The 72089-nt window shown below is 36.3% G+C and overlaps 2 protein-coding genes and 1 long non-coding RNA gene across 4 annotated transcripts; 1 reads left to right on the top strand and 2 right to left on the bottom strand.

The window, feature by feature from the left end:
- Nucleotides 1–2820: 2820 nt before the first annotated feature.
- LOC138308816 (uncharacterized) lies at nucleotides 2821–17685 on the bottom strand. The gene is made up of 10 exons (XM_069249825.1): nucleotides 17495–17685; nucleotides 15583–16499; nucleotides 14599–14908; nucleotides 14049–14159; nucleotides 11984–12181; nucleotides 8777–9067; nucleotides 8006–8247; nucleotides 4455–4600; nucleotides 3923–3983; nucleotides 2821–3560 (listed from the first exon to the last, which is right to left on the bottom strand). The coding sequence occupies exons 2-10, from the start codon at nucleotides 16474–16476 to the stop codon at nucleotides 3459–3461; spliced, it is 2355 nt and encodes a 784-aa protein (XP_069105926.1). The 5' UTR covers nucleotides 16477–16499; nucleotides 17495–17685; the 3' UTR covers nucleotides 2821–3458.
- Nucleotides 17686–22072: 4387 nt separating this feature from the next.
- On the bottom strand, nucleotides 22073–29952 carry LOC138308817 (zinc finger protein 43-like). Of its 2 annotated transcripts, none has more exons than XM_069249826.1 (3): nucleotides 29844–29952; nucleotides 24163–24263; nucleotides 22073–23940 (listed from the first exon to the last, which is right to left on the bottom strand). In XM_069249826.1, the coding sequence occupies exons 1-3, from the start codon at nucleotides 29844–29846 to the stop codon at nucleotides 22761–22763; spliced, it is 1284 nt and encodes a 427-aa protein (XP_069105927.1). In that variant the 5' UTR covers nucleotides 29847–29952; the 3' UTR covers nucleotides 22073–22760. The 2 variants fall into 2 exon arrangements, with proteins under 2 accessions (XP_069105927.1, XP_069105928.1); XM_069249827.1 differs by having other exon boundaries at nucleotides 24200–24263; nucleotides 29844–29943.
- A 36648-nt stretch (nucleotides 29953–66600) lies between these two features.
- Nucleotides 66601–70829, top strand: LOC138309104 (uncharacterized). The gene is made up of 4 exons (XR_011206199.1): nucleotides 66601–66755; nucleotides 68461–68583; nucleotides 69190–69320; nucleotides 70668–70829. It is a non-coding gene; the product is annotated as an uncharacterized lncRNA (long non-coding RNA).
- Nucleotides 70830–72089: the final 1260 nt, after the last annotated feature.

Raw genomic sequence — 72089 nt, forward strand, 5'->3', positions numbered from 1 at the left:
ACGGTAGTAAATGATGATGAGATACGATTCGTTGGGGTTGGGAGACCGATGTATAAAAATGTTAACGGGGCCTTCATATAATCAGTCAATGTATGTAAAATCACTAATGCCACAAGACGGTAGTAAATGATGTACTGGATATTGGGTTGAGAGATGATGGTTTACAAATGTCAATAAGACTTTCATCTCAGTGACGTTTGATTGACATTGCGATTAATCATTACAATGGAGATCAATTAAAATGATATGAATAGTTCAACTTATAAATTAGGCTTATAACAGAAGAATTTCAAGACAGGTAACAGTATAAATACACAAAATAGAAAGGCAGCAAAGATATGGCGGAGTTTGATTTAGAGATCAACGAACATGATAAGAATAGATCAACTAAAAATCACAAATATGTGAATTCATAGAAAATAGGAAAACTGTATCACAGGTAGAAAACAAGCATGTAAACATTTGTTATCTTTAAAATTGGATAAATAATTTTATAAAACTAAATAAGTTAAGCACCTTTTAATGTTATATAGCAGAATGGTCTCTGATGAATGGTATATAAATATGATGATTGTTAAGAAATGAGAGATAAAATTTAGAAACTTTTGAATTGATGGAAATAGATGTAGAACTTGCATTTCCAGTTTGCAAACGATCATCGATGTTGAGGTTGCTATGGAAAAGGAATCGGTTAACAGTCTATCTGACTAATTACATATAAAAATCGGCAATTTGGACATTTACTAACTACGAACGAGTATTCAACGATAATCTGAAAATAAATACCCATTTCGGAATAATGAAATGCATGCATGTATTAGCTTTCCACAAGAAAAATAGACTTATTATCTATTCATCTATGCACAACTATGTACATGTAATTAGAATATACAAATACATGTAAAGTTCTATAATGTATATCAATATCAGTAAAGTGAGCATTATATCTATGTACAGTGTATAGATACCATAAACAAATATCTGTTGGACAAAGTCTGATACTTACAAAACGTTATTTGCATATTGGTTGGGGTACATTATATAGGTTCCAGGTGAAAGAACCAATATACGTAACTCTGTTTTTTGTTATCACAAATATTTATCAAGAAAATTACCGCGTTCTCTGCATAAAATGTTGGCTAAATCCTAGAACGAATATACGTACCCGGCCTACTATAACTTCTAAAGACGACACCATTATCTGTCTAAACGTCTTATCAGCTACAAGATTGCAGCTAGCTAAACCCAGGTAAGTTGTTACTGAGACAACTGTGAAGTTTCGCAAACAAATATAAACAACAAAATAAAAGTAAATAATGAAGCTCACAATAAAACAAACCGAAAAGATACGAAGAAACTTCACGGAAAGTCTCGATTTGCAGAAAAATATCACGTGACGTGATCGACTTCGCATGGGAAAAACAGAAACAAACATGTTATCGGCCGCAGAAAATGTGTAGGCCGATATACGAAACGCTGAGGCAATTGTCAGTTATGCAATGCCGGTATCAAGATGGCAGGTATGTTTACAAGTGGATATATGATAGTTCGATACCATAGAATTATCTGCATGAAATAATGTCATAAGACTTGTCTTCAATCGGTATTCTAAGTCATTGGTACAATTCGATCATTGTATGTGTTTGTGATTACAGGAAAATATGAAAAGTTACGTAGAGTGGGCTTTAAGGCTGAAAACGAACATTTGTTTCATAAAAGAATAAGAAAAGAGGAAATCTGAAATATATACAATACATATCAAAAGCTTAGTTTTCAGCCCCTCATGTAGATATTTAAAAATTAATTACAAATGGATATGCGTCGCTGTATTGTATCAAGTAGTAAGCTTATTAAAACATAGCTGCAATATTGTATCAAGACTTTTTGACAGAAAGGGTCGTTAAGAGCTACAAATGGGTGCCTATTACTGCTAATGGAGCAGAGTAATTCAAACCATTATAAATAGTTGTATTTTATACTTGTTTGATATCGCTTACCTACAGGTCAAAAACATGAACCACATAAAATATAAAAATACATTATTTTTTTTACATTATGTATTTCTAGGAATTATACGGCTGTCCACTGAATAATTAGCGGTACATTGCATTTGCTTCTTTGGACAAAAGAATATCTAAATGCAGCATACGCATAAAAATAAATGGATATATGAAAACTCAATGCCCATTTCGTAAGGCATTGCTCCACTAATAATGATCGTACCTGGCCAATGTAGGCCGGGTATATTCGTTCTATATAAATAGGTAACAAAAACTAATTAATAAATATAAGTACTCTTTCTAATCCTAGAAATTTTGATATTGAATTGTATAATAATTCCAATGTAAAAGTACGGAAAAAATCGTGATATACTATAATTTGCAAATAAGTGGAACTTGTGGAAAATGTACAATTGTACTACACTACAAATATCGATATTTGATTGAATCACGGTACTTCAGCGAACGGTGATATTTGTTCGCCAAATGCAAATGCATGCAGACACTACGAAACATAAATTAATTTCAATCGGGTAAAAATGTGCGGTTTTTTTGTGTGTCTTACGTGGCGATTCCACAACTATCCATTTTATCATAGCTTTTAATAGCATGAATATTACCATCTATCTAGACGTCCTGTAACATGTACGTAGTGTATGTACCGGAGAAAAACCACCGACCAGCGGTCAGAACTGCAACTATTCGAACCCGCATCCCAGAGGTGGAGGGCCCACGGGACATCTTAACCAAAGTTATAAAATATTGTGTAATATAAAAGGTATAAAGAAATGATTCATTCCATATCAAAATTCCACATTTTCATCATTGAATACAATTATTATCAATAATATATTACAATGCAATAGATAAATACCCTCATCTCAAATCTCATATTTCTACAGAACAATATCTCAATATCAACGTTATAATGCCATTATAAATAATGTCAAAATAAGATCAATTTAACATGAAATAAACCTTATTAACCCATCTCCTCAAATGTATTGAAATTAAATTATAAGACTTTTCATTTATAAACTCTTGTAAAACTAATTTACTCATTTAGAATTCCCCTAATGAAATGAAAACATATTGAAAAGTATATTTTGAAACAAAGAGGCTTATTTGCCTTCAAGACAAAACCATGTACGGCCTGCTGTAAGTTTCAGTTCTCAAAGACGTTATCAAAAACCATTTTAGCGTCATTGAGTCTTTGTATGGTGACATGCTTAGGTTTTGACCTTTGTGGTTATTTATTTTTCAAATTTCAGTTTGAAATCATATCTTACGTTTCTGGTGTCGTTTATTTGTTATTCATCTATTGATCTTTTTTAATTTCAATTTTACAACATATTTTCCCTTTCTGGCAAAGTTTATTTTCATCTTCTTTTGACTTTTTTTTCTTAATTTCAATTTTACACCATATTTTCCCTTTTTGGTATAGTTCATTTTCATCTGCTATAGACTTGTGTCGTCCAGAGCAAACCTGAACTGTGCAATCGTCAGGAGGTTAGTGATTCTCAAGGTGTCTGTAATGACCTTGTAGAAAAAGTCAGGTGACTGAAAATTGAAAAAAGTACATAGTATTATAATCATTCTTTCCCTTTAATCATTTTCCAAACAAATCATCTCCACGGTTAACATGGGGAAAAATGAATCATCCAATTATCGAAGTGACGTTTACGAGTGAAAAATCGTGAACACATTTTCGAGAACAAACAAAACACTTCTGGTATGAGTTGCAACTACTGGATCTTGTTCAAAAAGAAAATTAAAATGGTTGCTTCAGATCATAACCGAGATTATTAACATTTCTTATAATAATGTAACTCAAATGAAGTCCAGATATCAGATGTTCAATTCTTATAGACTTGTATAGAGGTTTCAAATACTCGGCCAAAGTGTTCTGTACCCACACTTACCTCTGTTTTCAGTAACATCAGGAATGCAATTTCTGTTCCTGTCATCTTCTTCACTAGTTGCCTATCAACACCAAAACACGAACAAAATATTATTACACAGTCAGAAGATTTATTCCGGTTAAAAACTTTAACATTATGCTTCCATACCTATAAGTACCGATATTCTGCACTGTTAAGTATGCATGTGATCAATACTTCAAAAATGATTTCATTATTTCGATGAATAGATACATTTCTAGTATGAAAAACTTTCAGGAAAATGAATAATAAAATGTTATTATTGTTTCGTGCCAATTAACGTCCTACAAAATTACAAATCCTAGATTTAGACTTAAAGTTACGTGAAGGCAGTTGTATGACCATTTTGTGTCTATTACTAAGTAAATGTGGCAGATTTGGAGTAACCTGTGTGGTTTAAATTCATTTTAGAAAGGGTGTTCAACACCAGTAATGAAGACAAGTCGTATGTCCTTAGTAACCGAAGACTTGTGCTTGGCAATAATTTAGAATCAATTACAGATCTAATACTTACGGAGACAAACTATGTTTTGTCATCCACTTATCAACATCTCGGTCTTTCCATTTCTTCACCATCTCTACGGTTGCCATGGAGACGTGACTGCCACCAGATGGCGGTGGTGCACTATATACAGGATTAACCACCTCGTCCCTGACGACCTGAAGGGGTCAAAGGTTAAATAATATAATGTCATAATTAATGACGAGTGTGGTTAAAGGTTTCTTATATGGGCTGGTTTTAATCTAAGATAAGACAGGTGCAATTATCACTTGAATAACATAACGCTGATTATGATTTATAACGATGACAGAAACTGAAACTGATCGGATTCTTTCACAATTCAGTATTTTGCCAAAAACATATTTTCATTTTCTGCAAAATCATATTAATATGAGAACAATCTGAACAAGCAACATTCTTACTACACCTGACTATGATTTATTTTGTTCAAATTCCAAACATACAGCAATTAATTTAACAGTAAAAAGTATTTGTCTTGAATATACAAATACATTCCAAAATCCCTCCAAACATTCATATCATCTAACATACTGACTTTTCATGCTTTCAAGAATAAAATTCATCATCAAAGTATTACAATTTCTGGATAGTGTGTTTACACAATTTTATTTAATATGTCTTTGCCATTATCGCATAAACAACAAAAGTGTGCTTATAATTCCACGCCCCTTACTGGCATTAACAACAGAAGAGGTAAAAAGGAATGTTTAGGTTTGGAAAGGATATTGGAGAATTACTGCCACCATAAATACTACTGATCATCATAATTATTATAATTATATATCGTGTACTGAAGTGACATACATGTAGATATGTGATCTACCAACACAGACTGGGATTGACATACAGTAGGACTTGTCTAAACCAGACGTCACAGTATCTAACAGCTATTTGACATACAGTAGGAATTGCCTAAACCAGACGTCACAGGAACTAACAGCGTATTTGGCCAACACAGAATGGGATTGACATACAGTAGGAATTGCCTAAACCAGACGTCACAGGAACTAACAACGTACAGGAACTAACAGCGTATTTGACATACAGTAGGACTTGTCTAAACCAGACGTCACAGTAACTAACAGCTATTTGACATACAGTAGGACTTGTCTAAATCAGACGTCACAGTAACTAACAGCGTACTTGGCCAACATAGACTGGGATTGACATACAGTAGGACTTGTATAAAAACCAGACATCACAAGAACCTAACAGAGTCACGTAACTTGGCCAACATAGACTGGGATTGACATACAGTAGGACTTGTCTAAATCAGACGTCACAGTAACTAACAGCGTACTTAATCAACACAGACCGGGATTGACATACAGTAGGACTTGTCTAAATCAGACGTCACAGTAACTAACAGCTATTTGACATACAGTAGGACTTGTCTAAATCAGACGTCACAGAAACTAACAGCGTACTTAATCAACACAGACCGGGATTGACATACAGTAGGACTTGTCTAAATCAGACATCACAAGAACTAACAGCGTACTTGGCCAACATAGACTGGGATTGACATACAGTAGGACTTGTATAAACCAGACATCACAGGAATTAACAGCGTATCTGGCCAACATAGACTGGGATTGACATACAGTAGGACTTGTATAAACCAGACATCACAAGAACTAACAGCGTACTTGGCCAACATAGACTGGGATTGACATACAGTAGGACTTGTATAAACCAGACATCACAGGAATTAACAGCGTACTTGGCCAACATAGACTGGGATTGACATACAGTAGGACTTGTATAAACCAGACATCACAGGAATTAACAGCGTATCTGGCCAACATAGACTGGGATTGACATACAGTAGTAGAGGACTTGTATAAACCAGACATCACAGGAATTAACAGCGTATCTGGCCAACACAGACTGGGATTGACATACAGTAGGACTTGTCTAAACCAGACATCATCACAGGAAATAACGGCGTACTTGGCCAGGTTTCCGGGTTAATACAATTTTTATTTCCTTTAAAATTAAGTAAAAATGTCAAAGAATTACATGCATATGGATCGCGATTAGACATGGGTCAGTTTTGACAAATTATGCAGTATTAATACAGGATAAAAATAACAATTAAATCAAGAAATCTGCATTCTCAAACACAATATGTTTTCAGAATAAATTATCCTGTCAAAAAGAAACTGAGTGAATTTGCATGTGACCCGAATTTTGATACAATTTTTGCTGAACATTTTGCTGAATATCTTTTCATTTTGCATAATGAGTAAAGAAGATATTCTGTACAATTCGTAGTAAGAATAGGACCAAAATGTGAGTCACAAATTCACTCAGCAATTTTACTGGGCAGGATAGTTTACTTCGAAAAAAAATAATGTTTACTTTGGAAAAAAAATAATGTATTTAAAATACAAACGTTAATTTTTTGAAGGGGAGTTCTAACGGGATGTGAAAAGGTGTATGGCTCCATGTGATCTGGTAACAGATACACTATTCTCACCCTGCCTCCAGTTGATACTGAGGCTCCGGGCCCACTGTTTTGATTGTACTAATAAAGCAGGTGGCATGTACAGTAATAGTCCGCTAAACCTGCCTATATTATTAGGCTTTTTAAATTTTTTGGGTTTTTTTTCCTAATATATATATTAGGCAAAAAAAAATCAAAAAGCCTAATAATACAGGCAGGTTTAGCGGACTAGTATAGTAACTGATATAAACTAACAGAAATGAACTAACATCCAATATCCTATTTTTGTGGCAACTTCATATAGTTTTTGTGTATATCCAAACTGATATAAAAATATCCAACTGTTACACGACATCAATAACATGAAATGTTAATATTTGTGTATAATGTTTCATCGTTTCTGTGGTTGCAGTGAATTCTGTGAATACGACAATAATTCCACGGAAATACAATGTAGATGTGTCGCCTGCACAGCAGTTTAAAACATAACAAAAATACTTATTTACAGTTGAAAATATTGTTAATAACTAAATGAAGTTATCAAGTCCCGTAACTTGACCAGTATCAAACCCGTCCTAGATCCCATTGATAGCAAGCAATACACAATATTTGGTTAAAATCAGACAATAAATACTTAAGTTATCAAGTGGAAATCATGGATTTATCTGTTTTGATGATTTCAAAGTCCCATAACTCTTGAAAATAAATGTATTGATGAATTTTGACCAGTATCGAACTCATCCGAGATCTCATTGATATAAAGCAATAAACCATGTTTGGTTAAAATCGGACAATAAATACTTCAGTTATATTGCACAGGAACTGTTTTCCGGACGCTACCGCCGACATCAACACCGACGAGGACATAGTGATACCTACATGTGTCACATTTCATCCCAGGCAACACCAAAACAACTAAGTCATAAATTCTGTTTATATGATATTTTGTCAATATTGCTTCATTGGCTAACCATGAAAATTCAAAACAACATCAAATCTCCTAACCGGGAGATAAAGGACACAAGAATAATTATTTATTAATTAATATTCCGAATATTTCATGTTATACTGTACTCTACTTCATCACACTTACCGGAGCAATGTCAACATTAGAGGCAGATTCTGGAATAATTACACTGTCCACCATGTCCCTGCTAATCTTAGAGGATATTTCCTTCACTAGACCCTCCATGCGGGACTCAAATGAATATTTTCCTCCAAAGTCGAAGAACAGCTTAGCACCACAGATAAACCCGAGCCAACCATCAGGGTGATAGTTCATCTCCATTTTCAGTGGAATTATCTTTTTCTTCTTTTGGAAGGCGTATTCTGCCTCTGGAAAGTATCATGAACAAATATTGTTAGAACATTGATAGAAACAGCAAATGGTGAGCTGTACATAGCCTGGTGACAATTAATTGTAACGCAGCACATATCTGTTTTAATCTCCCTAGCAAAAAAAAAGAAAAAAAATATACCCGTCAATTCTGATTTTGATAATTACCCGATTTAATTATTTGAAAATTGGGGTATTTTTTAAGATGAAGTCAGGTCAAAATTACTTTCAAAACAGCAACATCCCTATGTAAGACTAGAACATACATCATCATCATCCTTCTATAAACATAGGTTTTGACAGAAGAGACAAAATTAAGTAAAAGGTGCAAAAGATACCCGAAAAAGAATGTTCAAGTGGTTATCTAATTAGTGAGTAATTTTGTGTCGTTCTATTATTTATTTCCCTGCTAAAATCTTGAACATCACAAATATCAACTTCGAGAGTTATTTTAATATGGAGGGGAATTAGACGGGAGATGTGACATGATGGTTCAAATCAATCTATGTACACTGGGCATTGACTCACCAGCTCTACAGTTGTCGCTATCTTTGTATTTCTGTGAGAAGCAGACCAGAATGACCTCAGCGTTTTCCACAGCACGTGCCATGGCGTCTAATGTGGATCCCTCCATGTCATCGATGTCCATCCACACTTTGAACCCGTTAGCACGGAGACCGTCTCGGATCTTTTTTAACATCTCCTGGTGTCCCCACTGGTAGCTGATCATGATGTGACCCTTCGACTTCTCAGATTCATAGCTGACACCCTTTTTGGAGAAGTGTTCTGGGCTAGACTTGGGTGTCGAGAACTTTAAACCTGGTGACAAGAAATTCAACCTGATATACAATGTCAATTTTAGTAAATTTGGAAATAAGTTAACATTTATTATTAACTATTATAATACAAACAAGAGGCCCAAGGGCCTTAACGGTCATCTGATTACCTTGGCAATAATCATATAGGAAATTAATTAGATATCGTGTAATGGTAGCCGTCTTCGATTTGGGATCAACCAGAGATGTAACAACATTTTGTCAGGACCATGTCAGGATCATTTCATGCAAGTTTCAGCCAAATCGTACCGATAGATCTTGAAAAGAAGTTCAAAATGTGTTTTCAAGATGGCGGCTGTGGCGGCCATTTTGGATTTTAGATCAACCCGAAAAATAACAACACTTTGTCCGGACCATGTCAGGATCATTTCATGCAAGTTTCAGCCAAATCGCATGGGTAGAACTTGAGAAGAAGTTCAAAATGTGTTTTCAAGATGGCGGCTGTGGCGGCCATCTTGGATTTTGGATTGACCCGAAAAATAACAACACTTTGTCGGGACCATGTCAGGATCATTTCATGCAAGTTTCAGCTAAATCGCATCGGTAGAACTTGAGAAGAAGTTCAAAATGTGTTTTCAAGATGGCGGCTGTGGCGGCCATCTTGGATTTCGGATCGACCCGAAAAATAAGAACACTTGGTCAGGACCATCTCAGGATCATTTCAGGTAAGTTTCAGCTCAATCCCACTGGTCAAACCTGAGAAGAAGATTGAAATGTGAAAAGTTTACGGACGGCGCATGGCGCACGGCGCACGACGACGGACGAAGCATGATGGCTATAGGTCATCCTGACCCTTCAGGTCAGATGACCTAAAAATATCAATAATTGATTTTGTTTGTTTTTCATTCTGGCTTTTGGATTGGCCTCTATGTTTTTTTTTTTTTTTTTTTTTTTTTGCATACTACTATGAAAACAAATATGAGAACGGCGCGACGTCACAATAGAAACATTGACGTTGCATATTGATTTGGAAAAAGAATCCCTTGGAAAATCACTAGCACTCTACTTTTAAACTTACTTTATTTTACCAAATGGATTATAAAATTAATCATAAGCACTGATTTCACTGGTTTTTATTTATTTTCGGTTTATGATGAAATTAAAAAATAGTGATTTCAATGCTTAAGTGAAGAAAAGATGACTAATAGCAAACAATAGTCAGTTGACATTTTATGTTGCACAACTTATATATACATATATAGATAGCGTTTCAGGTTTCTTTGTTATGAATAAATTGTATATAAATTCCATTTATTTTTTTTAAATGATTGTAAATTGTATTTAATGCCTAACTTGATACCATAGTCTATCAGCGATAAGCCTCCACCCCAGATTTGATAGGTGGTGGATTTAATGGGGAGAGGTCTTATTACTGAATGTAGTCCTAAGATTATTTACACCCAGCAAACAGAAATAAAGTGATACTGCATATTGCCTGTAATCCATTGTTATTTTACAAGTTTAAAAAAGACAGATAAGAATGTTATAACACACATACTCTTGAATGATCACTTAAACATGACATATTTCAAATAGCAATATTACATGGTTTGAGAAGGAATTGTCCCAACTTCTGGTCTCAGCGACATTGAAAAGTCACCTCAATAATATAACTACAGTCACAGACGATGGGACTACTAATGCTAGGAGGAGTTGTACTCAAACCATGTTGTACACCATTTGACTGCAGTCAAATTTGTCTATAAAGACCTCCCAAGCAACAATGGTATCTATTTAAGCATTGAACGTCTTCCAGTTGCCATTCATAGCCAACTGGACAGAGGCATAAAACTCCATGTAGAATTTGACTCTGTACAGCTGGCATTCATATAGGAAATGAATGCCAACTGAAAGAAGTTCATTGTTTATATCTATATCTGATAGTAATTTTATGATAAAATCCTAAGAGATTTTGCATCTATACTGAATAAATAATCCATTATCGTCAAAGACGGAACAGCCATATCAATGTGTTTTAAATGAAAATATTTTTTTGCAAATATACCACCAACGTATTAATGATGTTTTTGTTCAAGAATTATATAGTGCGTTTGATGTATCTCCTAAATGTTATTTGTATAAACATATTGTTGATAAATTTTGTACACAGTTCTATTTAATTAAGCCTGTAAATCATAAATTCAAGAAGTTTTTAGCCAATTCCGTATGCAATGTCATAGTCTTAATATCGAATCCGGACGTTATAATAATATATCTAGAAATCAATCATTATGTGATAAAAATGACGTCGAAGATGAAGTACATTTTGTTCTTCTCTGTCCGGCATATTCTGAATTAAGAGAAAATTACATTAACAGATATTTTTATCATAGACCAAGCGTGCACAAGTTTATAGAATTAATCTCTAGTAAAGATGTTAAAATTTTGAATATGTTGGGTAACTTTTTGTTTCATGCAACAGAGAAAAGAAAAACTCTGCTCACAATTAATTAAATGATAAAATTGCTTTTTATTTGCCGTCAGCATCAATGTGGGTTCTGTTGTGATCACGTCTTTTATACATATGTAGCTTATTAGTATATTGAAATACTGAAATATTGTCCTCCGCCATCTTATGCTTGTATACATTGTATGTCATATTATGATGATAATAATTGTACTGTTCCCTATATGCTTGTTATGCATTTGGATGAAATAAAAAACTTGTAAAACTTGAACAGACATATTCATTGAATGCTGGCACGACAATTATGACATCACAATGATAATGATGTCTATGGCAGTTTATAAACTGATGAGTGCCAACTGGCAGGTCGCATTTGTATTAATGGTCATTTCAGGAAGTGAAATTTCAAGAGAGTGGTCTTTTACAGACGTGATTGCTGATCTGGCAACCTCCATATTGGAATGGCAATGTATAAATAGAAAATCAACTTACCTACGTCTTTGTAGCGCTCTGACTGTGCCAATTTTTCTCTCATCGTCCACAGTGCGCCATTGCAGATTTTTCTCACTTCCTTGTCCGGTGAATGCTGCAGTCGTATAAAGGTATCTATAGCTGTACAATCATTATCCAGAATCATATCTTCCTGGTTCTGCTTGTCAAAGGACAGCGTCCACAGCGCACCAACAGCCTCTAAGGGAAGAAATCATTGGTTAATGTTGTCAAAGGACAGCGTCCACAGCGCACCAACAGCCTCTAAGGAAAGAAATCATTGGTTAATGTTGTCAAAGGACAGCGTCCACAGGGCACCAACAGCCTCTAAAGAAAGAAATCATTGGTTAATGTTGTCAAAGGACAGCGTCCACAGGGCACCAACAGCCTCTAAAGAAAGAAATCATTGGTTAATGTTGTCAAAGGACAGCGTCCACAGGGCACCAACAGTCTCTAAAGAAAGAAATCATTGGTTAATGTTGTCAAAGGACAGCGTCCACAGGGCACCAACAGTCTCTAAAGAAAGAAAACATTGGTTAATGTTGTCAAATGAAAGTTCACAGGCACCAACAATGGACAAACATTTGAATCAGGATTAATTTCTGAAGGCAATGTTTTTTATCCTAAACGATGTGCCAGTATTGTTCATGAAATGTATGATTATAAAAACAACTCCCCTGTGTGGTATTTAATTGAACAGACCAGACATGTCACAAAAAAAGAGTAAAGTAGGATCCACTATAAAGTAAGGATGTCAGAAGTATGTATGACACCTACTCATTAACCTTCCCTATCACACACACTCACTCTCTCACACTCACACACCTTCTCACACTCACACATTTACCTTCTTACACTCACTCAACCTCTCACACTCACCTACTCTCTCACACTTACTCACCCTCTAACACTCACTCACCCTAACTCACTCTCTCATACTCACACACCTTCTCACACTCACACATATTTACCTTCTCACACTCACTCATCCCCTCACACTCACCCTTTCACACTCACTTACCCTCTCACACTCACACTCACCCTTTCACTTTCACTTACCCTTCACACTTACTCACCCCTCTCACACTCACTCACCCTAACTCACTCTCTCACACTCACACACCTTCTCACACTCACACATTTACCTTCTCACACTCACTCACACTCACTCAACCTCTCACACTCACCCACTCTCTCACACTTACTCACTCTCTCACACTCACTCACCCTAACTCACTCTCACACACCTTCTCACACTCACACATATTTACCTTCTCACACTCACTCATCCCCTCGCACTCACCCTTTCACACTCACTTACCCTTTCACACTCACTCACCCTTTCACTTTCACTTACCCTTCACACTCACTCACCCTCTCACGCTTACTCACCCTCTCACACTCACTCATCCTCTCACACTTACTCACCCTCTCACACTCACTCACCCTCTCACACACTCTCTCTCACTAACCCCCCTCACATCCACACTTAATTTCCCTCTCTAACTCACCCACCATCTAACACTCATTCTCCCACTTTCACTCACCTTCTGACATGCACTCACCCTCTCACACTCACTTACCCTCTAACAATCACTCACCCTCTCACACTCATTCAACATCTAACAATCACTCACCTTCTCACACTCACTCACCCTCTCACACTTACTCACCCTCTCACACTCACTTACCCTCTCACAATCACTCACCATCTCACATTCACTCACCTTCTCACACTTACTCACCCTCTCACAATCACTAACCCTGTCACATGCACTCACCCTCTCACACTCACTCACCCTCTCACACGCATTCACCTTCTCACATGCATTCATCCTCTCACACACACTCACCTTCTCACATGCACTCACCCTCTCACATGCACTCACCTTATCACCCTCACTCACCTTCTCCCAATCTCTCTCTCTCTCACTCACTAAAACTCTCACTCTCACATACTCCATTAAAGCGGACAAATGTATACAAGTCCTACTATTCGGTTACAGATTTTCCTAACCAGGATGTTAGCCAATTTCCGTCTGATATAATACATATGTATAATACATACCTCGCTGTTCTTCGACATCCTCACCATCGGCCAGCTGCACCAATGGAACAGTTACTCCTTGTTCAAATAGAACTCGTTTGTTGTTATCATTCCTCGCAATCCGTTTTACCGCTAGAAAAAATAAATAAAAGTTTTAGTTAGTAATTTAGTACATTATTCTGCATATATATGATAAAATACCTAATAAATAATCATAAATTATCCCCCTTTAATTTGTTTGTACATGAGGTGAGTGGGTGAATGGTTTGGGATACTGTGTTTTTTCTTGTGAGAACAGGATTTTCTATAGTGCAATTCCACTGAAACATACTTCCAGATAATAGCCTTTTCAGGCAAACAGACAAATTATAATGAAATGGACAAATATAAAGCAAATAAATAATATAAATGATTTGCATATGTCTGATACCAAATGACAATAAACAACACTTGATTCATCCCTTTTACCTTCACACCCTTCATGCCTTCGAAAGATATTTTCATGGAAAATTTAAAACATGTGAAAATACTGAAATCTAGTCATGGTTCATAAGTGTTAAATTAGACATACTTCTAGCTAGTTCTTGCGGACTCCAGCCAAATATTCTTCTATTTTTCTCCTCCATTACTTTTGTCAGACTGTTCTTTAGGAACTTCATCACCCCCACGTCCGCCCGCAGGATCTCGCTCTCCTCTTCATTGACAATGTCGGCCAACGTGGCAAGAGCGAAAAGTCGATATGTCTCTTTTGATGAATTAAGGTAGGGTTTCACAACCTCCACAAAGCCTTTCCTATGTAGCTTTTCAGTGTTTTGGTCTTGCATGGCGATGTTGTGCAGGATAGCCAATGGGCTTCCAATGACAATTTTACTATGATTCGCCTTAAAAACAAAGAATAAAAGGATTTAGTTTATCAAAGTAAGAAGATCAGTGAATATGATACACATTCCTGTCATGACATTGCTGCGACCTGAGGAATCGAACATGGGTCTCTGGCATGATAATCGCTAGCTTAGACTGGCCCAATGATGTATGTTACATTAGAAGAGTGACAGAGACCGTATTTAGCAATGTTGTGTATATATATGTACAAGGTACACAGATCCACCCAATTTACAAAAGTATATATATATGACGAATGTTTAACAGTAAATAAATCATTAGCCGTCACTCAAAATGTGGTTTGATCATTATAAATATCAAACAGATCGAGCCTTTTATTTATCAGCATTAATGTGTATTGCAGCAAGATAGGCCCTTAAGTCTATTATTCTGTCTTCGCATATTACAGAGTTAGCTCCCTTGCAGGTAGGTATCAATTGTTACGTCATTATTTTGTGAGCACAATTCACATTGATTTCTCTGAAACATATGACGTTACGCTCGTAAACACATGACGTCACAATCAATATCTACCCGAAAGGGCAGATAACTCTGCAATATACAAATACCGAAAATAAACTTACACCTATCATTTGTCTTTTTGCCACAATTACCTAGATACTCCAACTAGAATATTAAATCTAAATTAATTATCAATGTTTTAGATACTTACACTTAACTTTTCTCCACTGATGTGTGGCTTTGCCCATTTATTCAAGCCATCTGCTAGACAATCAAGAAAATCAGGATGATCCACAAGTATGTCGGCCCTTGCTATCTGATTGTCCGAAAAATTTGTCAATACCCCGAATGTATTCATCAGTGGAGTGCACATCTCCATATCCAAGGTGCCATCCTCATTTTCGTAACCCTGCTTCAGTATATGCACCACCATATCACAAAACTTGGACACAGCATTTTCTGCCACCATCAGGCTATAATAGTCACTTTTAAATTGTGCCTGTACTTTCACCGGACAGCCTCTTAACCGGAAGTGATACAGGAATGTGTTATTTGATATCCGTCGGTATGTTGGATTCACCTTGCCTGTTTCAGCGTGCACCAAAAGACTCTTGTCACAAAGCGGACCCCAGGTCCGTTTACCATCCTCAAACGTCTTTTGAATCAATGCATTCGTTTCTTCTTCTGTAAGTTTTTCTTTTTTCTTTTTTTCTTTTTCAGCTGAATCATCTTGATTTTTCTCATCATCTGCTCCAATTTTATCTGCCATTTTCTCTTTATCTTGATTTTCTTGTTGAATATCATTGTTTACTCCCTGATACATGGCTAGTTTTTTATCAATTTGGTCACTATCCTTATTTGTTAGATGTAAATTTTGACCAGAACTCACACCTTCGGCTTCCACTTTACTTGGCACAGAATTATCATTTCCCTCCTGCTTTAATTTTGTCTCAGGCTTTGTGTCACTTATGACTGCAGTATCGTTAATTGCCGGATCTACACTTTTTGTTGGATTAACTTTTTCTGTAATTTGACCATTCACTTTTAAGTTAGAACTTGATGCGGCTACCACAGCAGTGTTGGCGGACGATGACCCACACCCCATATGTTTTCATTTCAATGTATCAACTGTAAAATAACAAATAATTGAAAATGAATTATTTCATTACATTTTTCGTTATAGACGCATACCTAGACAAATATTAATATTTCTTAAACTGATGTTTTCTCTTAAAATTAATATTACATTTTTACCTGATGCAAACTCAATACAAATATGAATATACAAAAATGTAAAATAAATCATAATATAATTAGTAATATCTTAATGGATCACTACAAGCTGGCTTATTATTAACACAGAAAAAACATCGTCCAATGAGACTCACATGAACGGTACACATCTGCCTTTATATATAGCTACTGTATATATAGGTACAGCGTAGGTCAATGTATAGGTAATGGTAGTGAGGGGTTTTTTTGGGGACCAAATAAAGATCCCTTCTCCTGGAGAAATTTTGTTGAATTTTCCCAATTTTATGTAAATATTTTCCCAAGTGAAGAAAACTCTCTAAAATATACATGATTAAAGAAAGATGAAATGTCAACATATAGTGTTTTTTCCCCATATTCAAAAGGTAAATTTATTTGAAATTATTTAGTAAGAAAATCACTGAATGGGTAACTGTTACTCAAATGCTGGATTGTGACCAATACAGTATATGCAGCATACACAACCTGTCACAGGCTGATGAATCATATAATTATTTCATAGTATATATATAATTATTTATACAGGTATTTGCATAGTCTACATTGAACGAGTAATAATTGTTTCATATGAAACTAGACAATCATGTAAACACTTTGGCATGTATGTCCGAAGCCTTAATTGGATAAATATATGTAGGTGTGTGGTCTAGTATGTCAACGTGTCGATGTAAACATAAACATTAAATATTATTACACGTTACAAGTAGGTGAGATCAGCTGGTAACGTTAACGTCTCGGTCATATACTTAACACACACGCACAGGTATTTTACATGAAGTGCCTATAAAGTGTAACTTGGTTTTATAAACATAAATTTACGATAAGTATGAATTTAAAAGTGCATGCCTTACCTGGCTGAATGCCCGGTTAGAATATATTTATATAAATACCATGACTACCCTCTGTTGTAGCTCGTACATTACAAGCGTTCCATAGATTACGGTTTAAATGGCGCGTTCGATTAAAAACAGGTGAGAAAATATAAGTTATATCGTTCCTTGTAATTATGGTGTTAGCTGTTTTGTTTGTTTGTTTTGTTTTGTCAAGGCATGAAAACAAAACGAATTGAATAGAACAAAGAGATTTCAAATTAACCTAGAGTTTACTTTTTTAGTCTTTTTAACATTCGATCTGAAACCTACATTTTTTGGTATGTGTACTGTGTAAATCACACAAATAAAGATAAAAAAGTATTAGCTTCGCAAAAACCTAAGTGGGCTACGCGGAAGCTTAACCTTTTGATTGGGCAGAATATGGAAATTAAACAATGATATGATGATATTGTTTTGCAATTTGAATTTTTCTTTTGTGACATTTAAATAAGAGTTGAAAGGTTACTGCATGGATGTAATCCCTTGGACTGAAACCATGCGAAGTACGTCTACGTAAAAAAATGTTTGATTTTATCAAGAGATCATTCAAAGAATTTGTTTAAATTTTACATCTTTGATGACAGTATTATATCTGTATATGACTACGAGTATGACTACGAGTCCCCACTTACCTTTTATTTGTGTTATTATTCAATATTTAAAACACTTAACATAACGGGAAAAATTGAATAGGAAATGAGAGTTCTGCGTTACCCCAGTCCCTCCCTCTATATATATATATATAGTAAATCCTTACTTGACGGGATGAATTGGTGAGGGACCAGTGAGAGATGAGGGACTGACCCCTTGACCTTTCATAGGATCGAATTTCCAGAGAGGGGATTACCTTTATTGAGATGTCATTTACATATGCGGAGGGACCTGTGCTATTTATTGCATTGTGCATTGCGTCAGCCCTATTGTAATCCTCCTAACAAGTCGAGACCTGCCTGCTTTCATCATGGTTATTTTTAGTCGCTCTTGGTGTTTGCGTTGCCCTTATGTAAGTAATAAAAGGTATTGTATACCTATCAGTTGGATTTTAAAACTCAAAGCGTACAGGCGTATGCAAATACACAGCGAATTATACACAATAATGGGCGACCAATATAACGGCCTTTCTATGGACACAGATTAAGTCTCCGACGTCTCGCCCTCCTTGCTGGCAATATAACTTCCCCATCGATCGACACAAGGATATTTCACGGCGATTCACCAACATACATTTGTATACATGCCTGCCTGTCGGGATGGATTGATGAGTGATCAGTGCGGGATGAGGGACTGACCGCTTAGCCTTTCATAGAAATTTCCTGAGGGAGGATGACCTTTATTGAGATCATCTTATTTACATATGTGGAGGGACCGGTCTTATTTTTATGTGCATTGCGTCAACCTTATTGTAATCATTCTTGGCTGCGATTTCATCATGGTTATTTTTTTTATGGCACAAGAAGTACTATGTCATGTAATATAAAACCTTTCATTTACTCTATTTTCATTTCTCAATCACGAGTTGGAAGGATCACTTGAAAGGCATCTACTTTGACTTAAATAACCCAATTAGTTATGCAGGACCATGCAGAATAGATGTACAAGTATCTAAGAAAGAAGCGAAAATACAAGGTTGGTCTTCATGCCATATGTCGCTTCCTTCAGGACATCGACGCCTATAGCTTACAGCGTCCACTGCGATACAAGTTTAAAACTAGGAAAGTAATATCTCGGGGTATTGATGACTTATGGGACGTAGACCTTGCCGATGTGTCCAACCTTGCAAAAGAAAACGATGGAGTGCGATGTTTATTTGTTGCCATTGGCGTGTTTTCACGTCATTTATGAGTGGTTCCATTGAAAAATAAACATCACGAGTCCATCATAGACATCATTAAAAACAATATTCAGTCAATGAAGAAAACCAGAAGAGGCGAGATCAGACCCAGGTAGCGAATGGCAAAATAGATGGGTCAAACAGTTTCCAGACAAACAAGGAGTTCAACATTATGTCACCCATAACCCTACAAACGCAAACTATGCCGAAAGAGTAATCAGAACATTGAAAACGCTAATGTACCGCTATTTCACTCACAATCGGACTCACCACTACTTGGACGTTTTACAGCACATTGTCAGGAACTACAATGACCGACCTCACAGCGCTTTAGATGGGAAATCTCCTGATGATATCGTAAAGTCGAACGCAGCACTCCTATGGAAACACTTATATGCCACGAAGGGTGAGCAGAAAGACAATTACAAAGCCTTTCAAGTACAAAGTAGGTGATGTGGTGCTTATTTCGAGCACAAGACGAACTTTTCAAGGAGATTACAAGCAAAAATGAACAGAGGAAGTGTTAGCTATTAAAACACGATACTAACGTCAATGTATACCTATCTACAAAATCATAGACTATGATGGAGATCCAATAACAGGAACATTCTACAATAGCGAGCTATAAAAGGTTAGTAAAGGGAGAGATGATCTGTTTAAGGTGGAGAAAATTTTGAAACGACGTAAGAGAAATGGAATAAAAGAAGTTTACGTGAAATGGCTCGGCTATCCTAAGAAATTTATTAGTTGGATCAAAGATAGCGACTTGCAAAGCCTATAAAATACAGAGCATTACGACTCTGTCTTCAGTTTTTATTCATCGGCCACGCAGTCCATATCGTGCTCAGAGTGTAACAAAAGTTTCTCACGCAGAGATGCTCTCTCCAGACACATGACAACCATTCACGGAGGCAGTCGATCGCGACCATATCCACAAATCACACATGCGTATCCACCACCACCACCACCAAATATCATTCCACCAACACCACCAACATGGCCAACACTACCACCACATATCACTCCACCACACTCCACCAAAACAACAGTCTCAAAATGATCATCGTTGACATTAAATCATCAAGAATGATTATATTTCTCATGTTCGGATCGATGAACGAATATTGATCTAAATCAAGAGGTATACCCCGAACAAATCCATGAGGGATTGCCGATATCAGAGGAAAGGTTCCATAAGGAATTCCCGATATCAGAGGAAAGGTTCCACAAGGGATTCCTGATATAAGAGAGGGGTTCCCCAAGATCAATTTGAACTAAATTACGTTGATATAGGTTAAAATATTCTACCCAGATATCAATTATCTATAAACAGTTCAAAGATTTTTTTTAATTTTAAATGTAGGTCACAGTGACCTTTTTAATATTTTTTTCAAATTCCAATCTGATTAACACACATATTGTTATAACCACTCCATGCAATAGAGGATGATCTGACAACATCCTATCCACCTGTACTCAGATTAAATGCATTTTTATGCCTTGCTACACATTTAGCTTTGTTGTGCTCTTCTAGTCAGAAGACTACCAACATAAAAAAAATTATGACAGCATTTTTCAAACAGTTTTGTCCCCTTTCAGAATTCTGGCAGCAGCAATTTGATTTGCCATTTCCTAAGGTCATCTGGATGTGACCCCTAAAGGGATGTTGCCAAATCCTCTTATCTATTGTAGTGATAATTAATAAACGATCTGTATTTTAATCAGATTGGCAAAATTCACAATTTACATGAATATCCATTACTCTGCCCTGATATATATCCATTTCCACTGTCCTAAGACAACTTTATTCAAAAAGTAGGTAATCAGAGATATAGTATTCAAAATTCAAGTTCAGCGAGAATCGGCATGAATTGATGTACCCACTACCAGTCAGACAAATTGTTCTACCAGAATTTCTGAGAAGATGACAAGCCACACTGACACAGTGACCAAACTTTGCAATACAAGTATTAAAGTTTAGCTTATATTGTTATTGTTAAAGGGACAATTCAGTAGTCTAAGAGTACATTAAATTTTGCACATATTTTGGAAACAAACCAGTTCTTATAGAAATTCATTTAGTTGGTTTTACTGTAATATGCCAGAAAAGCCCACAGTAGTAAAATGCATGTGAAATGTTCAAACTCGCTCACTATCCGCCATTACAAATAGTGGTCAGATGTCTTGTATGCCGAACCCTGGCCCTTGCTAGTGAAGTAAAGAATTTTTTGTCTAGAACTACTCAAATCACTCTTACATTAGTGTGTTTACCTTATATATATATATTATTAGATGCTTTTTTTTGTCTAAAAATAATTTCATTAACTCCTAAGTGGTTATGTATTGCATTTGTTTAACGTGCTTGACTTTTGCTTGGATATGGGTACAGCGTACATGTTGTACCTGCTTAATCGTATTGATCAACGATTTGGAATTTCAATGATATCAATCAAAATACCTAACAATGTCAAGGAATTTAGAACAATACACTTATGTCATATTTTGTTTCATGGTTATGTAACAGAATTAGCTTCAGTGAATTGTCCCTTCTTTATTTAAATTCTGTAAATTTTTAATTCAATGCATCTGAACTTTTTTTAAGAAAAATATAGGTCACTGTGACAAAAGTTTGCAAGTTTCAAGTTCAGCATGAATTATGAGAAGACATGTGTACTGGGATAGATATTTAAGTAGCTCACACGAGATCAAAAATAAAATCGCCTAAAATCTTTATCAAACTTTAATCAATAGACTAAATAACATAACATTGTAAAATCACAGAAATTGCTTCAAGATTTCAACTTGCTGAAGTTCACTGGCCGTGCCACACTTTATATATGAATACTGTCCATCGATGTAAACATATTTATTTTGATAGAGTAAAATTTAAGCACAAAATTAATTTTGAACAGGTAATTATACATGTATTTATATATAATTATCGCAACGATTAATTTGTAAACAAATTCAAAATAGTTGCTACTGACAACATACAAAAAAAATAATTTCCAACATTTCTGGTGCAAACATAATGAAATTACCCCTAGATATGTACCTTTACAGTGTATGTACAGTGTATTGTCTACAATTTGGTACATTGTATACAAAGCTATTTCACTGCTTTGAGAACAGAACCACTATGGTTTTGAAAATTGAAAAATGTGTGAAAAATAAACAATAAAATGGAAATTACAAATGTACCACATACTGAATAGGGTTATTTCTAGTACATCATGTATGTATATTTTGCTATTGGGAATGGGAAATTGACCCCAAATTTAGTACACAAAAAGCCCTATATACATATCTGTAAACCATATTTTTCTATTATGTTTACAATTTAATTCACTATGAAAAAAGAAAACTGTAAAATATGAAGCAAAATTTTGACTCTGTGAGAAACACCAAATAATGTTAATCACTTTCTTTGCGTTTTTTAGTGGGTATCAATCCCTCTCGTTCAACGCGTTCATTTTCCTGGTGTATCTTAGATTTATGATGTCTCATGAAGCTTGATGGATCATTGAACGTTTTACTGCATGTGTCACATGTATATAACTTTATCCCTTTGTGTGTCGCAGCATGTATGGTAAGCTTAATCTGAGAATAATAAATCTTCTCACACTCCTCACATTGATATTGTGTTTGGTCGGGACCTTTCTCAGCGTTGTTGTGTATAACAAGGTGTCTTTTTAACTTTGAAATCCACTCGAACGCTTTGCCACAAATTTCACAGGCATGGATCTGTTTCCCTGATTCATTTTTGTGGCTCTGCATATGCATGCTGAGGAACCCTGCGAGACGAAAACCTTTGCCGCACACTTCACATTTGTATGGCTTTTCCCCAGTATGCATGCGGAGGTGTTCTCCAAGACTGCTGAAGGTTTTACACAACTTACCACACAGATTACACTTGTGTCTATCCTCCTCGGTGTGGATCTTCATGTGGCGGTCTAGGTTACCTTTAGTAGTGAACGGTTTCTCACAGGTAGGACAGAAGTTGTTTCTCTCGCCGTGTATCTTAAGATGTGCGTTTAAACTTGACTTGTCAATAAACCCTTTACTGCATATATCACAAACAAATGGTTTTTCTCCAGTGTGACTGCGGATGTGAATCTGAAGTTCAGACTCCCAAATGTACGACTTGCTACAAACATGACACTTATGTGGTTTTTCATCCGAGTGTGTCTGCAGATGTCTGTCCAATTGTCTTTTCCTTGCAAAACGTTTTCCACATATATCACAGGCATTATTTTTCACATCTGTGTGCAGTTCTAAATGACGCTTTAAGGCATATTCTGTCTTAAAGGATTTACCACAGAATTCGCATTCCTTCTGTTTTATTTCAGCGTGAATTTTCCGATGTTCTGTTAAGTCTGACGGATCGTCAAACGTTTTCTCGCAGACTTCACACTTAATCAACGAGCCGTAATGTGTTTGATAATGACGATCAAAGTCCTCACTCTGTAGGAAGCTCCGTCCACAGATGTCACATTGATATGGGTACTCTGTAGTTTCCATGTAACCGTTACTCACTAGACTGTCAGAATCTTCTGAACTAGAACGGGTGTCCGATGAATCCATCTCAGGTGTTCTACAATGTATCAGCTAGGTAATCTATTTTAGTTCATTGTAGACAGACTTTTCTTTATAATATCCATGAATTATTGGAATAGAATGTTGGGAGAGTTTCGTATCAAGTGTGAATTATATATATACTCAGATGGAAAGCAATGACATTTATAAAATCCATGGTATTAATTATAACAGTTTTTTTTTATATTTATATAATGTATTAAACATCACTCATTTTCACATTACAAATCTAGAGTCGCTCTGCTTTGGTATCTCACATCTGCATCCAGTCCACCAAATAAATCCATCCACTAGTCCAGGTTCTAGTCCAGAGTCCAAATTCTGTAAGCAGAAATAAAAATAATCTACTTTTTATAGGATTATGACATTATAGCGGGTCAATATAATTTATACATAGTGAGTCTGTATATATATACACCGATAGAGCTAAAGCAGCATGCTAAATCAGCTGAGTGACACAATCTAATTAAAATTAGACTTGTAATTCCGCTCCCACTACAATACTCTACCATGAAGAGTAACGTAGAGTATCGTAGTGGGAGCGGAATTACAAGTCTAATTTTAATTAGATTGCTGAGTGACAGAGACTGTATTTATGTGATTTAGCGTCACCAACCCACTCTTTGAGTAAATACCACTATGCACAAAAAAGACTACCACCGAGAAGTGCCAATTCTCTTAGTCTGTTCAACAAATGAGGAATTTATCTACTCATGGCCATCCATTTTTATAACACATGTACACATTCTTTTTGGTAAAAACACAGTACAGTAGTTTCTTTTCTACTACTTTAAATTTTCCTCCTCGTCGTTTCCACTTTCTCGTAATATCAAATTAAATCATCCCAAATCTCAATGGATTGCAATGTGTAGATAAATTATTCATTTGTTGAACAGACCAAGACAGTTGGTGCTTCACGGTGGTAATATTGTGTATGCAGTGTGAAGAGGTGAATACAGAAGATGACATGGGGAATTCCATCTTTTCATGCTGTAGTGCATTCTGGCCCTACACTAGACATCTAGCTGTAAAGGCCCGGTCCCACTGAAGAGCGGATTAATTACGGATGAATTTAGTTTATAAATTTTGGCCGTTCGTTGTCATCCGCAACAAAATTGGCTTAAAATAATAAATTTTTCAAGTATAAATTATGGATATATTAATAACATTCTGCGAATTTATACCGAACAAATGCGGATATTTCACGAATACAAGCGAATACGATAACGGACGCTCTCCTGTGAGGTGTACAATCAGTAAGATTATCCAACAATGCGGATACGTAACAAACAATTACGAATATATAACGCATATATTGAGGAAACAGATAGGAAGTATTGCGATTGTTACGAAAATATTACGAATCTATTAATAATGCATTGCGCAGACGTAGCGGAAAGAACGGCTGCATTGCGCATGTAGGGCATCTGAATTACGGAGGTGAAAGAAGCCCGCTCGGGCCTTTCAGTATCACTTTTCACAACAACACGACTGCAACAAAGATAAGCAAGCTGCAACTTTCATCCTACATCCTCCAGATAAAAAGAGGGTCCAGTCAGTTTCAAATTCAAATCAAAGCAGACAACTTTTTCTTTCCTGTCTTTGAAACAATTTCATGACTTGAACAAGTAGATTAATATGTTGTTGGATACCATTGTTACGCTGCATTGGTATTATTGCCGATGACCCAGTATTACACCAGTACTTCCTGACGGACAGGAAATAATACACAAATATGTTGAGATTTTGCCATATTTATACGGTAGTTTTGGTTTACGCAACACGTTTGTTATACATTCGAAAATTATTCTCAAATCAAATGCAAAACAGACACAATACAAACGCTGAACTCAATATGCATTCGCTACAAATTATTTTAATTCGTAATGTCAACGTGATAGGTACGCTATACATTCGTTTTACACACTGTCCCAGTTCGCTACAAAGCCACAAAACCCAGTCAGTTGCGGATATCAAAGAATAACAGCGGATATACAGCGCATATAGTAAGCATGCATTGAGGATGTATTGCGCACGAATAGCGTATGCAATGCGAATGATTTCCGCTATCAAAATTTTGTGCAGTTCAAAAATCCTGGGAAGGGCAAATCATGCCATTACGGATAATTGCGGATGCGTAAGGATGTTGGGCGACAGATACAGGTACGATTTACAAATATTGCGTATGTTCAGCGATTATCAACCAATTTTGTGCGCAATACATTCGCAAATCTTCCTAAACGCCAGTGGGACCGGGCCTTAATTACACTGTACATGTATGTGTAAGTCTGGTGTACATGTATAAGTATTGTCTGGGTCAGAGTATCTCGAGCTATCAAATGGGTGTAATCATTACCCACATGAAGGGTTGTGCCCAACCTGTTTACACAATAAACATAAAGCTATAAGCCTGTTGTAGATGTGGCATACAATTCTGTTAGAATCTTAATATAACATCGAATCTGTACTATCTCAGCCTGAGATAGTACCAGGTTGGGCACAACCCTGCGTATGGGTAACAGTTACCCATTTGAGTAACAGTTAGCTGTTTGAGTAATCAATAAGTTACCCAAATGAGGAATTCCATGCAAGAAAGATGCATGAAGTTGTTTTAAACTTTTTTTATCAAAAAAGGGCGTATTAATTTTGTCATGACACCATTACTAACATAACTTAGTACATTATTAATCAAAATTGGACAAACTTCATCGTCTCAATTTTGGTAAAAGTCACAAATAAAATCAGCTCTATTGCTTAATTTGGTGCTAAAAATAAAACACAAGTAAAACTCATTCAACCATGACATTTGCACTGAATTTCCCTGGTGGCTAATACACTGTAGTCAATGGAGAGCACCTAACAGAATTCGATATTTCTCCCACAGAAATATAGTCTTAGATCAGTTGTAAGGCGTTCTAAAAATTATGACGCCCTTTTTTGATAATAATTTTAAAACAACATTATGTGTTTTCTTTTCACAGAATTCCTCAGTTGGGTAACTTATTGATATTACAAACATGTAACTGTTACTCAAATTGGTAACTGTTACCCATATGCAGGTTTGTGCCTACTCCAACAATGTTAGCAGTATAGCACAATGAGACATTTTGATCATTGCGTTGTGTCTAACCTCTAACAATCGAGGCAGGATTCACAAAGCGCAGAAATGGGCTCGATATAAATTCAAAATTTCAAGTTGTACATTAACCTTTCGCATCCTTAAAGAATTATCCCAAATCATGTTAAATATCAAAAATACAAAAGGCCCATGGGCCTTAGCGGTCACCTGAATTCAGACACAGAATGAAACAAAGACATGCATATAAACACTATAAATATATATTGGCCCATCAGGCCCTTGAAGTCAGTCAGTGATTTTATAAATTTTTAATCTATGAAGATTATTTGGTTCCATCAAATCAGTGAATTCAGGAGAAAGATTTTTTGAAATGTTATCCATTTTGACCCCTTTTGGCCCCACCCCTCTCGCCCCTGGGGGTCGGCCAGGACCAATATGGATATGATGTTAAATGCTATCTCAGGTTCTACCAGTTCCAGAATTTCAGAAGAAGATTTTTTGAAGTTTTAGCCTATTTGACCGGTTTTGGGACCGCCCCTAAGGCCCCTGGGTATCAGTCATGGAAAATTTGGTAATAAGATTCAATGGCCATCACATAGAGATAATTCTGACTACAATTGACGAATTTCCTTATTATAATGACTAAATAATGCTCAAAAATGTGTTTTCCATCCATATAAAAACTTATATGTAGTAAACTTAACCCCCTCCCTAGGGGGAAACCTGAGACCCAAGGGTCATATAATTCACAATTTCATAAAACACCTTAAGACCTGTCCATCTATGAAGAGTATTTGATTCTACCATTTCCAGTATTTAAGAAAGAAGAAGATTTTTAAAGTTTTAGCCTATTTGCCCCTTTCGGCCCCCCCCCTCTGCCCCGAGGGGGTTGACCAGGATATTAAAATGTTATCTCATGCTTATAATTCTAAACAAGTTTGACTCATTTCGTATTAAAATTGAGCAAAAAATGCTCATAAATGTGTTTTCACTATATAAACTATAGTAAACTTGACCCCTTCCCCAGGGGGAAACGTGAGACCCCAGGGTCATATAATTCACAATTTTGGTAAAGGACCTCAAGACCTTTTAATCTATGAAGAGTATGTGATTCTACCATTTCCAGAATTTCAGAAGAAGATTTTTGAAGATATAGCCTATTTGACCCCTTTTGACCCCGCCCCTAAGGCCCCTGGGGTTCAGTCATGGAAAATTGGTTAATAGGATTCAATGGCAATCTCATACTGATAATTCTGACAATATTTGACTCATTTCCTATTACAAATGATCAAATAATACTCAAAAATGTGTTTTCCCTATATTAAACTATAGTAAACTTAACCCCCTCCCCAGGGGGAAACCCAAGACCCCAGGGTCATATAATTCACAATTTTTGTAAATGACCTTATGACCTTTCTATCTATGAAGAGTATTTAATTCCATCACATCTGTGAGTGGAGAAGAAGATTTTTGAAATTATAGTCAATTTAACCTCTTTTGGTCCCTCCCATAGCTCCCTGGGGGGTGGGGACCGTATAATTCACAATTTTGATTGGCCTTATGCCTTAGAAGGTTTGTGCAAAATTTCATTGAAATTGCTTCAACAGTTTTTGAGAAGAAGTCGAAAATGTAAATTGTTTACGGACATACGACGCACGACGGACGACGCACGACGGACGACGCACGACGCACGACGGACGACGGACGACGGACGACGACGGACAAAAGGCGATTAGAATAGGTCACTTGAGACTTCGTCTCAGGTGACCTAAAAATACAAAACGTCACTATTGCACTTTTATACTGAATTTAGATATTTCTTTACCCCTACCAATATTTGTAAGTCTACCCAGTTGCCATTTTTACCTGGTAGCTACAAATTACGGAATGGTGACGGAAAGTAAAAATATCATTATCGACAAAATTCTTGTAGTATTTCGACTCAAATGTATAATTGTGTTTAAATATTTCCAGAATTAATATAGAACTCATAAAAATACTTGTTTTCATGCATTTAAACAACCTTGGTTACCTATTGTAATATTATCTTTTCACTTTAAACACAGTGCTATATTTTTTTAAACCGGAAGTGATGAAAATTGGAATATGATTTTACCTAGATAGTACAGCGTTGGACATAATTGCTATGGGTCACCTACAAAATGTGTGATTATTCCATGGATTTATATTTTGTCATACCTATTCTTATAGCACTGATTAACGCTATACATGTTTATTGACATTCTGGTAAGTTTTCACTTCGTAATTAAGCGTCAAACGTATGCCCTAGTTTGAGGGCGTAACTTGCGAAGACTCATATAGGCGTCGGCATTAGATTTCGGTATTGCCCATCAGAAGTTTCTCAATACCGACGTCTAATATTATTGGATTAGGTTGTGCCCAACCTGAGTACAAATGCGACCAGTTATCGCCGAGAACCAATTGTGCCAATACTCGCAATTGGCACTGCATATGTACTTGTATGACCACAAACGAATTTTGAGACATTTTTGTGGAAATCAGCATGGTAGTATCTTCTATCAGAAGAAGGTCTTATTGAATAATTTTGCATGCAAATCGTACAGAAACTCAGGCACAAGTGTCTTCTAGACATTAATCCCTATTTGAGATTATCCTACTCTAGACTCTTTTTAAATTCGGACGTCTGATAGATTGTCTCTCCGTCGAAGAGTCTAGAGGAGAGGAATCTTCAATAGGATTATAGTGTTACATCTGTTACCGTGTAATGTCATGTTCAGGGTTTGTTCCGCCTTAGAACTCAGCGAAATTCCCTAAATGAACTGACTTATCAACCACATTACCATTTCCAATCGAGTCAAAGTCCAATATTGTGTCAACTTATGGGGAAGCCTCAGACAAGGCCTACAACTGGTCGGGGCCAACCTCCATCTCCGATCTTTCGTTTAGACCGGAAGCGGAAATAGTTCAACTACGGGTGTTTGCACACTAAATTCGGGAATTATGTTCCGGAAAATATTCACAAATGGATAAACTTTAAACATACCGTGTGACACAGAGACGAGTAACATTATTTATATGACTGAGACAATTGAAATAATCTTAAAATATTACATTGATGTACTGTACAGACAGAAGAATACCTCTTTGCAATGACGGCTCCTGATTATCTCCCCCTGGCCCCAAGTCTTCAGATGTTCAGGGACCTGATAAAAAAGCACCTGCCACTTCAGAAAAGTGAGCCTAGCACCTGTGATATATGCCCAGTGGGTGAAATGCCTCCCCGATAATTCACTGTCAGTACTAGTTATGACGTCAACAATGATAAGCGCGTCAATACCATGTGATATCAAAGGAGTTTGACGTTCTGTCAATAATATATATATATGTATATAAAAAAAATACACCTATATACTGTTTTTATATAGTATATAGGGGTATTTTATATATATGTATACTATACTATATATATTGACAGAACGTCAAACTCCTGTGATGATATATAGAGAGTTGGAAACAACAAAGTGAAAAGACAGTCATCAAAAAGTGAGTTAAGGTTAATTAATATGAATTAAGGCAAAGCGCTTGTAAGAGCGCAGCTCATAAGAACTTGCATACATTGTATATGATATTACCCGTAGTATTCCATACATGTATCTTCATAGTGTTTACTGTTGACCCGAATAAAAGTTTTACATGGATAAATTTAGTGTAGAACGATATACATGTACATTGATGTAAAAGTACAAAGTACATGTTATGCACACCACGATCGTTTTTTTATTTTTCAACATTTCATATAGAAGTTGGTCCGGGGATGGATATGTGCTTCTCGTTTATCGCTACTTGTAACTTGTTTGTGTTACCAATAATAAAGAATTGAAACAGGAGAGGAGGAAATGTAGCGCCCTGACCAGGATTCGAACCTCCGAACACTAGGCGAGAGCTACCTGGTCACCGATAATCGACAGTCCGATTCCGCTACAGAATAATTAGAAATACTTTCTTCTTCAAACATCATTAAATGTATGTTTTATCAAAATATTTATATTTCTCGTTTTTATGATTTTTAACATATACATGCCGGCATGTGAGTGATGGCATTTTTGATATCTTCAAATTGCAAAAAATTGTAGAAAAATACTTGCCCTTTGTTTATTTGGATCTGTTTTAAATATGTCTCCTTTATTTATAAAATATGTTTCTGATAATAGACTTGCAGTGTAACAAAAACTTCAACATGTTCCTACTTCATAATTTAACTGCCGCAATTTATAAAATAATATAGCATAAGTCACCTATTATAGATATATAATATACGAAACCTATAAAATTAATTATCACACTTTTGTCTTTGATAATGAACGTTTTGCCCATGCGATACTGGTGCTGTCCGCGCCGTCATATCAGCGCCCGGGCTGATATCACATTATGACGTCATAATTTGATATCAGCCCGGGCTGATATCAGTTATCGGCCCGGGCTGATATCACGTCATCCGGAGTTTTCAGTCCGGATTTTAGAGTTGCCGCTTCGATTCAGTTTCCTACAGACGATAAGTTGAATAACGGATACAATTTTCAATATCAAAATAGCTCTCGGGTAAACGTATTGAGAAAGATATCAGAAATCAGAAATAGTCTGTTTCGTGATGATTTTACTGGAGATAAATGTCTTAACTAAGATCAGGTTGAAATGAGTTTTGTCCACAGTGCCGGAAACAAAGCATCGCAATTCACATAATTATAACACAAAAAGAATGTATTCGGTATAAATAAATCAACGACATGCGTTCGTCAACAAGAAGAGACACAGGAATAAATTAGACAGTTTAATACATGTACGTGCAGTTTTCCCGTCGAATTCATAATTCCTATTTCTTGTCCGTCGTAAAACCGATCATTCTGAAATGAACCAGCTTTGCTGGAATTTGTTGAACATTATCATTTTAAAGTGATAGTTAACATTCACTAGGATCTTGTTAATTTTCCTTAAAATGTATGTTTCAGCTCGTCCATTGAACCGGGGATTATGTATTTGTAAAAAAACCTATACTGTGTACATGTACATGTAATGAAGTTTTTCCACTGTTTCAACATTAAATTGGCCTACAATATGACCAGTGGAATATCGGTCATTGATCAATACGTTTTTATACATGTTTTTAAATTGTTAAAATTTCTTTCTCCTTTTTTTCAAAATGTGTGATAAAAAGGTTATGATATGTCAATTTTGATATCGCACCCTTTATCAGCCCTTGACCTGATATCAGCCCTCGGGCCTGCGGCCCTTGGGCTGATATGGCGGTCACGAGCTGATAAAGGGTGCGATATCAAAATTGACATATAATAACCTCTAATTATTATCTTCGAAATCTATAAATATTTTTATGTTCACACCACATTTAAAAACTGTCTCTGAAAAACGAATACACAAATAAAAAAATGAAAATTAGTCAAAAATGCATGAAATATATAGGCCATATAGTAAAATTTGACGTTTCTTCCTTCTTCATACATGACCATGTAGATTTTTAACAAACGTAGGCCATATTTTCAGCTATAGGTGTTGGCTTTGCTGATATAGGCTAGTTACAATCAGAGATTTAAAATGTACTATTTAAATCTCTGTTACTATGTACTGTCACGTTTACTAACTGATCATTAGTGTAAAATGCTACACAGATAATTATCGTAATAAAGGCTAATTTATTTTTCGTGTAATACGCGGGAATCGGTGGCATATTATATGGCGTCGTTTCATGACGTACCGCGTGACGTCCCCATTTGCGGAAAATAACGACGATTCCCGATTCCATAGACTGGATCCTGCCTAAGTACCAATTCTCTCCGCTAGGCTGCGCTCATAAATACTAATTTTGTATTTTCGGAGCGAAGCCTAGCTAGCGGAGAGTAGGAAAACTACGACAGGGAATCAAGTCTACCTGATTACACAATCGGAACTCCTCGTCATTTTCTCCGAAACTATGTTTGAAAAAGGGACTGTCAGCTACATCCCTGACTGTACCCGTCCACGTACGTACCGGAAGGCTGTAATCGTACCGGATGTATATATAGCCTGTTATCTATAAATGATTCGGTCCGTTCGAACCTCAGAATAACAACGCACATAATGTATTTGATTTATTATCCGTCTCTAATACGCCTGCATCGTCCATCCTGTTTTAAAATAGAGCTTTTAGAAAGGGATTAGCTATTGTAGAATGTAATAAAATGCATAACACTTATTTTTTCATCTACTTTCACGCGAATCTGACATAAATGTACAAGTCTACATGTACGATGAAAAAAAATGATTAGATTCTTCTACTTGGTAGGTACAGATATTCATCATTGTCGGTATCAGTCGCAGGAAAACTACATGCATATAATAATGTTATGAAATATACAAAAAACAATGCTGGCTGTATCCGTCACTTAAAACATTATAATACAACTGATATCCCTGACTGTACCCGTTCTATACAACATCGATAACTTACATCCCTGACTGTACCCGTGTTTTACAACATATATAACTTACATCCCTGACTGTACCCGTTCTATACAACATATATAACTTACATCCCTGACTGTACCCGTGTTATACAACATATATAACTTACATTCCCTGACTGTACCCGTGCTATACAACATATATAACATCTATGAATGTACCACCGGAGTTCTATACAACTCTAATATAACTTTACATTCACACTACGCCGTTCTTTATTACAACATGTCGATAGCTATGGACATCACGTGTCCTGACTGTTACTTGTGCTGTACAACATATCAATAACTTACCACCATGACTGTACTTGGTATACTGGTGTAGTATAATATATAATACTTACTATCCCTGTAGCAGGACTGTACCCGTTACAAGAGTCCTCTTGACGTGTAGCCTCCGTGTTGCGTGAAAAACATATGATAATATCATCCTGACGTCGTTACCAGTGCGTAATACTAACAATATATACATGACATGCCCTGAACCTGTACCCGCGTTTTAACAATAGATATATAACTTATATCCCTGAAATTACGTTTTCCCGCTGGATACTGTGTTTAGTACCCGTGTTTTGACTACGTGTATATTATGACTCTACTTCCCTAACTGTAACCCGTTCTATAAACAAACATAGTTAATCTTAAATTCCCATGACTGTAACCACGTGTTTTACAACAGTATATAACTTACAATCCCCTGACCAGTTACCCGTTCTATACGACAACATATGTAACTAACTTGTTCCCGTGTCTGTACCGCGTTGTTATAGCAACAATACTGATATATAACTCCTTACATCCCTGACTAGTACCTCGTTGGTTAGTGACAAACAATAGATATACATTTACATCAGCCTGACATGCGATACCGTTCCTATACAACATATGTATAACTTTACATCCCTGACTGTATAATTGATTTACAACGTTATGACTGATAGTCCTGACCTGTACCCGGTCTTTACAACATATATAACTTGACATCCGACATGACTGTACCGTGGTTGTTTTTTTACAACGTATCATAACTTAACATCCATGACTGTACCCGTGGTTTTTTTACACACGTATAAACTTCCCATCCTAGACTGTACCCGTTCTAATAAGACATCGTAGTGATAGTACTTCCATCCTCTGATCTATACATACCCGTGCTTATCTCATCAAATCGTATAAAAACCATCACATCCCCCTGACTTATACCCCGTTGTTTTCTTTCACGAACGTTTTCATAGACTTACAATCCCTGGTCTGTGTGACGTGTTTTTTTTACTTTGTACTATAACTTGTGTACATGACCCTGGTAGTCGTGCAATAACAACATATATACTTACATCCCAGACTGTACGCATATATTAATCGTACATCTATTCAACATATATAACGTTCATCCCTGTCTGTAACCGTGCTATACAATATATTATAACTTACATCCCTGTGAATGTTCCACGTGCTGTTGACAGTATCATTAGCAACATAACTAACTTATTGTTGTACGATCCCTGAACTTGTACCCGTGCGTTGATACAATACATATATATTTAACTAACATCGCACTGAAAGTACCCGTACTATACAAGCACAAATATAATCCTCGTACTATCCCTGACTGTACCCGTCCCATAACAACGTATATTGCTTACATCCCTGACGGTACACGTGCTGTAGCACCTGTAAAAATGAACCTGTAGTACATGGTTTGTGTAGAACGGGCGACCTACCATCTCTGTAGAATATTGAGAAAAAAAAATCACGCATAAAATTTGGCTTTGATTGATTTTGTTGGCTACTTTACAATGTACGGATTCTAGTGTGTACTGGTTAAAATCCAGGATTACGGTTATTTGTAATTTGTCTTTATACCATCAGGTTTTAGGGCTAGCGTGTGTGATGAAACTCCACAAAACTTAGTATGGCAGGAATAGTTCTTCGCTGTAGGTCCATAATGTAACCACTGGCTAAGCCATTCGTGCTATCTGATGTGTATGAGGGTTAGATGGGTGTAACGCCCGAGCACTCCCATCCAAATCCGTCGCCGTAGCCGGTCCTCACTTCCCTTGCAGAAGTTTTTGATCTTGACAGTCGAACCAAATGGATATTTTTGTGTAGTCAAGCTAAATCTGATATCTTACCATAGGTTCTGGTACTCGTATTGATGCAAGCTAAAATTATAATAATACCTGTACAGGAATAGAAATAAAGAAGTAATTAAATGTTGGTAAAAAAAATTATTGAGGATAGACTATCTCAAGTTTGACAAAAAATTTTTAGATAGAAGTGATGTACTGCGCTAGACTTGCGTACACTGGTCTGGTTCAGACAATAAATTGTGTAGTTTTTAATTTTAACTGGTATGATGGGAAATTAAAATGTTATCTATTGTGAGTACATCAAAAGCAAATATCGGAGTGAATTAATTTATTTGAACGAAATTCATTGTGCAATCAAAATGTGTAAAATTTTGTTCGTGAGAATAAACATAGCAAGACGAGCTTTAATGCATTTGTTGATAATCAAAGCCCCTCTTGTACTTTACAGAAAAACACTAATGTGTTTGATCCATATACACTATCAAAAGAAATTTATGGTGTTTGTATAATGTGGATTCGCTTATGCCGAAATGTAACTGTTTTTGTCTAGTATCAGTTGCATATTAGACCATGGCAGTACACATAGGTACAAATAAACAGGCGACCATCAAAGGTTCGGTCAGGTCATGTTCAGTGTTATTGTATGGTACGTGGAAAGACACAACGTTCGGAACTATTACTGCCGCTTGACCCTATCGCCACCCTAAGTCAAGAATTCGTTTACTATATAATTCTTGTTGCCTGAAGTATTTTTAGGGCTTAACACAAGTCTATTTCCTGACTAACAAGTATTTCTGTTTTATGTTGTAGTGGTGAGTACATACTGATATAGACCTGAATCTTGTAGTTTCATATTTTTGCATGAGTATGTGATGAAAAATTAGTCCACAAATTTTGATAACTGCAACAAGACCAAATGCAATTTTTCTGTTGATATCATGTTTGATCTTATTAAAATGAATAATTTTTTTTAATTACGATGATTAACTACAATAAATAGATTTATAATGTTAAAGAATAATTGTAATTTGGAACTCTTTGATCCTGATCACATGATAAATTCTCTTGTTTGTTAAAATTCAAGATGTTTTATTAACATAGCTTTGTTTGTGGGGAAAGAAAGAATAGGGAAGATTTTGAACTCACAATTTGAAAAAGTCATTTAATCGCTCAAAGTAAGACGTCCACACAATTAACAATAAATTGGCAAATTGAATGAATACATAAATTATATCCTATTATTTAGTTTCCCTAAATTTTGTTGGTGGATTTTTGACACCCAAATATGAGCTTTTCGCTGTAAGCCGATTCCTCGATCGTAAAGTGTATTTAAATCGTAGCATCCAACATCTTTTATTTCTAATTTTTCTTATATATGTTGTCTAGGGGTTTGTTAAATAAAAAACTTTCTATCCTAACTTATGTGGGGAGGATATTCCTGATGTTTTTCAACGTCTAATCAATACAGTCTTATGCATTATGATGAAAACAACAATATAATTGTATTTTTGTGACCTACTTGCAATACATGAATCTTGAAATTATGTCCATACAATACATGTATAATGTTCCTTCGGGCTCTATGTTAATCTAATTCTGGGTGGTCTGACCAGCTGTCGTATAAAGATACCTTGCCTACTACTACTAGCATTAGTGAAGATATGGATAGTTGGTCTCTGTGGTGTTTAAGGCATATTCAAGCTAATGCGAATGTCAACTTGTGTTTTTATGTGCCGAGAATTATCGCTGTGTAGAAGAAAGATTCAAAATGTATATTGTGAATTGTATGTAAGACTAATGTGAAAATTGCACAGAATGTTAAATATTTGCGTTTTTAATTGAAAAAATCCTCGCCAAGCGTAACAATCTCTTCAGAAGGATTAGTGTGTGATGTTTCGTCTGCCGTCGATGAGTGTACGAAAAATGGTTTATTTATGATACAATGCATGAATCGTTTTGTCAAAACTGCAAGAGTAGAACATATTGTGATCGACAGCGGAATAAGCTTTTGAAACTTAAAACAACCAATAACGTGACTTGTACATAAACCAGTTGGTTCCAATCCAGTAGGCGAGAGTGAGTTAAGCTTGGGCATGAAATTGAACATCACGCAATTACTGTCGCTCATCTCTACCAGTTATCTCACGTAACTAGTGCGTTTCCATATGCACGGGTTAGTGTAGAGACACAATTCCGTGTGCCATTTAATGATCTGTGATCTCCGCATTGATCGAACTAATGGCTTGCAAAAAAGATAGATGAAATAATGGCACAATTGCAATCCGTACAAGTAAGGTAGGTCTTTCTATGGTAAATATAATGTTACATTGATACCCTTTCTTACGAGATGATCCCAGCTTGATTATTTTCATCAGTGTTAGCCAACGGGTTTTGAGGATCTCACATATTGAGAGTCAGAGATTTGTATTTCAAGGAATCGCTGTTAAATTTTCGCGATAAACTAGAGGGGTGAATGGAATATAAGAACTTGTGGTATAGACTGCGGTTTAGAAAGTTCTTATCAACTATGGAACGATGCCGAAACGTTGCAAAATTCAATAAGTCAATACATTCTGTGCAAAGAAAAATGTGTATATCGTTATAGTGTGTCTCAATATTTTATAATTTGTAGTATGGTAAAAATATATGTGTGTAATTTTTGGTTTATTTGGTGTGTGGAAAAAAAAGGTTTGTGTGGTGGAAAAAATATATCTATGTGTGGATTTTTATTTTACTTTGTGTGTGAAAAAAATTCTTTGGTGTTGTGAAAAATATATTTGTTTTAATTCTTTTATAGTCTCTGATATTTTATGGACGGGTAAATCAGTGATGTTTATATAATGTTTGAAGGGTACGGGTACAGTCATGGATGTAAGTTATATATGTTGTATAGCACGGGTACAGTCAGGGATATAAATATATATTTTGTATAGTACGGGTACATTATATCAGGGATGTAAGTTATAATGTCTTATAGCACGGGTACAGTCAGGGACATGCAAGTTTATTTAGTTATAGTTTACACAGTTTATTTTGTAATAGTACGGGTACAGTCATGAATGGTATAAGTTATATATTTTTTATGTTGTCCAATAAACGGGTACAGTCAGGGATGTAAGTTATATATGTTGTAAATAGCACGGGTAAAACAGTCATAGGGATGTGAGTTATATATGTTGTACAGCACGGGTACAGTCAGGGATGTAAAGTTATATTTTGTTGTATACACTGGTACAGTCAGGATGTAAGTTTTATATATGTTTATATACGGGTATCAGTCAGGGATATGTTATATGGTGTTTTCACCAACAGTATGGGACACCGGGTACAGTCCGCAAGGATGTTGTAGCACATGTACTACAGTCAGGATGTAAGTTATATATGTTGTATAGCACGGGTACAGTCAGGGTTTTGTAAGTTATATATGTTGTATAGCACGGGTACAGTCAGGGATGTAAGTTATATATGTTGTTTTATAGTACGGGTACAGCCAGGGATGTAAGGGTACAGTACAGTACACGGGATAAGTTAAGTTAAACGGGTACAGTTAGGGATGTAAGATATATTTGTTGTATAGCACGGGTACAGTCAGGGATGTAAGTTATATATGTTGTATAGAACGGGTACAGTCAGGGATGTAAGTTATATATGCTTCATCCCCATTCAGCAAATGCGGCAAAGTTGTATAGAATGGACTATTAACGGGTTACAGTCAGGTGTGTTATTTTTGTTTATTGTAATTGTTGTATACCCTTTACAGTACAGGGAAAAATTACAGTTACTGATAGGGATGTATAATGTGTTACCGTATATACTACTAAAAAAAAATTTTTCGGTACATTGACCAATAACGCCTGAGCCAAACGGGTACTACAGTCAGGGATGTAATACCTTTATCAATATTAAATTTTGTTTATAGATTACGGGTACAGTTAGGGTAAATTTTCCGTTTTTTTACCAAACTCTTTATGTTGTATAAACTGAAATGTACATCAGGTGATGTAAGAGCGTACCTATGTAGAGCCCATCGCACCGGGTGTTTTACGGATCCATATACGTATACACGGCTGTACAGTTATTAAGAGTTAATTTCCAGATACCTATTTACAGTATATATAGGTTGTACACAAATAGCAGCGTAAGTTTCAGTGGTCAGAACGGGTACAATACAACATCAATGGGATGCAGGATACAAAAAGTTGTACAGATGGCCGGTGTTTAATCCTATAGGATGTTTTTATAATGTAATCAGGGGTAACATTTTCCTATAGGTGAGCTACTTCCTCCTTACTGTAAGTATTTAACGTTTATATGTTATGTATATAAACATAACCCCAAACCCAAGGTACCAAATTGAAAGATAAATTAATTGAAATTCCACTGTATCCTAATACCCGGTTGGTATACATAAAGTTCATGAAAGGTACCAGTTTATATGTTGCCAGCCGGGTTACAGACGCTTTACCCAGTTATTATACTTATAATATAGTACGGGTACAAGGATGTAGTTATACACGTTGTATAGTACATATTTAGACAAGATTTAATTTCTATATGTTGTAAAGTATGGGTACAGCTAAGCATGTAAGTTATATAGGTTGTACAGTGCGGATACAGTCAGGGATGTAAGTAATTAGTATTATGTTGTATAGTAAGGGTACAATCAGGGATGTAAATAATGCCATGCCATTCGAATGCACCGAAATAGTCTAGTAACTGACATCCGTAGGTACGACCGCGGCCCGTCCGGTTACCAGCAGTGATACGGCTACAGTACAGTCCAACAATGGCCACAAGCCCCTACTCAAGTGTTAAATCTTAGGTAAACTCTGATGTAACCCCTGTGACCTTGATTACGTAAGAAGATACTAATGTACATTTTTTGGTTATTGTTGAGTCATTTACAATAATTTAACGTTATAGCGTTATTTGACTCATGTGACCTTGAGTATGGGTACCAATGTCATTCCTAGTATCCCTGACTTTTAAGCTTCCATAGCCACTTCCCCTGGACATCTATATATGAAATAGGAAGATCCTAGACCTTAAAGAACTGTCAGAAAACAAGTTTTCAAGTTTATTGTTAAAAACAGAGTTGATAACATTTGATCCTTACCGAAAACCGGAAGTTGCTAATTTTTTAAGCCCACCATCATCAAGATGGTGGGCTATTCATATCGCCTTTCGTCCGTGGCCGTGTGTCCGCGTCATTAGCATATTCCGTCCGTACCCGTAAACAATTCTTGTTACCCTGCTACTACCTCTTCAGAAAAAAAGTATGAAAGGGATCTTTTTCAAATTTGATCTGTAGGTTTCCCCTAGGGCCGCTACACATTGTGCATTGCGAATTGCAGTTTTTGGACCGATCGGTCAACAGATGGCCGCCAGGCAGCCATCTTGGATTTTGATAGTTAAAGTTTGTTACCTATGCTATTTCTCAGAAAGTTACCAAAGGATCTCTGTCTCAAATTTCATTTGCAGGTTCCCCTCTAGGGCCCTGTTGTGCATATTTATTTTTGGACTGATCGGTCTACACAAATGGCTGCCAGGCAGCCATCTTGGATTTTGAGAGTTTAAAGTTTGTTACCGCTATTTCTCAGTAAAGTACTGAAGGGATCTTTCTCAAATTTCATATGTAGGTTTGCCCTAGGGCCCTAGTTGTAATTTATTGTATTTGGGACTGATCGGTCTACAAAATGGCCTGCCAGGCAGCCATCTTGGGTTTTGATAGTTAAGGTTTGTTACTGCTTAAAAAAACCCGGGCTATTTCTCAGAAAGTACTGAAGGGATATTTCTCAAATTTCATATGTAGGTTCCCCTAGATTGGCCCTAGTTGTGCATATTGCAAATTTTTGGACCGATCAGACAACAAGATGGCCACCAGGCCCGCCATCTTGGATTTTGACAATTGAAGTTTGTTACCGCTATTTCTCAAAAAAGTTATGAAGGGATCTGTCTAACCAATTTCGTGTGCAGGTTCCCTAGGTCCCTAGTTGTGCATGATTGCAATTTTGGGACCATACTTTACTTTGCCAAACAAATATGGCCACTTTTGGTCACCGGCAACCATCACTTGGATCTTTGATAGTTAAAGTTTGTTATACCCCTTATTTCTCAGTAAAGTAATGAAAGGGATGATGTCTCAAATGCTTTTTATGTGCATGTTCCCCTGAGGTCTTGTTGTGCATACATAATTTTCGGACTGATTCGATGAACAAGATGGCCGACATTAGGCCGCCATCTGTCGGATTTATGATAGTTGAAATTTGTTACCCTTACCTGTTATTTCTTACAAAGTACAAAAAGGATCCCTGTCTCAAATTGTATTTGAAGGTTCCTATCTAGGTCCCTAGTGTGCATATTGCATATTGGGACCGAATCGGTGAACAAGAAGGCCGACACAGGCAGCCATCTTGGATTTTGGTAATTGAGTATTCATTATTATGCCCACTATTCTCAGAAAGTACTGAAATAATCTGTTGTCTCAAATTTTCATGTGCAGGTTCCCCTAGGTCCCTGTTTTATGTGCATATTGCATTTTCAGACCATTCGGTGGAAAAGATGGCCGATAGGCGGCGCCATCTTCATTGAATTTGATTATTGAAGTTTGTTACTGCTATTTCTCTCTGAAAGTACTGAAAACGATCTGTCTCAAATTTTCATATTTATTTCCCCTAGGACCTTAGTTGTGCATATATATTGCATTTTGGGACCAATTGCTGAACAAGATGTGGCAACAACAGGTAGCCATCTTGGACTTTTTGATAATTGAAGTTTGTTACTGGCCATATATCTCGGTAAGTAATGAAAGGATCTTTCTCAAATTTTATATGAAGTTTGTAGTAAAAGTTTGAAAATTTTGAGAAAAGATCCATCTTTCCATTGTCAGACGTAGATCATTCTTTGGTGGGCGCCAAGATACCTCTGGGATCTCTTGTTTTGTAATAACATGTAGAGAGAAAAAGTTTTTACGCTTAAGATTATCTGCAAAAATATATTATTGGATGAAATCTGTGAAAAGAACTGTTAATGAGTTATAATGAAGCAAAAATTTTAAAATTTTAAGATATGACGTCATAGCGGCCATTTTTTTTTCGCAAAATCAAAAAAATAAAAATTTGTGAACTTTGTGACCCCATAGCGAACTTTTTTTTTGACCTTTGACCTAATTGCTGTAATTGAATAAAAGTTAGTCTTTTATACGATCTACATAAAACATCAAAAATATTTGCTGTATCTTAAACGGTGTTTGAGTTATGGCTGATTTAAAACTTTGTAGGTATGACGTCATGGCGGCCATCTTGATGATTTTTGACCTACTTAAAAATGTTGCGGTACCCCTTACTCATGCCATACATATAACAATAAGGCATTGGCATACTTCTTACCATTTTTGAAAGATCTTTTGGACACAAAAAAGTGTAGAATAATTAACTTACATTATATATAATAATAATAATAAAAATACTGTAAGAGATATCTTCATAATTCAAATTGTTCTGAAATCAGAACGATTTTTTAAGTGTTCCAGCAAAATTAATGTAGTGTAACTTACTTACTTTTGGAGAAAATCGTCTTTTTGTGTCCCTATTTACCTGATACAAATTTTCACCTGGAAAGTCTTTATCACTACGGTGTTTATTCACGTTGAAAACAAGCGTTTCTGACGTCACCCTTCGCGGGTTTAAGTTCATTTTTTTAACGAATTTAAAATCAATAAAAGGAGCGGAACAATATCAAGAAACAATGCTTTTTCAGCTCTAATATCGACATTAGTCGGGCACAAAACCCGATATCGGATAATAAGAATTTCCTGTAATAGTTGCAATAGGAAAATATTACGATGTCAGTAAATAAATGTATTTAATTTCTTTCGTTTGATTCTAAATTTCTAAATTTGTTGACTTGATCCCCAACATTCCAGTGACGTCCACACTTTTAGTAGGTTGACAGTGAATAAAACGGCAGTCAGTCCCGCCAAACAGTGACGTCACATTCACCGGAATGACGTCGCTTACATTATTCTCACGGTAGTAAAAAGGAGTACACACTCATTCGGTTTAGTGAATGCAACTTTTCTTGATACGTCAAAGAAGCGTTTCGCTTTGAGCGAAATCGTGTAAATAACAGACAATTTGTTTTCGTTTTGAATACCATCTTCTGTATGTATAATGAAAAAGTTACAGGATAAACAGAAATACCCGGTCACTATCTTACAATTCAAGTTTTATTTTAAGTCGACAGGGAAAACAGAGATGACTCTGCAAAACCTTCTCATCTATCTCATCGCAAAAACGATAGCAGCATGATATTAATTTAGCAAACAAAAAATGTCCAACGTTGAAAATATTGCAAGTACATTCATTATTTACATAAACCAGTAATTAGAATAATCATTTATTTCATCTAGACTAAATAATTTGCGAATCCCATACACCGCCTGCAAGGAGACGACCTTGGCCTATCGCTACCCACGATGCTCTCGATCGTGGTCTTATATTATGTAACTTTTCATGGGATATTAAATCTAGATATATCTGTTTTCGACAGTTAAATTTCTATGAACATGTGTAAAACAAGCAGTCTCAACTGCTATTTTTCCGAGGCCGTAAAATGCAATATTTTGATCACCTCAGCCAAAACACAGAGGCACGCAAATTATGACAGAAACATTATTTACTTAGTAATTTGATACGTATGTCATTTTAAAGTATTGGAGACCATTTTGATATGCACGTGTATATATTCATGACGTTTTCAAGTGGCCTGCCCGTATTATTTTTTTGAAAATATGAATTATATATTATCTATATATTTGTTATAAAAAATTCGGTTAGCATTTTTTTATTGTCGTTATTGTTATATACACTGTATGTGATATTTAAAACAAAACACTCATATTTTACCTAAGAAGCCAATTATTGTATAATGTAAGTATCGGTTAGCTTGTTACTTAATTACTTACATAATATATACTAATAATAATAAAAATACTGTTAGAGGTATCTTCATGATTCCAACTGTTCCGAAAATCAGAAATGATTTTTTTTAGTGTTCCAGCAAAATTAATGCGTATTTTATTTTTCTTACTTTTTTAAGTAGTGAAAAAATTCAACTTTTTATGTATCCTGTTCCCCCGATGCAAAAATTCCACTTGGAAGGTCTTTATCACTACGGTGTTGATTCCGTTTGAAGCGTTCTGACGCCCTTTCGAATTTGCGAATTCAAACTCATCAAAAGTAGCGAACTATAACAATATCAATAAAAGATATTTTCAGCACTAATATCGAGATTCAAATCAGGCATAGAATTACGTATACCAGGTAATAAGAATTTCCTGTGAACATTTTGCAGATTATGAATTATATTGCGATGTGAGTAAATATAATGATTAATTTCTTTATTCTGATTATTCCATTTCTAAATTAGACGATTGATCCCGAAATTCAATGACGTCACTTTTTAGTCCTATGATGAGCCCGGGGCAGGTGATTCGAACCTTGCAAGCTCCGAGGTTTTGAAGGATTGAAATAAGCATTCTTGTTGTGGTATAATGGTGGCAATTTGCACTCATATACAGCTTAACATAGTTTGACAATAATTTTGTTACTTTATCCTGAAACATTTCATTTATTTAAACGTCACTTTGACAAAAAGAAAATCCGTGAAACAGTAGGCCGTACGTAAACTACAATGTAAATCTTACAGCGTTTGTGGATACAAATGCTTCGAGTAGATGAAATTCATGAAATATTTGGGCACAAAAACATCATTAACATTTCTGAAACATATAATTAATGATCGTTGAATTGAACATGTTTAGACATTGTAGTGTGTAAAAAAAATCTATTTTGGTCTTTCGCCGTCGAAATACCGTCCGTCATGGGCCACTGGGTTTCTTCTTTTCTTCTTATGTGTACGGGACGCCGTCAAATGTATGACGATTATTCACGGGGGACCTGTAGATGTGCAAGGGTGTGAAAGGATTAGATTTGTGATTTTTTTTTTTTTTTTTTTTTTTAGTATATAGATAAAAGGTGTGTGCAGAACTATTTTGTGAGGGCTTCAAGGGCTACGTTGGAAATATATGTCCTTGAAGTCCTCGAGTGTAGTGCATTGTACTGCTGCTACAGGGAGGAGATTCCATTGTGTTATTGTTTGTGGGAAAAATGAGTATATTTGTATGTGTCCTTTTGTAGCAGAGATTTGTCTGAAGCAGTGTGGATTGGAGTGTCTGGTTCTGTGGTCTACTGGTATGAGTATGGTCTGGTATTCGACGGCAACTATATTGTGTATTATTTTGTAGAAAAGTATTAATCTTGTGTGTAGCCGTCGTGTCTGTAATGTTGGCCAGTTGAGTTGATGTATCATGTTTGTAACTGAACTGGTGTCGTGATATTTGTTGTGAACATATCTTGCTGCTCTGCGTTGTGTTTTTTCTATCTGTTGAATTTGGTGTGTGTTGTGGGGATCCCATATGGAAGAGCAGTATTCCAGTTTGGTGTCGAACTAGTGCTTTGTATGCTGTGCTTTTATGTGTGGTGAATTAATTTTTAAGTTGCGCTTTAAAAACCCTAGTGATCAGTTTGCATTTGCGGTGATATTATTATATGTGCATGTCCCATTTTTTAAGGTTTTTTTTGTAGTGTTAGTCCTAGATATTTGCTGAGTTTACTTGCTCGAGTGTGTGATTGTGGAGTGTGTAGTTGTGATGTGTATTTTGTTGCGTTTTGGTGTAACACTGATTAGAATGTTGCATTTATCTGGGGGTGAAATTTCATTAGCCAGTCTGTTTCCCATTGTGCTGCTGCGTCCAGATCTTTCTGTAGTTTTATTGTGTCGTCTTTGTTGTTTATTGTTTTGTATATAATACTGTCGTCTAGCGAATAATTCTTAGTGTAGCCTGTACTGCATTGTATTGATGGAAATCGTTAATGTATATGAGAAACAAATTGGACCCCAAACATGTTCCTTGAGGGACTCCTGAAGTTACTTGTATTTTATTTGATTGTTTTCCCTCAAGTACTACAAGTGTTTGGGTGCGTTGTGAGAGAAAAAGTCTGTGATCCATTTGTGTGTGTTGCCTGTTATGCCGTAGTATTTTAATTTGTATTGTAAGGCGTTTGTGTGGGACTTTGTCAAATGCTTTGGCAAAGTCCATGATAGTCTACCTAATAATGTCTGTCTGTTTGTTGCTGTTATTATTGTTTGCGAGAGGTCGTGTATGAATGTAGCAATTGTGTCTCGCATGATCTGGATGATCTTGAAGCCGTGTGTTGTAAGTTGTATAATATGTTTTGTTACTCAGATGTACATTGTGGCGCTTGTAAGATATGTTCCATGAGTTTGCATGTGATACAGGTGAGTGATATGGGTCTGTAGTTAGTGGAGTTTGTATCTGTCGCCTTTCTTGTATATGGGGTTAACGTTTGCGTGTTTTCCAATTGTTTGGTAATGAAGTTTTTAGTGAGTAAGTGAAAAGTTTACCTGGTAAAAGTCATGGGTGCTGTTAGTCCACTTTGTCTTCTTTTACGTAGTTTGCCGTGTATATTGACCTGGTCCTGTTGCTTTGTGGTGGGTTGATGTTTTTGAGGAGGTTATCTATAACCCTTGTGTTTGTGTTATGTTAATTTCAGGCATGATCTGGGTGTTGGTGATGGTCTTATATCTTGTATGGGGGTGATCCTGTTCTGTTTGTGAAGATTTGATTTAAATTGTTCATTTAGTATGTTTGCCTTACAAGTGGTGTCTGTTCATTAGGTGTCCATCCTTTCCTTAGTGACTGTGATATCTGTGTTCTCTTTTCTTGTTGTTTTGATGTATGAGAATAATTTTTTGGGGTTGTATTTTCTTCTTTTTTGTGGTGACTCTTGTTGTTGCTCATCTATTGGTAGGTCTTTTATCATTTTTCTATGTAGTTTAGATATGCATTTCTAGTGCGTTTTTGTAGTTCTGATTTGCATGCTTTGTATTTCTGTTTGAGCTCTTGGTCTTGTTTGTTTTTTGTTCTGTACGTGTAATTTTTTACAATTCTTCATGAGTTGACGGATGGGTTTTGTTATCCATGGTAGTTTTAGTTAGAATTTGTATGTGATGTGTTTTTTTGGTATGTTTTTTTATCTACTGAGTCATTAATGTGTGTTCTTAAAATGGTTCCAGAGGTCATCTATTGTTTGGTTTGTTGGTTCGTCCAGTTTCGTGTTGATGTGGGTCAGGTCATTTCTAATATTGTCCCAGTTAGCTTTACCGTATAGCGGGGATGTCCCTGGGCTGCTTCCTAATTTTCTTGAGTCGCACGTCAATTTTCAGTGATTATGGATGTCATGATCAGCTATCCCTATGGTTGGTGATGTTTCAGTCTTGTTGACAATCCAATTGATCAGGGCGGTTTGTTAGTGTTAGGTCAAGAAATCGTGGTCACCTCTAGTTGTGTTGGTAAGTCATTTGTGTGTGAGAGAGTTGTCGTCTATGATATCAAGTAGGCTTGTTGGTGAAGTTTTGTGTCTGTTTTTCTAGGAATTGTTGTGTTGTTTTGCCAATCTATGTGTGTAGTAAGTTGAATTTCTCCCGACCTAATGAATGTTATTGTGTTGTTGTTATGTCCTAGTCTTTTCATGGAGTTTTTTTAATTGGTCAAGTGAATGTCCTTTTGTCTGAGGGTGGTCTGTAGTGTACGATCACTATTGTGAGGTATGTGAGTTTGCCATGGAGATGTTGATGAAAATGGATTCGTTATCGGTGTCAAGTTCTTGAATTTGTTCTGAGCGGTATTTGTTTGTGACTGCAATTAGTAACCCCCCCCCCCCCGTGACTTTGTCCCTTTTTAATTCTGTTTTTGCGGTCTTTTCCTATATACTGTGTATTCTTGGATCGGGAAGTACTCGTAGAACGATGTTGTGTTGTTTAGTGGCCACGTTTCTGTGCCTATGATGATGTCTGTTTTTTAAGGAGTGTAGTATTTGTTCGAGGTCTGGTTTTTTGTTGAGATTGATTGGAAGTTAATAGTTGCTATGCGGATTGGCTGGTTGAATTTAATTTTTCCTAGTGACATCTTTGATTGTGTTTGATTGGAGAGGAGGATGCTGTAGGAGGTCTGGGCAGGTGGGGATGTTCTGCGTGTTAAGGTCTGTTATCCGTGTCTAGTTGTGAGAATCTATTTTTGATGTATTTATACAATAGTGTTGTTGTCAAATAGTGTAGAATGAAAAAGTTTTGGTAGTCCGCACTGTATGCAATCCCAAGAGACTCCACTGTGGTCCATAAATTTTTGAGGAATGAATGGATTCATTCCTTGGCAGTCTACATGGTACCAGGGTATTGCACGAATCGCAACATATAGCACTGGAATTTCCACGTGACTGCCTTATTGCAGGTACCACAGGGTATCGTGGGGTTCTCGGACCAGGGTTGAGTTCTGTATCTGCAGATATTGAGAGTAGAAGAATGAATATGTATGTACAGCTGGGTTTAATTGTTTTATGTTTGAGTCTGTGAAAGTAGAGATGGATATGCTGCCAGGTAGCAGTGAAGTTGTGTGTGGTCGTAGTTTTTGGCTAGGCCTAGGGAGAGATTTGTGAAGTGTCGAGTGTTTTTTTGTCTGTTTGGTGAGTTATCCAATAGGATAGGAGTGATATGGCTAGTGTAAGTGATGTAATCCTCATTGTGTTTGCTGTATGTGGATGTCTGAGTATGCGTATGTTGTTTTTTACAACTAAGGTTGTATAAGAAGAAATAGAAACCGGAAGTTGTTCAAGTGAACGATGTGCAAGATGGCGGGAGATATAAGATGGGGTTCAATCGAGTTAAAATAAGGAATGGTGATTTGGAAGAAGTATAAGGCTATAAGAGGGAAACGGAATATGTTTGAAAAAGAAGTGTATGTATGGCGAAGTACGAGGGATGGTTATGGGTAGCCAAGACAGTCAGAAAAAGTTGTGAAAATAGCGAAAAATTTACCGTGCTCGTAGAACAGACGTCAGGGTGGTCACGGCATGCGAGCAGCTATCGTGATTTTTTTCGTGTTTTTTTTTCCTTATGATTAAAAAGGCGATCGATTTGAAGACATAAGACTATCTCTAGTCCAAAAGTTTTCGGCAATAGCATTCATTTTTTTATATTTGAGTTGAAATGCATCAAATCGGATCTGCTCTCGGACCATCGACTGTGCATTGTACAACGTTAGGCCCTACGTGTACTGTACCTGCAGGTAATCGTGATTTTTCATGCAACTGTGGCCAAGTGGACTATTCCCACTATTAATTAGTTAATTTGTATTTTATTAATTTGATTGTATTGTATATTGATACATGGGTTTGTATATTGTTTTAATTTCGTTTGTTTTAAAGTAATTTCTTTCAGGTCAATGTAATGTGATGTCTCACTGAATTATGTATCACAGAGTGTGGTAAGTGCTCTGTGATTTACATGTATAATGTATATATGTAGAGTGAGCTCACCACTCTGCCTGGTAAGCTATAAATAGATTTTACCTGGGTATGTATGAAGTATGTATGGTCATGTGACTTGTCTTTGTGAATGTCCACTATTAAATGTACTGTCCATGTCCTGGGTGCATGTAGAGTAAAGTCCAGTGTTTGACCTTGACCTGACCTATCTTGACCTGTTGTTTTATTGGTTAATATATTTTTGGAGGGAAAGTCTTTGTCCCAAAATTAGACAGTAGCTTGAGATCTGGGGAAGGAGCAACATCTCCCCTTTTTGGAGATATATATGAATGATACGCGCCAATAAGCTACAAACCCAAATGTAAGTCTAATACTTTTTATATTATCTTTTTACATATTATTTTGGTATCTAAAGTATGGTAATTAAGAAATGTAGATTGATTCAATTAATTATTGAGTAAGTGTATACATTTTGTATAGAGTGGAATTCGAAATAGATTGTAAACTTAAATTTGTTATATCTCTTAAATCCAGTATGAATTTAGTAACTGTGTAATTTGTGTATGTGGTTTAAAAAGTAATTGTGTATGGATACTTGATTACTATTGATTATAATTTATAAATCTTTCAGTGGAATCATGTAGATGTCTGCTATTGTGCTGTATACATTATAAGCATAAAGCAACCCTTTACCCATAGTTGAGGTAAGCAACATACACATTATAGTTAGAAAATGCTTTGTATATTAATCTGATAAAGTAAGATATTATTGAATTTGCGATAATATGTAACCCACTGTAATTGGTATATTTATGTGTATATTGGAATAATATCTATTTTCCATATTGTACTAGTTTTAATGGTGTTAAGTGTGCAAGTGGATTATTTCCCCTTGTTCGTAACAAGTGGGTTACTTCCCCTTGTTACCTGACAAGCGGATTACCTCCCTTGTGTATATTGTACTCTTTATGTATATTTATAATGTATAGGGTAAATATTTCTTTTTATCTATCATGCTAATGCATGGTTGTATGGTAATGGTTACAACCTTTACTGATAGGAAATTATAGAGTTTTACTTATGTATTTGTATCTATATAACTGTGATATTCGATAGGGATAACTTGTCTAGTGTACACGTTTAAGTATTGTATGTTAGTTATGGTAGCAATCCTAATGTACTTTTATTTATATGTTTACAGGGTTCTATCTACATGTCTATCTATCTATATCTATATCAATAAGCAGATACATGTACGTACATCCATTGTTGTATATGGACCAACTGAACCCACATGCAGGCAGTACAATATTTATGGTGAATAAATACCAGTGAACCCGACCCGGTTGTCCCTGAGTTTTAATTGCTAAGATCCAGTTCGCAACCCGGTTACAAATTGGCGCCCATGTAGGGACCTGCATGGAACACGAGAGGAATTCAGTTGGAGTTTTCAAGTTACCATATATTCCTGATGGCAAAGTTGATGTGAATTGTGCAGTGCCTATATAGTCCAGTGTTTGGATATATAGTTAGTGTGTTGGACATACATATATTCTATTTGGAATATACCTTGAATTCTATATGGAGGTGAACCCGATGCCGGATGATGTCCACTCGCTTTGTGATACAGCATACGGTAGGTGATGTTGATCAAGACTGAACTTTACATTATTACTGTAATGATAGACCACCGCAGTGAGGTGACCATGGAACTTTGTAAAGAATTACTCTGTTGATTAACCATGATTGCTGATGTGACCTTGACCCCCGAACTTTCAGTTCACATGTATCCTTATGCATATACATTATAATTACATGTGATTCAGTTGGAGGATCCAGAAGTGCCTGATTTGTGAAAAGAGCATTTATTATAAAGTTAACCAGCTGTGATTGAACATTTTAATAGGAAATTTATTCTTTAATATTGATTTACATATTTATTTGATAATTCTTTGGTCAACTTGATTTTTTTTTGCTACTAGTATTTATATATCATGTAAACTTTGATGAAATACCTTTTTTTTTCTAATTTCATTTTGATTACACTTGACTAATTTGAACTTTTTTTGTTGTCAATTAGACTTCGGGTTTGTTGGCAGACAGTAAGTGATACTTTCTTCGCTAAATTATTTTTTTTATTATTTCTCTTAGTTTTTTTCCTTTGCTATAAATTATAGTGGTACTTGTTTTTTTGGGAACGTCTTTTGGATAGGATTTATAGGTTTTTTTCCTGACAACACCTGACTACAACAGAGACACAGTCCTGTGTACATTACATGTATTGTTATGTGTGAGAAACGGGTGTTGTGGTGTTACATGTTCAGTGTTCTGTGTTTGTACTTGTGTTCTTTTGCAGGTTAGGTAGTACAGGTATATGCGTGTTATTCTATCACTTGATATATATGTGCTGAGTTGTCTTCCTTTATTTCATCTTCGTTGCAGGTGTTAGACACATATTTATTTCACTGCCTTGTTACACGAATGTTTATTTTGGTGGAAATTGTGTACATTTGCTTATATTCCAGCCAATTCTGTCATTGCGCGCAGCATTTTTGATCTATTCAGACTTTGATTTTCAGTGCGTATGACTTGGGTTCATTTTGTATTGTTTTATATTATATCTCTATTATTGGCATTTGTCCTTCTATACCCCTCAAATTTACTAAAGATGTCAGATTCCGAGAATCGAGCAGTGGAGGAACAGCAACAGCAAGAGATGGAGTCGAGTGATGAGGGAGCAGCACTGTTAGATGCCTTCTCCAAATTAGGAGTGAAGCCCAAGTTTGAGTCGCCTGCTGACCTGGAACTGTGGATGTTGAATTTGCAAGGAGCAAAATGGAATCGGCAAACCAGCAACAGACTAGTCAGCCTCGGGTAGAACCCATACAGAAGCCTACTCAGACTATAACAGTTCACCAACAGATGCCTAGGCTGTCTACGTTCTCCGGGGAGAAAGGTAAGGCGGATACCACATATGAACAGTGGCGGTATGAGGTAGATGGGTACTTAAGGGATCAACAGCACTCGCGCCCCACTATCCTCCAGGCTGTAAGGAGATCGTTAAAGGGTGAGGCAGGACAGGTGGCTATGACTGTGGGATATGATGCCACATTGGCAGAGGTTTTGGATAAGCTGGATGGCATATATAAGGCAGATGAGCAAGGAGACGACCTTATGCAGGAGGTATATACAGCGCATCAGAGAGATGATGAAGATGCTACGAGATGGGGATGCAGACTGGAGAAGCTATTCACCAAGGCCATACGAGAAGGGGAGTACATCTTACCATCAAAGGCAAGTATGCTTTTAAGGAGGATATTTTGGAAGGGTCTCAGGAAGCCACTAAGACTACTTACAGCCCACAAGTATGACAGCATTCAGGATTTTGATGAGCTGAGGGCAGCGGTACGTAAAGTAGAGAAGGAAGAAATGGAACCGGAGGCTACCTCCAAGAAAGCTGTATCCAAGATGGCCAGTACATCTGCAGACACCCCGGAACATGCTTCATCTGAGATGCAAGAGTTAAAGGCAATGATCAATCAGCTCAGCACTGAAGTGTCCAAGGTGAGAGCCTGGCAAGACAAAAAGGATGGAAGGGAAACGGGGAAGAGTAAGAGGACAGACCAGCCACCTACTCAGCGACGAGAGGAAAGGACTTGCTGGAGATGTGGACAGGTGGGTCACCTGAAACTTAATTGTCGTGTCCGATTGGATCACCAACGGAAACCTTTAAACTTCAACGCACCTGCAGGTTCGGGCAAGCTGTAGGTGTTTGTAAAAGTAGCCCAGCCAGTGGAACTTCTGGGGACACAGAAGGTCTTGTGGGACAACCCAATGAGACGACATTATTAGTGGAAGGAGTGGAAACAAGAGCCCTTTTGGACACAGGATCTACAGTGTCAACATTGAGCCACAGTTTTTACGAGACAAATTTTAAGGACCAGCCTATACAGTCATTGAAAGATGTCCTACACGTGGAGTGTGCGGATGGAGAGGCCTTGCCTTATTATGGCTACATCGAAGCTAACATCACCCCATCTGTCACAGGATGCCACAACAATGACTATCGATGTTTGTTCCTAGTGGTACCCGATAGCGGATACAACTCGTCAGTACCCATATTATTGGGAACCAACGTTCTGAACATTATCATGGAGGAACTCCTTGAAACGAAGGGACAACGATTTCTTCAGACAGCTAGTCTTAGGACTCCTTGGTACTTAGCGTTCCGTTGCATGCTTCTGAGGGATAGACAGTTAGAGCGTCACAGTAACCGGCTAGCACTTGTGAGGTCTGCAGAGTCCAAGCGCATCACAGTCATGCCTAACACCACGATAACCATACAGGGTTTTATGGACAAGAAGCTCCCTTACTTGCCGGTCTGCGCTATACTACAACCTACACCAGAAGCCGTTATTACTGAGGACTTGGACATCACACCCGCCCTCGTGCCATACAATCGAGACGCCAAAGGACTTATACCGGTACAGATATCCAACGTCAGTACTCGAACAGTGACCATATCTCCCAAGGCGTTACTATGTGAGCTGCAACCAGTGACCGTAGAGACGATCCAGACCACGTCAGAAGAACATAGGGACTTGAGATATCTAGAGGACATACCAGTTGGTATTAGCACAGAGGACCTAACAGCGGAGCAGTTGATGAAGGGGAAGGATCTCATCTGTAAGTTTGATGACGTCTTTTCTAAAGATGATCTGGATATTGGCCATTCCCGGCTAGTCAAACACCGGATAGAGGTAACGGATGGTATACCTTTCAGACAGCGACACCGAAGGATACCACCATCCATGATTGATGAGGTTCGCAGTCATCTTCAGCAGCTGTTAGCAGCAGGTATTATACGGAAATCCCACTCACCATGGACGTCCAATGTAGTCCTATGCCGCAAGAAAGATGGGAAGCTTAGGATGTGTGTAGACTACAGACAATTGAACCAGAGAACCATAAAGGACGCCTACGCACTTCCAAGAATTGAAGATATCCTGGACTCATTAGCTGGAAATAAATACTTCACCGTGCTTGATATGAAGTCCGGATACCACCAGTTGGAAATAGATGAGGATCATAAGGCGAGAACAGCATTTACCGTTGGAGCGCTTGGGTTTTATGAATTTAACCGACTGCCCTTTGGACTGGCTAACGCACCAGCGACGTATCAGCGCCTTATGGAAGAATGCCTGGGAGACCTTCATTTAACGTATTGTTTCATTTATCTGGATGACTTTATCATCTTTTCCGACACTTACGAGGAACATCTACTGAGGGTGGAGAAAGTACTGCAGCGGATTCGGGAGTCAAACTTGAAGCTTTCTCCGAAGAAATGTGCTTTCTTCATGCCGAGGGTCAAGTATGTCGGACATATTGTCTCAGCAGATGGAGTAGAGCCGGACCCCGACAAAGTGGAGAAGGTAAAGACATGGCCACGCCCTAGTACTCCAGAGGAAGTGAGGCAGTTTCTCGGATTCATAGGATATTACCGGAAATTTATAAAGGATTTTTCCAAGATAGCCCGACCCCTGACCGATTTAATGCCTACACCTAGGAAGACGAATGGTAAAGGGAAATTGAAGGCATTGCCACCCCGAGAATGGAAATGGGAAGTTGAGCAAGAGGATGCCTTCACAGCACTCAAGGATGCATTGATTTCTCCGCCCATTCTCGGATACCCGGACTTTAAGAAGCCTTTCGAAGTACATACTGATGCTTCCCTTAAAGGCCTAGGAGCTGTCCTTTATCAGGAACAGGAAGGAAGAAAAACGGGTTATCGCATACGCCAGCAGGGGTTTGAGTAAATCTGAGAGGAACTATCCGGCACACAAGCTAGAGTTTCTGGCTCTTAAATGGGCACTTTGCGAGAAGTTTCACGACTACCTATATGGACAGAACTTCACAGTGATGACAGACAACAATCCATTAACGTACATATTAACAACGGCGAAACTCGATGCCACAGGGCATAGATGGGTAGCGGCCCTCTCTTCATACAACTTCAATATAGTATATCGACCAGGGGTCAGCAATGCAGATGCAGACGGTCTCTCTCGACTACCACAGACCATATCAACGGACACTGTGAGGGCCATTTGTGGAGTCATGCAGCCTAATCCCTACGTGGAGAGTCTATGTTTGTCACACACAACACCAGACCCTGATGAAGAAAAGGATGTACCATCCATGAGTTTCGCTAAGATGTCAACGACAGAGCTGAGGATCATACAGTTAGAGGACCCAGTCCTCAGTTCATGGATCCCTCATGTTGAAGCGGGAGTAAAACCCAGATGGAAAGATGTCCCGAAAGCAGAAGCCGCTCTTTACAAGACCTTCGGGAAACTGAAGATGAGAGAAGGGATGCTTTATAAGGAGGTGGTTGGCGATGATGGACCGTCATATAAGCTGGTTATCCCCAAAAAGCTGAAGATGGAGGTATTACAAGGGCTTCATGATACCATGGGACACCCTGCTAGAGACCGGACCATCTCCTTAGTGAGAGACAGGTTCTATTGGCCCAACATGTATCAGGAAATAGAGGAATATGTCAGTAATTGTCATCGGTGCCTCAAAAGGAAAGCACATACCAAACAAGTGGCCCCTCTAGTGAACATCAAGACCACTCAACCGCTGGAGCTGGTCTGTGTTGACTTCACTACTCTAGAGACATCCAAGGGAGGGTACCAGCACATTTTGGTTATAACGGACCATTTCACCAAGTACGCCCAAGCAATACCAACCAAGAACATGACGGCAAAGACAACAGCGGATGCTATCTTCAATGATTTTATCATACACTATGGAATGCCGAAACGGATCCACAGTGATCAAGGGGCAAACTTTGAAGGAAAGCTGATTCATGAGCTCTGCCAACTCACAGGAATCGATAAGTCAAGGACCACCCCATATCACCCAATGGGTAACGGCCAATGTGAACGTTTTAACCGAACTCTTTTTGATATGCTTGGAACCCTCAATAACAAGGAGAAAGCCAATTGGAGGAAGTTTGTCGGACCCATAGTACATTCCTACAATTGTACTCGTCACGAAACTACCAACCAATCTCCATTCTTTCTGATGTTTGGGAGGGAACCGAGACTACCAATCGACCTGGCCTTCGGGGTGGACACTAACCAACAATCTCAGTCAGTATCTGACTACGGAAGAAGTCTTCGGGAACGGTTAAGAGAAGCTTACAGGATAGCCTCTGAACATACACAGAAATCCCAAGAAAAACAGAAAAAGTACTATGACAGAAAGACAAGAGGTGCGGTAATACAGGAAGGTGACCGGGTACTGGTGAAACGGGTAGCATGGGATGGAAAGCATAAGATTGCAAACCGTTGGGAGGACGAGGTTTATATTATCCTCACGCAACCCAACCAGGATATACCTGTATATGAGGTTCAACAGGAGAATGGAGAAGGCCGGATCAGGACTCTTCATAGAAATCTCCTGTTACCTATTGGTTCCCTTCCGCCTCGAATAACAGAGGAGCCGAGTGCACCAAAACCACTGCCTAGAAAGATGCCAAGACGGAATTGCCCTCCAAGAAAACAACCAGAAATCCAGAACGCTGACAGCGAGTCTGAAGATGACATGGTGGTTGCTGTGAATACAGAACTGGAGGCGCAGAGGGAATGGTCCTCACCAGAGCCTTCTGTTGATGAAACAACGGAAAGTGACCAGGAAGCCCAAGATGAGGATCATGATTCCAGGATCGGCATCACGGATGGTCAGGACGCTGCAGAGTCTGAATCCGAGAGCGAGGCAAATGGGGCAGTGGAGTCCCCAGTTCCAGCCAGGAGGTCAAATCGCGACAGACAACCTCCAATATGGCAAAGAACAGGAGAATTTGTTATGTCACAGAAAAGTATTATAAAGTCTGAGCCCGATTGGTTGACCCGTGCCAACTTTATACGAACATTAGCACGGGATGGCACATTCGACACAGCATCTGACAGAGTGGCTGATGCGTTGATATGCGTCATTACAGGAGCAAAACAAGAATCTACAGAGGAAAATGGATAAAAACGAGGACGTTTTTCTAAAGAAGGAGGTGTATGTGGCCAAGTGGACTATTCCACTATTAATTAGTTAATTTGTATTTTATTAATTTGATTGTATTGTATATTGATACATGGGTTGTATATTGTTTTAATTTCGTTTGTTTTAAAGTAATTTCTTTCAGGTCAATGTAATGTGATGTCTCACTGAATTATGTATCACAGAGTGTGGTAAGTGCTCTGTGATATACAAGTAATGTATATATGTAGAGTGAGCTCACTCACTCTGCCTGGTGAGCTATAAATAGATTTTACCTGGGTATGTATGAAGTATGTATGGTCATGTGACTTGTCTTTGTGAATGTCCACTATTAAATGTACTGTCCATGTCCTGGGTGCATGTAGAGTAAAGTCCAGTGTTTGACCTTGACCTGACCTATCTGACCTGTTGTTTTATTGGTTAATATATTTTTGGAGGGAAAGTCTTTGTCCAAAAATTAGACAGTAGCTTGAGATCTGGGGAAGGAGCAACATCTCCCCTTTTTGGAGATATATATCATGATACGCGCCAATAAGCTACAAACCCAAATGTAAGTCTAATACTTTTTATATTATCTTTTTACATATTATTTTGGTATCTAAAGTATGGTAATTAAGAAATGTAGATTGATTCAATTAATTATTGAGTAAGTGTATACATTTTGTATAGAGTGGAATTCGAAATAGATTGTAACTTAAATTTGTTATATCTCTAAATCCAGTATGAATTTAGTAACTGTGTAATTTGTGTATGTGTTTTAAAAGTAATTGTGTATGGTTTTATACTTGTTACTGATTGATTTATTTATAAATCTTTCAGTGGAATCATGTAGATGTCTGCTATTGTGCTGTATACATTATAAGCATAAGCAACCCTTTACCCATAGTTGAGGTAAGCAACATACACATTATAGTTAGAAATGCTTTGTATATTAATCTGATAAAAGTAAGATATTATTGAATTTGCTATAATATGTAAACCCACTGTAATTGGTATATTTATGTGTATATTGGAATAATATCTATTTTCCATATTGTACTAGTTTTAATGGTGTTAAGTGTGCAAGTGGATTATTTCCCCTTTTCGTAACAAGTGGGTTACTTCCCCTTGTTACCTGACAAGCGGATTACCTCCCCTTGTGTATATTGTACTCTTTATGTATATTTATAATGTTATAGGGTAAATATTTCTTTTTATCTATCATGCTAATGCATGGTTGTATGGGAATGGTTACAACCTTTACTGATAGGAAAATTATAAGTTTTACTTATGTATTTGTATCTATATAACTGTGATATTTCGATAGGGATCACTTGTCTAGTGTACACGTTTAGTATTGTATGTTAGTTATGGTTAGCAATCCTAATGTACTTTTAATTTATATGTTTCAGGGTTCTATCTACATGTCTATCTATCTATATCTATATCAATAAGCAGATACCTGTGCGTACATCCATTGTTGTATATGGACCAACTGAACCCACATGCAGGCAGTACAATATTTATGGTGAATAAATACCAGTGAACCCGACCCGGTTGTCCCTGAGTTTTAATTGCTAAGATCCAGTTCGCAACCCGGTTACACAACACAACTAGAATTTTACGATGCATACGCAGTAGAAAGATATAATCTAAAAAAGATTGTATTGTACAATTTCTCATTGCATTTTGCATGTTTTTATAACTTTGATATTTCAATGGTATAAAATAAAAACTGTCGTTTCTCCGTATCACGTAACACGAGCCTGTGCTGTCGTCTCGCGGCGAAATCTAGTCTCATTCCTCTCAGGGATGTCTTCACCGACGTTCGAGCATATCAGAAAAAAAATCAATAAAATAACAAAGATTTATCTTCGTATACCATGTATCATTAAATGAACAACAAAAATCTTTGTGATTTTGTGATCAATGTGTGTTTATTATCATTTTTTCACTTTTCTTCATGCTTTTGGAAACAACAGCTACATGCACATTACATTTACAAATTTTTTATTTTTCCTATTAGGAAATACTCAATCATACATCATCAAAAAATAACAATGTTATCTGATTCTTTTTATGATATGGAAAAAAAATCACCGTATATAAAAAAAGCAGAAATCTGGCTGCTTAGTTCTTCTGATCTTTCGATTCTCACCACCGGCGGCAATTTTTTTTTCGTTTTTTTTTTTTTTTGTTTTTAATATATCATGCAAACATTGCCTATAAAAACATGTAGCTCTCATTACTACAGAATACATAAATTATATATCTGAGGATTTACATCGGATATATACACGGTCAGCTATCTTACAGTACCATTTTATTTTGGTGTTGACAACGGAAAAAACGAGATGATTCCTGTCTCCTGGACATTAAAACAAATCACTTTATTTCACCTAGGCAAATAATAATTTGAAAATTCCATATTACCGCCTGCAAGGAGACGTCCTAGGCCTATCGCTACCCTAACCACAAAGTTCCACTACGATCGTTGGTCTTGATACATATGTAATATATATGTAACTTTTCATCGGATAATTTGATCCAAGATATATCAGTCTTCGACATTGTATAATTAGGAATTATGAATATTGTGGAAGGACGGAGGTGTACAAGATAAAATTGAACCAATCTTCTAACAGCTATTCCGGGATCCGTAAAATGTAATATTGGATTTCACCCCAGCCCAAGCACAGAGCGCACTAAAATTATTTCCACATGATAAAATACTTGGCTATGTAAGCGTCATGTCCACATGAACTGAAAAATAGCCGAAACAAAGATTAATATATTTATGTAGAGTTATCGGTTAGCTTGATAATCATAAATTAACTTACATATATATAAAATAATAATTATTAAAAACTACTGTATGAGGTTTTCTTCATTATCTCCAATTGTTCTGAGTAATTCAGAACGGATTTTTTTTTTAGTGTATTAAGCAAAAAGTAAAGTAGTGTCACATATTTACATCTTTTGGAGAAAATCGACTTTTTGTGTCCCTATTATCCCCTATCCCAGATATTCACTTTTGCCATACATGGAAGGTCTTTATCACTACGGTGTTTATTCCCGTGGAAAACAAGCGTTTCTGACGCCCTTCGTGGGTTAAGTTCATTTTTACGAATTTAAACGTCAACAAAAAGAAAGCCGGAACAATATCAAGAAACAATGCATTTTTAGCACTAATTTCGACATTAGTCGGGGCACAGAACTCGAGTACCGGATTATAAGAATTTCCTGTTAATATATGCAATAAGAAAAATCTTACGATGCCCTGTAAATAAATGTTAATTCTTTTCGTTTTCATTCAATTTCTAAATTTGAATGACTGTGATCCCGAACATTCCAGTGACATCACTTTTATTAGGAGTGAATGAAAACGCAGTCATTCCCCCGCCAAACAGTGACGTCACAATCACCGGAATGACGTTCGCTTGTTACATATTCCCCACGGTAGTCAAAAGGAGTACACACTCATTCGGTTTAGTGAACTGCAATCTTTTCTTGATCATCAAAGAAGCGTTTCGCTTTGATTTGAAATCGAGTTGTAAATAACAGGCAATCTTGCTTTCGGTTTTGATTACCATCTTCTATATATATAATGAAAAAGTTGCATGATAAACAGAATACACAGTCACTATCTTACAATACAAGTTTTAAATTGGTGTCGACATGGAAAATCGAGATGACCTCGGCAAAACCTCTTTCATCTCATATCCTCGCAATAAACGATTTGCAGCAGCATCGATATTAAATTTTAGCAAAATAAAAATGTCCAACGTTGGAAAATATTGCAAAGAACAATACTTATTTACATAAACCTAGGTAGTAAGAATAAACATTTATGTCATTCTAGGACTTAAGAAATTTGAACAAATTCCATATCACCGCCTGCAATAGAGATGTCCTTGGCCTATCGCTAACCCCACGATGCTCCTCGATAGGTGGTCTTAATGATTATGGTAACAGTTTTTTAAGGGATATTAAATCTATGATGTAACTTTGTTCAACTAGTTAAATTTTCTAATGACCATGTGTATAAACAAGCATCTCTGAACTGCTAATTCCGAGACCGTTAAAATACAAAATCTCTGGTCTACCTCAGGCCAAAAACACAGGGGCACGCAAATTATTAAACTCGGTTAGCATAGTTTTATTGGTCATTATTGTAATATACACTTGTATGTTTATCATTATTAAACTGTAAAACATATATTTTTACCTAAGAAGCCAATGATTATATATGAAATGTTAAGTATCGTTTTAGCTTAGGTAATAATAATAAAAAAACAGAACAAAAAACAATAGGTCATTTCACCAAATGGTGGAAATGCCCTAATTAATGAACAATAAATAAAAATAGGTTTAAACCCAAATCTGCGCCCCCAAACGTACTCCAGGTATTTGTTCTTTGTCAAGAAGGGTCTGGTGATATAGTGAAGAAGAAAAACGGGAAGAACTGTTGCAGGCATGTCTTCATAATGCACGTGGGCGCAAACTTAATTACAAAATATTAAACAAAGTGAATCAAAAATGTATTAGTCCCCATTTTCGATTTTTCGTTGCATTTGGGTTGACTCGAATTTAATACATTTTATATGTTAAATTGTATTCCCACTAGAAATATCATTATTAGACCTTAATGATAAGCCGTGGAATTTACCATCTGAAGTACGACCGAATTTAAGGACTGAGAATAGGTTACATACAAAAACTTGGAACGTACGTAGCTTTTCTTTGCTAAACTTGGCTAATTTTAAAAAGCAAGAAATCATTGTCAATAATTTAAAACGCCAGAATCAGGGAGTTCTTTTTCGCTAATGTAAATGGTGGACTACTAGACAATTTTGCCAAACATAAATACAACCAAAACAGTGTATCTCGGTCTACCTAAACCACTACTCCTACACGTGTATGAAGTCTTATTCCAACCTGATTACTTTTGGGTGGATATACGACCGCCAATGTTCATCAAAGCACTGAAAGTACTAACATGGCTCGGTTCTTGATGATAGGAGGAGAATATATTTCTAAGCTCAATAACTTACTGTAGTTTTGTACAATAAGAAATAAATTTTGGCTGGTGTTCCTTCCAGTTTGGACTTTTGAGGATTCCTTGGACACCAAGGTGTGAAAAATAGAGACACATACTAAAATCTGGAAGCCCATTCTAATAATATTTCCTATGATGTTATATGTCCAAATGATTTTTTTTTAACACATTCAGCATTTTCCTTTGTAATTTGATGTTAATGAAAAATATCCATTCTTAATGACTATTGTCATCAAGTTCTGGGACCACAAGTATCAGTTAACAAGTATTGTTTTGCAGCAGGAGAAAGACAAGAGGCATACTTTTCTGTGCCAAAATGTCTTAATATAGAATATGTCTCGTCCTCTACGAAGGACTTATCAATATCACACGTGATTTTTGAATAAATTGGTCAATTGCGTAAGTCTACTTTTTACAAGTTTTGTAATTATTCTTTTGTAAAACAGCAAGTTGATTGATATACATTGTATCCGAACTTCAATTCAACCGGATAACTCGTTTAGCTCACCATAGACCATGACAATTGTTTGTACACTTTCTTAACTTCAGGAATGTTTTTCCAAATTACAACTGAATTTTTCTACAACATTTTTTATTTTCAAATCCCCATACCTCCTGATGAGTATACTAAAAATGTTCAATACAAGGTGAATCAGAATATTTTCAGTTTAAGATGCACAGGACAGAGATATCATTCCCTTAATTTCTTATAAATAGCAAACCACCGATTTAATTGTGTTGTTCAGCAGGTTTTTTTTCCCCTTTCTTTAAAAACGCTTACCATTAACATTATTTTCTGTATCTAGATATGTAAACAATTTTTATAAATCTAATTCTGTTATTCCATAACATCAACTGGTGTTGTTGTACCGATTTACGTCTTGAGAATATCACACTTCGTTATCTTTCTCATATTAAGTTCTAATTTCCATGTTATGCAAGTATTCTTAAAATTCACTGTAAACATTTGTATGTAGACCATCATATATTTTCTGATATCATCACAGTGTTAATCGGCAAATAATATGATAAAAGTTTTGGATACATTCCGAATAATATTATACCGTAAAAAAACTGGTATAATTTGCGCAGACTTTTTAGGGCTAAAAACATGCTTTTAAAAAAATCTACAATATCATTATCTTTTGCGCATCACAAAAAAAAATGGGGGAAATACAATGTCCAGTGATGTCCAAAACCGATTTAGAGGTGACAATTTCAATGCAAAATATTCCCCATAAATGCTTGACAACTTGCACAAAAAGTGTTGTATTTAGAAGAAATAACATATGAAAACCGCATTGTGTTTGTTTTCTTTTATTGGCCACCGTAACCTGAAACTGAAATATCTAGCAGATGTCCAAAACATCGGCTGTCTGGTCCGCTGTACTCCGTGCACATGTCAATGTTTTGAGATATTACACATGAATAGTAATCAAGAATATTTGAAAAGAGTAGAATATATTTACATTAGCTTGCAACAATCACAGTGTGCATGATTTGTCGAGATTTGTAAGACAAAATATTCTTTTCCACCAGGTAAGATTCTAAGTCATAAAGGTAGATTGAAAATAGGAAGGGAGATAAAATAACCAGATAAATATTTGTAGCGGGATCAGACTGGGTTGATTATCGGTGATCAGGTAGCTCAGTCGGAAGAGCTACATTTTCTTCTCTCTCCTGTTACAGAATTGGCACCCAACTAAATAACCAACGGTTGTAGTGTTTGAAAGGGTCTCGTATGTATTCAAAAAAGGAGGGAGGAGTGTAGCGGGACTGGGCTGCGTCGATTATCGATGACCAGGTAGAGCACGGTAGAGCACTCAGCTAGTGTTCGGAGAGTCCCGGGATCGAATCCCGGTCTTGCCGCTACATTTTCTCCTATCCTGTTACATATGGTACCATACTGTGCATGTAGATATTCAAGGTAAATCAACAATGTTATCTAATTTGTTGAGTCATTCTTGAATTGTTGGCACAAGCCATCACCAGACGAACCTGAGAAAGGGTTCATAAACCTTTTATACAATGCATCGTCAGGAAAGATGCTCGGTCTGACGACTAGACTTTTATAAGTCGGGGGTACCTGACGGTCGGCATTGCATCAGTGTGACGAAACAGTTTAGGAAATACTCATAGAAACGGGTTTCTGTCCATTACCTTTATATGGGATTTAGTGGTCAAACTGATTGAATGAAATGCGCTATAACTTCAGTTTAACAGCACCCTCATTCCAGGGGCAACTATCACTGACGTTATACCCACCGCGTGCAATTATAAAGGAATCATTGTATTATAATGTCAGATGTAATCGTAATATTCTTATGCGTCATATTATTGTTACATAACATCCATCAATTTTTAATATTTAGATTTCCATTTTAGGTAAACATGTTTTGCTTAATTTATTTACCTCACCTTATTCTGTATTTACATGTTACAGAGTTATCTGCCCTTGCGGGTAGGAATTGATTGTTACCTCATGTGTTTGCAGTCGTAACCAATGTCATACTTTTCAAAGAAAATAATGTGAATTATACCCACAAAATAATGATGTCATAATACGTACTTACCGGCAAGGGAGCTAACTCTGTAATATGCAAAAACGGAATATGCAATTGGCATTGTGCAGTGTATTATTTGCCATCCATTTTGAGGTCATTAGATGCATAACTGTGATATTGCAATGGTTGTGCTGCCAGTTAAAGAAGATGTCCGTTGAAATTATTCTCTTGTCTTTCATATTCATTTATTTTCTCTCTACATATCATTTCAATGCTTCTTTAAGAAATAATAAAATTAAACACAGTAGCATGTTTGTGGAAAGGATAAAACAATCAGTTATTTTCACTGGCATTCCCTTATGCTTTGCCATAATGAATGTAAATCACGTAATATCCAGATGAGCAATACAGCTGCAGCCTTACATAACCATTTTTATCATTATTTTTCATTTGGATTTTAGAGTACACAAACTGGCACAGGCAAACGTCTGTAAAAGTTGAAAGATCTACAAAAATTGAATCTGTTTAAGCAAGTTATCGATTGAGTACTAAGTGATAAGCTTGATGCAAGTGATTCAGATGGAAAAGACGAGACTTTCAGCATTTAACCTTTGACAGATCAAATTTAATCTGATTAAAGACACTCATTATTGTTCCGGTTTTGTAGCTTTAATATCTTTAAGAATATATATATATACTGTATAGGCATTTGAAAGTGATTCAAAATAAATTGTTAATTAGTGATTTTTAAACTTTAATACTTATCAATTCAATACCGATAAATATATATATATAACTTCATGTGAAACGTGTAGATTTTCACGTGGTATTCACGTTTTCGCAACAGATCACATGAAATTGTCCGCTTATCTACGACAAGTTAAAATGTATAACTAATTGTATGATTTTCCGAAAATAGATAAGAAATACGTTTCTTTAGTCACGAAGTAGGCCGATACTTTTATATAATTACATCATACTGTACCTATATGTACTGTCACGCAGTATATGTGCCTCTAGTGCTATATAAAAAGGCCACATAAGATAGTGTTCTATCATCATTATAAGACTACCGTCCACCTCGTGCCAGTTCGGATTCAAGATGAAAGCTCTGTTGATTCTTCTCGTACTTACTGTTGTCAGTGGTGAGTTTTACTGTTTTATAAGTAATAGTTTGTTATAATTGTCTTTTAACAAACACAGACTTTGGTTTGTATGGTGGCATATTAATGTCATCACTTACAATTTAGAGATATAATTATCTCGCCAAAATTCGACTTATGATGATTATGGTGACTTGCCATGATATGATTAAAGCCGTTTTATTGTGATAACTATGTCGACTTGTCATGATAATTAAGGCGACATTTCACTATAATTATCTCGCCAAAAGTACCTATTAAGTCGACATATCATGTTAGTTATCTTGCTTAGGCGACATAAATAATTAAATCTGAAAGATTTTTATTGAAACATGTTGCCTTCGCAAGATAACTAAAGCAATTAAGTCAACTTAGTCATCATGATATGTTGACTAACAACATCATAAAAAACGTCTAATTATCATGACAAGTTTGTTTCCCTAAGTAATCATTTATTATTATTGTCTGTTAACGAACACAGACTTTGTTTTATTTAGTAGACAAAACTACCGAGGTTGATGCCTTGGGGTAATCTTTCATACAAATATTGTCTTTTCATAATTTTCTTTTAAAATATAATCCTTCACAATACCAAAGAGGAAAAAGAATAAACATAATACAAGTTATTACTACAGAATAACTTGAGTTATTTAAGGAACAATTTCAGGTTTTTCAAAATGAAAAATACATTATTTTTTCAAAGTAAATTATCCTGTCAAAGGGAAATTGTTGAGTGAATTTGCGTCCCGCATTTTTATTAATCATACTGAATATCTTCTCATTATGTATAATGAAAATATATCCCGTAAAATTTGCAGCGAGAATAGAACAGTAACTCTGGCCGTAAATTCACTCAGCAATTTCACTCTGACAGGATATTTTGCTTTGAAAAAAAATAATGTGTTGTAATAATCTAAAATTAAGGTTACTTCAAGAGAACTCCTAAAGAATAGAGACACGTTTAAAAAACCCATGAAGAGCATTCAATAGGAAGTCTGTTACATTTCTCGATTTTGTTTCATCTTAGATATCTATATTAGCATTTATATGTAGTTGTTTGTACATTCCTATGGAAACACTTTACTTACGAGCGAAATGTAATACACAGCAAATAAAAAAAAAACAAGATTTTGCATATAACACCGGTACGTGTATGAAACTATCACACGCTATAATGTGATTCAAATATCATAGTAAAACGTATTTAAGCTAAATGTACTTAAAAGTAATTAGCCAAGAGAAAATGCTTATAAACCGGAGGTTCTTCAACAAAGACAATGAAATGACAATTTATCTAACTTTTGAACCTGAAAAACAATACCGTGACTTCATGACGTCCTGTGGTGTAACCGTGGCGTGCCTTGTCAATGGCGTCTTTATATTACCGTACAGTCGATGAAACCATGTTCAAGACGTAGTAAAAAATGCTTCTTTTTTTAACTTTTTTTTTGTTAATGAGCAAAAAAATTCATTCCCTATCTATGAGGGAGTAACAAGGAAATTACAACCCTTGGCGGAATTCATGAATGTCCATCCTTCAACAAGCCTCGGGTTGGACGTTCATGAATGACTCTCGGGTATGATTTCGTCGTAACGCCCTTTAGGCAGGAACAATATTACTCTTTTTATTATTTTACTTTATTCGACAAATGATTTATTTTTACCCTTTTCGTAAAGAAAAACTAACTGCACTTTCCTTTCTCTGTAGTATGTGTGTACAGCGAGGTCTGTACCGGGAGTAACACTGCCACCTGTACGTCCACCAGCTGTGATAATATGAGTGTAAAGGCATGCGTGAGTGGTATCTGTACCTGTAGATTGACAGGTTTTGGTACGTATGTTTACTGTGTCTTCGTTATATCATATTGTAAAATATATACCTATTACACTATACTTATTTAATTAGTATCGTTACTGTCGATAAGTTAGCTTTGGTTTCTTATATTTTATTGAATACTTTTGTCTTTGTATTGTGGACAAAGGACCGTTACGCCATTTACACCTTCACGGGAATTATTGTTTACTTTTCCGTTGTCTTGCTACTTGTATGTATCCATGTAGAAAAATGTCCGCCTAGTCCTTTACATACTGACTGGAATGACAGATTATACTGTTGTAATGGTGTTGACAAAATTGTGCGGAATAAATTCCATATCCAACAACCAATCATTGTGTAAGCTCTATTTACATCAAGCTGTTTCGGATTTGTTTTCCTTTTTCTAAACAGTATGTAACACCAGTCATTTTATAGATCTTAGTTAACTAGTTTACCTAATATGTTCTGTCTTAGCTTACAAACCATTTTATTTGAAACTTCTTTTATTTCCATGCGGTAATAGCAATTTGGGACCTTAACGTGCTGCGCCCCACCTGTAAGTCAGGGGCGATAATTCCAACAAATGTTCCCTATAAGCGTTTTGTTTTCATTTGATTACAGCGTGCACCCAACAGAGTGACTGTATCGGTAGGACTGATTGGTTCTGTCGCAGAGAAAAACATTGTGTTGATGGATTATGCTACTGCGGACACTTGTAAACACTAAAATCTCCAAATGTGCCAGTCTTGCAAGTAAGCGTTTGATTTCTTACAGTCAAAATATATTATAACTATTCCGGCTTTGAAAATAGGCCACCCTGTGATGATGCTATAACAGTAAGTCTACAAACTCTGGCTACTCAAGGGACAACGTAAAACTATTTAATGTCAATACGATCTACAAACTCTGGCTAATCAAGGGACAACGTAAAATGTATTTAATGTCAATACGATCTACAAACTCTGGCTAATCAAGGGACAACGTAAAATGTATTTAATGTCAATACGATCTACAAACTCTGGCTAATCAAGGACAACGTAAAATGTATTTAATGTCAATACGATCTACAAACTCTGGCTAATCAAGGACAACGTAAAATGTATTTAATGTCATAATCTCAAACTGCTATCAAGGACAACGTAAAATGTATTTAATGTCAATACGATCTACAAACTCTGGCTAATCAAGGGACAACGTAAAATGTATTTAATGTCAATACGATCTACAAACTCTGGCTAATCAAGGGACAACGTAAAATGTATTTAATGTCAATTACATCTACAAACTCTGGCTAATCAAGGGACAACGTAAAATGTATTTAATGTCAATACGATCTACAAACTCTGGCTAATCAAGGGACAACGTAAAATGTATTTAATGTCAATACGATCTACAAACTCTGGCTTATCAAGGGACAACGTAAAGATATATAATGTCAATACGATCTACAAACTCTGGCTATCAAGGACAACGTAAAAATGTATTTAATGTCAATACGATCTACAAACTCTGGCTAATCAAGGGACAACGTAAAATGTATTTAATGTCAATACGATCTACAAACTCTGGCTAATCAAGGGACAACGTAAAATGTATTTAATGTCAATACGATCTACAAATACTGGCTACTCAAGAGAAAACTTAAAATGTATTTAATATGAATACGACCACAGTCTGTTTAAATGGGTTATTTACTTTCTTGGTGTCTACACAGGCAAAACTGATCTGATTATAGGGGGTCTTTATACAGTGTTTACTGTTATAATAATTGCCTTCCTGTTCTATTTCTGATGATAGAGGTTTAAGATATTGTCGTTACGTAGTAATTAAGCATTTTTTGTATAAATATAACATATTTTGCATCATCTATCATCATACGTTATCAAACAATGTTCGACGATGTAAATGCTCGATATACTTGATTTCATTTATTGTGTCTCCTTCAAGTCAATTTACCCTTCCTTAGATAACGAAAGTTTTAAAATAATTTCTCCTTTTAGCCTGTTTTTCTATTTTGGTAAAGTTATATTTTGTAAAGTTTTCTTTGCCTCAAGACATTTGAATTATTTCTTTGATTTTTTTCTCTTTTCTATTTGCAGGTTTGACATCAATGTGACACCGACATTTGCAAAAAATAAAATGAATAGAAAAAAAATCAAATGTTGTTATTTAAATATATTTTGTTGTAATACTTTATACACAATAGGATTGGACACACGTTTACGACTTATATGAAACTCTCTCCTCACAGAATTATAGTTAATAATATAACAAAAAACACAAGAAGGCTTATTTACATTTTTTTGAGATAGAGAGAGTGGTAGAGAGAGAGAATGAGAGAGGGAACACTTTATTTATTATCATGGAACATACTTCAGTGGCAATATGTTTGTCCTATTGTATCTTCGAAATGTATAAATTGTTGGATTATAATACTGGAAAAAGCAAAAAAAAGTTATTTTACTAATACGTTTCAAGCAAAACAAATAAGAAGTAATTGAAAAACATATTACAGAGGAGTCATAAATGCATTTAAAGAAACATATTGCATGTAAAAACATTTTCTTATAATTATTCGGACTACGATAAATCACATATATACCTTATAGCCGGTAAATGTATTGAACAGCGGTTGAATTTCATTTTTAAATTTAAGCAGTTCAACGTACTTGTACGATAATTATATCATCGTTTCTGAGTGCGAAGGGTACATTTATACTTTTCAGTTTTTACTGGAGTTGGACTCAATAAAACTACATAACAAATCCTGTTTCATTTGCTCATGAACTTGGGAAATCTTTAAACACCGGTCTTCGCGCAAAAAATATTCTGGACCTACTTTTGCCTAAGAAGGCGTAGCCTCCAACTAGGCCTGCTGTAGATCGAAAGAGTGGTGCTTTAAAAAAGTACAACTATTACAGATTTCTACCATTTAAATTTTAAAAAAATATTTTTATGAACTCTCATTTTGTAGTTTAAGCATTAGTTTTTGTTCATGTCGTCAGCAAAGAAAGAGTATGAGACATCGTGAAGCTTACATTTTTTGTGGAGGTGTGTGGGTTGTAGGTATAATAATTAAGCATATTATACGCATTTTAAAGTTTAGGTATGATTTGATTGGGTGTATCGGATAAATTTCTGTCATTTTATCGTTTTACTGACCCATGTTTATAGTCGAGCAACATTGCGGTACCGAAGAAGAATAAATTGTGCCATGTCCCTGTTTGACGTACGTGTCAAAACTAAGAATGTCTCTGTAACAAGCAAGTGATGAAGGCGTAGCGACGATATAAAAAGATCTATGAAAGTCAATGAGTTTGATTTACCTTTAATCAGTTGTTTAAATGTGAGGCTATTAGGACTTGTCGGTGTAAGGTTTGTCAAATAGTGGCGCGTAATGTTTATGAGCCAGACCAAATGATTTTAAACCAGGAAGGACTTAGGGGAAGTACTCGTCCCTGCCAGTCTACTTGAAAACGGAAAGGATGTCCGCATACTGCTGATGAACCCGACCAACAAAT

The sequence above is a fragment of the Argopecten irradians genome, chromosome 15, assembly GCF_041381155.1.
Source record: "Argopecten irradians isolate NY chromosome 15, Ai_NY, whole genome shotgun sequence".
Lineage (NCBI taxonomy): Eukaryota > Metazoa > Mollusca > Bivalvia > Pectinida > Pectinidae > Argopecten > Argopecten irradians.

Coding starts and splice junctions, on each gene's coding strand:
- LOC138308816 (XM_069249825.1), bottom strand. CDS start 16,476: ATGGGGTGTGGGTCATCGTCCGCCAACACTGCTGTGGTAGCCGCATCA. Junction 8,248..8,776: donor TAGCGACAACTGTAGAGCTG/GTGAGTCAATGC, acceptor GATACTTTCCAG/AGGCAGAATACGCCTTCCAA. Junction 4,601..8,005: donor CTAATGTTGACATTGCTCCG/GTAAGTGTGATG, acceptor TGACCCCTTCAG/GTCGTCAGGGACGAGGTGGT.
- LOC138308817 (XM_069249826.1), bottom strand. Junction 23,941..24,162: donor AGCGACTCTAGATTTGTAAT/GTGAAAATGAGT, acceptor GATACATTGTAG/AACACCTGAGATGGATTCAT.